The sequence below is a fragment of the Macaca thibetana genome, chromosome 9 (assembly GCF_024542745.1).
Source record: "Macaca thibetana thibetana isolate TM-01 chromosome 9, ASM2454274v1, whole genome shotgun sequence".
NCBI lineage: Eukaryota > Metazoa > Chordata > Mammalia > Primates > Cercopithecidae > Macaca > Macaca thibetana.
Genome location: NC_065586.1, coordinates 28,999,929 through 29,072,017, shown reverse-complemented (window position 1 = coordinate 29,072,017; position 72,089 = coordinate 28,999,929). Strand labels below are relative to the sequence as shown.

Here is a 72,089-nt window from a genome sequence, read left to right as displayed (position 1 = left end):
GGATGAATGAATGAATGAAAACTATGCTAGCTTGATGAGTAGATAAGAAAGAAGCATTGCTGTGAAGAAGAGCCCTGGAACAAAGAAGGAATTGAAGGATGATACTGATGCTTTTGTGGAAAATTTTCTACTAGAGAACTAGGAGCTCATCTTATCTGAGAAGAGCCTAGGATAAGATGATAAATGTCAGCAAAAGTTGTATAGAAATGGGACCCAGATAGTTTACTCTTTAAACTGTCACAGCGATAGCATCACATACTTTAGGGGATGCTGGTAGGATCTCAATCTGGGTACAGTGATTGGAAAAGTGTGATATAATATATTTTCCTTTGTTTTAGCCTGTCTGTAATGATTACCCCGACAATTGTCTCAGAAACTTCTCAAAACTCTCTTATAGCATTTCTGACTGAACACAGAGAACTCATTTGGTCAATCTAAGAACCAGAGCATTAAGTTGGGAACCAAGGTTGATATCAACAAGATTGTTGGAATTCAGGAGAGACTCATATTTTTAGCTCTTCTGACAAAAATACACCAAAAGTTCCCCTTAGCATTTTAGCTACTAGAACAAAAGTTAATTATCAGAAAGAATCTCTTTTGCATTGTGGTTCAGTTTCCCATTTAGAAACAAAACCTCTATGAGATTAAATTTATTTGGAAACTTTTTTTCAAAGGAAAGCAAAATGGCTTTTCTCAGGCCAAATTTTGAAGTTAAATAGATACACACACACACACACATATATAATATGTGCATATATAATATGTAAACTATATATTTATAATATATGTAAGGACATATATAAACAAATATTGTTATGTGTGTGTGTGTGTTGGGAGAATTCTTCTGGCCCACGGTAGCAATTTCAGGGAGGGTGCTTTGTTGTAGCCTCAACTATCCTATCAAATTTTTTCTTTCTTTTTTTTTTTTTTTGAGACAGAGTCTCACTTTTTTGCCTAGGCTAGAATGCAGTGGTGCCATCTCAGCTCACTGCAATCTCCACCTCTGGGGTTCAAGTGATTCTCCTGCTTCAGCCTCCCGAGTAGGTGGGATTGAAGGCATGTGCCACCACACGTGGCTAAGTTTTGCATTTTTAGTAGACACGGGGTTTTACTATGTTGCCCAGGGCTGGTCTTGAACGCCTGATCTCAAATGATCTGCCCACTTTGGCCTCTCAAAGTGCTGGATTATAGGCATGAGCCAACGTGCCAGGACTCAAATTCCTTTTTAAGTGTGTGACAGGTGACTGCAAGCTCCCATCTCTAAGAAAGTGGATCTTTCCCCATCCTAAGCTAAGATGGTAGTTTGCATTTGAAAAGACTGTTGAGTAGACCAGACTGAAGGAACATTCTAGAATCCTACCTCCTTTGTCTGCTAGGCCTTTTCCCCAGAAATGCTGCCTCTGCATTTATCCTAACTGAATCATTTTCTGTGGACATGCAGCACCTTCCTTTAACAATCTTCTAAGTCAAATCCACTGCATCTCCTCCATGTTAGTACCTGCACATTCAGGAGCACCTCCCATGTTGTGTGTGTGTCCCAGGCATGAGTAGGGCACTGGGAATACAGGTTAAGGAAGACATGGCCCTGCCCTCTGGGAAACGTGCTCTGTGGAGGGATGGTCATGTAAACATGCAGTGTCACTGCAGTCAGTGCTAGGACAGAGGCAGACACACAGAGATCCCGGAGGAGGGGTCCTCACCCTCACTTCCTTTATATTTTGCAAACAACGTTTGGTTTCCTTTGTTGCGTCTTTCCCGGTCTTCCCACATCTGCCAGTTTCATTTTTTCCTGTTTTATTTCACCCATAGGAAGGGAGGGGGTACAGTTTACCAAGAGGCTGCGATGATGTGCTCATTTCCTTCTGTAATAGAGAAAGCAGGCTTTAGAGCTTCCCTACCTCATGGGGCCATATAAGGAGCAGATGATTTGTAGTGGGACGCTTTCAGAAGCACACACAGACCCATTATGTTCAAAATCAATCCTGTGGTTTCTGCTGTGAAATGTCATCCAGGAAAATCTATCACCTTCTAGCAGGAGCCCTTGGGAAATCCCACCGAGGAGGTGGCCATCATCCTTCTGGGAACGTGCCTGTCCCAGTTGGAGGCCAAAGGCCCTGGGGAGATGCTCTCCAAGATTCATTTCCTTGTAAATCTGATTTTCTTTGGGAGCAAGTTCTTTTCTGGGTTTAGGGAGCTCTCTGCAGCGGCCCAGGGTGAAGACTCTGGTTTCTCTTTGCACAGCTACCTTCTGTGTTGTCCTTTGTGAATCCCCACTGGACCCTTCTCTTAGCTCCCTGCCCCACTGTGCAGTTCTTGTCACCACATTCCTGATTTGTGGGGCTCTACTCACTTGTCCTCATGCCAGCATTGCTCCTAAGACATAAGCTGGTACTATGTGACGCCAGGGAGTAACGGGGGCTTCATAGTCAGCCCACCCGGGAGGAATGGAGTACCTAAATGGGGACCCAGCCGTTGATTCTATGAATTGAAATGTCCATCCCAATGAGTTCTGCCTGAAAGTGATTACGAAGTGTAATGGCCGCTGTACTGCTTGCCTAAGGTTTAGAGCTAATCTTCGGGAGTCAGTTATTTGATCAGATGCTAAGCATTTTAAATATTCATACAGTTTTAACACAAACTGGCGTCAAGACTGTTTTCACTTTGTGGACACTTCATTTTATCCAAAGTGGGATATCCTCCTACGGGGACTGGTTGCTATGCAGCGGGGACAATAGGATTCTTCACACAGCGGCAGTTTAGGGTTTAGCATTTACTTTTCTCAGGAGTTCAAACCCTGACTCCTGCATCCTGGGATCTTCTGAAAATTGAAGTGAATCCACAGCTTGACACAATAGGAGGTAATTAAATTCTTTTATAGTCGCACTCAGAAAGCACAGTGCTATTTGCATTATTAATTCACAGGAACTTTTTTTTTTTTTTAACCTAACAGATTAAAGCTTATTTTGCAGTATTGAAAGCAAATCTCTTTCCCAAACTGTGCTTGTCGGGCATATAAGTCTCGTTATAATCGCATTAAGCTTATCTTAACATTCTTCAGGTGGGGAGGAACATGGAAACGCTGGAGGTCCGTCAGCATTTCTGGAATTTGAAAATGTCTTCCTGCCTGCTGAAAAAACAAAACAAAACAAAACAAAAAAACAGAACAAATTAAGTAATGTATTTCTACTTGGGCACCCTAGGCTTGGTGGAGTGGTTGACACCCCAGTACTGCTAAGCTATCCAAGTCGCTTAGGGCAGAATGACCTTCTGGTTTCTCTTGGTGACTTCTGCCCAGAGATTCCAACATTTTTGGGCACATGGAAACCCTTTTAAAAGTAAAAATGAAAATGGGCACATATTCCATATGATCAAGCTGGACTCTTAATAGCCTTCGATGGGAAAATTGTGTATAAACATGGACTCTTGGACTTTTGTAATAATTCTGTTGCTTACGAGGGTTTTTGGTTTTTTGGTTCGAAAATCTGGCGTGGGAGATTAGGCAACCAAGTGCCTACTACTTTAACTAATTCCGTGTTGGTCACCAGGAGGGATTTCAAAGGAAGTCAGAGTCCGACTTCTTGGCCTGAGGAATGCACCCCCCCCACCCAGGAGGGCAGGAGCTTAAACTTTGGTAGGGCTTCTTTGCACGGCTGAAGTTTTCCTCCCTTCTTTGAAAGCCCCTGGGTCCTCCAGGCAGTCTGTGGGTGGCATTGTTGGTGGGAAGCGAATGATACGCATGCAAATGATTCATGTCCGGTGTGGGTGGCCCCTGAAGGCCTTTTGCCGAAGACTTGCAATTGTTTTAAAGCTTCATAAATGAGCCGGCACAGGGCTCTCGGGAGGCCAATCAGGAGATTACCCTTTCAGACCACTGCAAGCCAAGTCCTCATTACCTAGGGTGAAGTGGAGGTTAGGTCGCTCTGGCTCACTTCTCAGCAGTAGAGGAAATGATTGGTTTTTCAAATGTAGACCTCCCTGTGGCCTTTTGGAAGGCTCTTCCCAGTCAACGGAGCCAAAGTTACAAAGGGAAGTCGTGTCCGCATCCAGCACAGGGAGGGATCGTGGAGGTGAAGGGGAAATGCCAAGTGCCCTTCTGCTTTTTCTCGTCATCTGATTACTCACATCTGCATCCTTTGGACACGCTCTCTTCTTCCTTTAGTGGTATTCATAAAAGGACACTAGCTTTCCTTGCGGTCAGGCCCACCTACGTGGGGCCCGGAGGCAACCTTGCTCTAGAGATACAATGGGACAGTGAACAAATGGGGGATGTGCTTGGAAACCTACTCCATGGTCCTGCCAATTCTTAGGGTGCAGGAAGAAGAGAGTAATTCTACTGCTAAGACCTGTGTCAGATGTGGGGCCTGGACCCTGCAAAAGGAGCCTGGCAGTGGGGTCCCAGGGTGTGGCTGTCCAAGCCAAACAAAGACTCCAGGGTTGGATGGATCAGGCCCGGATGGGCTCTACTTCCCGAGGTCTAGCCTCTAACCCACAGGGCGGTGTTTGCAGCCCCTGGTGTGCTTCATTATGTAAAACCAGCCATTCCCATCACACCCCAGTTTCCTGTTTTGAAGCGGCCACATAAGGGACCCTCTGTAGTCCATTTGTTTTACTAAGCAATATAATTCTGCTGTGTGGCTCCCAAAGTGGAAAGATAAAATTCAAACAGTCAGGAACGGTCAGTTTTTTTCAAACCACAGGAAGTGGGACTGACACACACACACACATACACACACACACACACACACACATCCCTCTTTCAAGTCGAATTTAAGCATAATTTTAAGTAAATGATCAGAAAGATTTTATGAGTAAGTGTGGACCAGGGAAGGTGGGAACATCCCTTGCTCTGTAAGGTAAGAAGGGGACTTCCCAGGAAATGTAGTCCGCTAACTTTGAGCTTAAGAACAAATTTCTCAGAGACTTTGACTTCTGCAAGACAGCTCAGAGTCTGTTATTGCTAAGTGGGAAATTGAACATATGGGGAAAAGAAAAAAATTAGTCTTGGAACCACACCTTGACTTTTTCTACACAGGCTGTAGAAAAACTCTTGGTGAATAAGTCAAAATTTACAAAGTAGAATGGAATTGGGGAAAATAAAAGCCTTGGAAATGAAAAGATGGTAGTGTAGCCCAAGACCATCAACAGGTTTACAGTCACAACATCTCTATCAAGATAGTCACAAAGTCATCTTATCTCAATTATTCCCATGTTTGCTCTTAATCTCAGTGGGATTAAAATTGGTTTAAAAGGAGACTCCAGAGAATGTTTAGTGACATCTGCAGTTGGTGTTAGAAGCAGAGCTACATAAATAAGCACAGAAGAATTAGATCACTATCCTGAGTTTGTATCAAGCTATAATTCTTAGACACAAGCTCCATGTTTCTGAAGATGCAAGTTATCATATCAACTTTATAGGAAGTTGTCATAAAAGATGCCAAGCATCTTTGTAACCACCCAATGGGTTAATCTCGCCCACTGCTCAGATAGAGTCGATTTATCAAGACAGAGGAATTGCAAAAGAGAAAGAGTTTAATACATGTAGAGCTGGCTAAATAGGAGAGCAGAGTTTTATTATTACTCAGTTCAGCCTCCCTGAAAATCCTGAGTCTAGGATTTTTCAAGGATAGTTTGGTGGGCAGGGGGCTAGGGAATGGGTGCTGCTGATTGGTTAGGGATATAATCATAGGGGCATGGAAAATGGTATTTGTGCACTGAGTCTGCCTCTGAGTGGGGGCCACAGAGGAGTCACTCTTCCAGGCGGGGCCATCTGGTTGTCAGGAACACAAAAGCCTGAAAAAATATCTCAAAAGGCCAATCTTAGGTTCTACAGTAGTAGTATTATTTGTAGGATTAATTGAAGAAGTTGCTAATCTTGCAACCTCTGGCATAAAGGCTGATGACCATTTAACTACACCTACAGTCTTAGCAGAATTCAGGCCCCTCTCATCCTCCCAATCTGGTGGCCTTTTATAAGTTTTACGAAGGTGATTTTGTTTTGGAAAGGGCTATTCTCATTTAAACTATAAACTACATATCTCCCAAAGTTAGCTTGGCTCATGCCCACTAATGACTGGGGGCAGTTTGGAAGTGAAAGGCAAGATGGAATTAGTTAGGTCAGATCTCTTTCACTGTCATAGTTTTCTCATTGTTACCATTTTTGCAAAGGTGATTTCATCATTCAATGAGTGTTCTCTGGGAAACAGGGGAGCTGTGTCAAGGGGTGCTGAAGATGGCCCCTACTTCTATGGTGTTCCAGGTCTCACCAATGTGCTGCCACTCTCACATGTCCCACAATAGCTAAGTATTTTACTTGCAAATAAAAAACTTAGCTATTGTGGGACATGTGGACTAAAATGGGAGCTAATGAAGGAATACCCTTTACCTGGACAAATTATGTTCTCCCTTCTCCCTTTCTTCTCCAGGTTTTGGTTATAAAAATTTAGAGTCTGAAATTACAGAGAAATCAGATCCAGTCTGTCTCCTCTTTCCTATTCCCCCAAATCAAACAAAAATTTGTAGTTTTTTTTCCTCCCTCACCTCCCTTGGAGATTGTCTTAGTCTGTTTTGGGTTGCTGTAACAGAATACAAGACTGAGTAATTCATAAAGAAAATAAATGTATTTCTTAGAGTTCTGGAGACTGGGAAGTCCAAGGATGAGAGGCCTGCATCTGGTGAGGTCCTTCTTGCTGTGTTATTGTAAGGCAGAAGGCAAGAAGGCAAGAAGGCACAGGAGACAGAGAGAGAGAGAGGAAGGAAGTGGGCCGAACTCATCCTTTTATCAAAAGCCCATTTCTGAGATAACTAACCCATTCCTGTGATAATGGTATTAATCCATTGGTGAGGACAGAACTCTTGGGACCTAATCACCTCTTAAAGGTCCCACTTCTCAACACTGTTGCATTGGGGATTAAGTTTTCAACACAAAAGCTTTCAGGAACACATTCAAACTATAGCAGAGATTAACCCTCTTTCCAGAGGGTCAACAGTTCTAGCACTTTCACAAGCATAATGACTCATATTTTGTCAATAATTCATCAGTCTCAGTGATCTTCCAAGATTGCAGTGATAGTCTCATATATCTTTTCCAGAGCAGAAAAGCAGCAAGCTATTCAATTGTTTCTTATTTTTCTTTGGGACACTGTAAACCCAAAGAAAAGCTGTGTAGGTCTGTCAGCAACATGATACCAAAGAGCCCATCTCTCCAAACAGCCAAACTGGTACACTGAGAAGACTATAAATTCTTCTGCTGCCTCTGTAGCTACCCTCCGCTATGGTGGGCAGCAAGATACACTGGCAATTGACTGCATTGGAGTCACAAAGCTCAGGTTTGGATCCCACGCTTGATACTTACTAGTTGTATGGCTTGGAGCAAGTCATTTGACATATATAAACTCTCTTGAGTTTCAGTTTTCTAATCTGTAACAGGGCAATATATACCTCACTGGATTTACCAAGGTTGAAATGAGATCACTTATATGGAATGCTTTGTGAAGTGCTGCATAGATGTAAGCTGATATCAGTACTCATAAGTTCAACATTGAAGATCCTTAATGCCTGGAACTACTAATGTATATGTCACCATCTTCATCAACATTTACAGGATAAGCACATTCTACTGGTCTCTGTATTAGAACATGTCCAGGATACACACACTACAGTGGTCTCAGTATTAGAACATTTCCAGAATACGCACACTACACTGGTTTCTGTATTAGGATATAAGAAAAAAAATGATTTAATATAACCATCACCAAGTCATTATTACCCTTTCCATCCTTCCATTCTCAAACCTCCCTCCTCTTCCCAATCTTGACTAATGCATCCTCATCCACCTGTTAGCTACTTAGTTAGCTGATAACTAATTAGCTGTTAGTTACATTGGACTCCTTTCCATCGCTTATCTTATTCAATTAGTTCCAAAGCGATTCAAGCAATTTTTCCAAAAAAAAAGATTCTTGTACAAAACCTAGATGGCTTCCTCTTTTTGCAAAATGGAAGCTTAAACCACTTTTCACTGAATTTTGGTCGTTCGCATTTTAATTCTAATATAACCTAACTTCTTCATCCCCCAAACTTCACTCATCTCCTCTTTGCTAATAACATGTGATCTACTACCTTCCAAAACAGATGGCTCTTTCCAGGTTCCTGGAACATTTTTCTTGCTGTTGTGTCTCCCTAGGAGTCTGTATATCAGCTCCCTTCTGGGCCTGCTATCATATCATCATTTAGCCTTCAGAATCATGGATTGAATAGTATATCATCTGAGAAGCATCTCTCTCCCTTAGATGTGATTGCTCCCTCCTCTGTGTTCCTGGAACGTTTATTTAGTGTTATAGTGGAACTGGAAGTTGGATGGTATTAAAGTTAATGGTATCCACATCAGTTCCTCCTAGGCTGGAAGGACTTGAGGGTAAAGGGCCCAGATCCTCTTAGCACCAAGTCTAGTAGTTGAATTCCACTCAAGTTCTCACACTCCAAAGCTTACAGGCTACTTGGGGAGTCTGGCATTAGTCATGAAAAGATACAGGATGATATGAGATAAACTCTCCTGACCCCCAAAATGAGTGTTGTCCTGCCTGGACCTTGGTGTCCCAAAGCACTGATGCAAAACCAGGGATACCTAGATATCGGTGTGCAAAAAACACTGTTGAGCATCTGAGTAGCATTTTTTATCCTGAGAGCGCCAACTATCAGGGTTATCTGCTAAAAGTGCTATCATATGCAGCTCTTGACTTATTCATGAAATTTTATTGTGTGTCTGCCATATGCTGGGTACTATGCCAGGCCCTGGGGAGTGAAACCAACACAGGTCCTACCTTCAAGGAGCTTACAGTCTAATGAGGTTCCAGATCTGGAGTCACATTGACTAAATAATCTCACAAACAAATAAGTATATAATTACCAACTATAAGTGCCTTGAAGGAAACTCCAGAGGGCGATGAGGGTATAGGATGAGGAACTCTGAGGGTAGAGGGGGAATCTCAGGACTCCATTTTGAGAGCCAGATCTAGAGGACTGTTTCTGTTCAAGAAGAAAAGAGCCCTGAAGGCTTTGCCATCGAAGTTCTCAGTGAATGAGGTTGGGCTTTACAAGAGGAGGCTTTTCTTCATAGTGGGCTAACAGATGCATAGGCTGATGAGTAGATTTTCGTGAGCATAAATCTTGAATGACAGTATTTACATTGAATCATGTTTTTCAATAACAATATTTTAAATGCAATGTACTGTGTTCATAATCTGCCTTCCAACCACCAACACACAAAAAACTGGCAAATCAAAGGGAATAATCTTCTTCAAGAACAGGAAGCATCTTTCCAAATGTTCTGTATGGAGAGACTAGTTTTGAATGAAACCTTTCCTTTCTTGGAAAAGAAAGAAAAACCTTTCTTTTCCTACTCGAACATAATTTGATGCTCTCAAACCATGCCTTTCTTTATTGTTTGTTTGATTTTAATTAATTAATTAATTAATTTAATTTTTATTTTTAGAGACAGGGGTTCACTATGTTGCCCAGACTGGTCTCAAACTCCTGGCCTCCAGTGATCCTCCTGCCTCTGCCTCCCAAAACTCTGGGGTTACAGGCATGAGCCATCGTACTTTGGCCATGCCGTTCCTTAAAAACTGTATGGATAATATTTAATAGTTTTCTAGAATTGAAGTAATGCCTTTTTTCTTTCTCTCCTCTCCAATACTTACCAAATACAGATGACTAACTTTAAAGCCAGAAATTGTTTATTTTCAAAACTCAGATGATATTCAAGTCATTACTTTCCATAGACTTGTTTGAAAGTGAAAATGATGCCACTAGTCTTAAAGATTAAGTAGCAATTAATATGAATGAAAGTTAAATTATGGGTGATAAAGTAAAAGCATGATCTCATGGCCTAAACAATTGCGATGAACATAAAACTACTGTACTATTGAATATATTCCACTTATTTTAATTATTATGTTATTATTATATTTGTTCTTACAGTGGTAAGAACAGGGGAAAATGTTGACCCAATGTAGGTAGACATTAATTTTTATTTTCTTCTAAAGGTTAAGGTATTGAACTATTAAAGAAATGTGATTTGTTTTAATTTTTTTCTGGTATTCTCCTAAAACTATCTTAAATGTATTATTTTTTTAACTTGTGGGAAGTTATTTCTTTTTGATATACACAGTAAGGATTTGATAACCTAATTAGAAATAGAAAAATTGATAAGAAAAATCTCAGAGGACAATAATTTTCTTTTGTTTTTTTTGATACAGAGTCTTGCTCTGTTGCCCAGGCTAGAGTGCTGTGGCATGATCTCGGCTCACTGCAACCTCTGCCTCCTGAGTTCCAGTAATTCTTGTGCCTCAGCCTCCCAAATAGCTGGGACTACAGGCACACACCACCGTGCCTAGCTAATTTCTGTATTTTTTAAAAATTATGCTTCAAGTTCTGGGGTACGTGTGCACAATGTGCAGGCTCTTTACATAGGTGTACATGTGCCATGCTGGCCTGCTGCACCTACCAACCTGTCATTTACATTAGGTATTTCTCCCAGTGCTATCCCTCCCTCCACCCCTCACCCCATGACAGGCCCTGGTGTGTGATATTCCCCACCTTGTGTCTGAGTGTTCTCATTGTTCAGTTCCCACCTATGAGTGAGAACATGCAGTGTTTGGTTTTCTGTCCTTGTGACAGTTTGCTCAGAATGATGGTTTCCAGATTCACCCATGTCCCTGCAAAGGACATGAACTCATCCTTTTTTATGGCTGCATAGTATTCCATGGTGTATACATGCCACATTTTCTTCCAGTCTGTAATTGATGGACATTTGGGTTGGTTCCAAGTCTTTGCTATTGTGAATAGTGCCACAATAAACATATGTGTGCATGTGTCTTTAGAGTAGCATGATTTATAATCCTTTGGGTATATACCCAGTAATGGGATGGCTGGATCAAATGGTATTTCTAGCTCTAGATCCTTGAGGAATCATCACACTGTCTTCCACAACGTTTGAACTAGTTTACACTCCCACCAACAGTGTAATAGTGTTCCTATTTCTCTACATCCTCTCCAGCATCTGTTGTTTCCTGACTTTTTAATGATTGCCATTCTAACTGGTGTGAGATGGTATCTCATTATGGTTTTGACTTGCATTTCTCTGATGATCAGTGATGATGAACATTTTTTCATGTGTCTGTTGGCTGCATAAATGTCTTCTTTTGAGAAATGTCTGTTCATATCCTTTGCCCACATTTTGATGGGGTTGTTTTATGTCTTGTAAATTCGAGTAAGTTCTTTGTAGATTTTGGATATTAGACCTCTGTCAGACGGGTAGATTGCAAAAATTTTCTCCCATTCTGTAGGTTGCCTGTTCACTCTGATGGTAGTTTCTTTTGCTGTGCAGAAGCTCTTTAGTTTAATTAGATCTCATTTGTCAATTTTGGCTTTTGTTGCCATTGCTTTTGGTGTTTTAGTCATGAAGTCCTTGCCCATGCCTGTGTCCTGAATGGTATTTCCTAGGTTTTCTTCCAGGGTTTTTATGGTTTTAGGTCTAACATTTAAGTCTTTAATCCATCTTGAATTAATTTTTGTATAAGGTGTAAGGAAGGGATCCAGTTTCAGCCTTCTACATATGACTAGCCAGTTTTCCCAGCACCATTTATTAAAGAGGGAATCCTTTTCCCATTTCTTGTTTTTGTCAGGTTTGTCAAAGATAAGATGGTTGCAGATGTGTGGTGTTATTTCTGAGGCCTCTGTTCTGTTCCATTGGCCTATATCTCTGTTTTGGTACCTGTACCATGCTCTTTTGGTTACTGTAGCCTTGTAGTATAGTTTGAAGTCAGGTAGCATGATGCCTCCAGCTTTGTTCTTTTTGCTTAGGATTGCCTTGGCAATGCGGGCTCTTTTTTGGTTCCAAATGAACTTTAAAGTAGTTTTTCCAATTCTGTGAAGAAAGTGATTGGGAGCTTGATGGGGATGGCATTGAATCTATAAATTACCTTGGCCAGTATGACCATTTTCACAATACTGATTCTTCCTCTCCACGAGCATGGAATATTCTTCCATTTGTTTGTGTCCTCTTTTATTTCGTTGAGCAGTGGTTTGTAGTTCTCCTTGAAGAGGTCCTTCACATCCCTTGTAAGTTGGATTCCTAGGTATTTTATTCTCTTTGTAGCAATTGTGAATGGGAGTTCACTCATCATTTGGCTCTGTTTGTCTGTTATTGGTGTATAGGAATGCTTGTGATTTTTGCACATTGATTTTGTATCCTGAGACTTTGCTGAAGTTGCTTATCAGCTTAAGGAGATTTTGGGCTCAGACAATGGGGTTTTCTAAATATACAATCATGTCATCTGCAAACAGGGACAATTTGACTTCCTCTTTTCCTAATTGAATACCCTTTATTTCTTTCTCTTGCCTGATTGCCCTGGCCAGAACTTCCAACACTATTTTGAATAGGAATGGTGAGAGGGGGCATCCCTATCTTGTGCCAGTTTTCAAAGGGAATGCTTCCAGCTTTTGCCCATTCAGTATGATATTGGCTGTGGGTTTGTCATAAATAGCTCTTATTATTTTGAGATATGTCCCATCAATACCTAGTTTATTGAGAGTTTTTAGCATGAAGAGCTGTTGAATTTTGTTGAAGACCTTTTCTTCATCTATTGAGATAATCATGTGGTTTTTGTTGATGGTTCTGTTTATGTGATGGATTACGTTTATTGATTTGTGTATGTTGAACCAGTCTTGCATCCCACGGATGAAGCTGACTTGATTGTGGTAGATAAGCTTTTTGATGTGCTGCTGGATTTAGTTTGCCAGTATTTTATTGAGGATTTTTGCATCGACGTTTGTGACCTACAGATGGGGGTTTTGGTGTGGATGTCCTTTTTGTTGATATTGATGCCCTTCCTTTCTGTTTGTTAGTTTTCCTTCTAACAGTCAGGTCCCTCAGCTGCAGGTCTGTTGGAGTTTGCTGGAGGTCCACTCCAGACCCTGTTTGCCTGGGTATCACCAGCGGAGGCTGCAGAACAGCAAATATTGCTGCCTGATTCTTGCTCTGGAAGCTTCATCCCAGAGAGGCACCCGTCTGTATGAGGTGTCAGTCAGTCCCTACTGGGAACTGTCTCTCAGTTAGGCTACACAGGGGTCAGGGACCCACTTGAGGAAGCAGCCTGTCTGTTCTCAAAGCTTAAACACCATGCTGGGAGAAACACTGCTCTCTTCAGAGTTGTCAGACAGGGACTTTTAAGTCCGCAGAAGTTTCTTCATAGAAGTTTTTTCATAGCCTTTTGTTCAGCTATGCCCTGCCCCAAGAGGTGGAATCTACAGAGGCAACTGGCCTTGTTGAGCTGTGGTAGGCTTTGCCCAGTTTGAGCTTCCCTGGCCACTTTGTTTACCTACTCAAGCCTCAGCAATGGTGGATGCCCCTCCCCCTGCCAGGCTGCTGCCTCTCAGGTCAATCTCAGACTGCTGCGCTAGCAGTGAGCAAGGCTCCGTGGGCGTGGGACCTGTCGAGCCAGGCATGGGATATAATCTCCTGGTGTGCCGTTTGCTAAGACCATTGGAAAAGTACAGTATTTGGGCATGAGTGTCCCTATTTTCCAGGTATAGTCTGTCATGGCTTCCCTTGACTAGGAAAGGGAAATCCCCTGACCCCTTGTGCTTCCCAGGTGAGGTGATGCCCTGCCCTGCTTCGGCTCGCCCTCTGTGGGCTGCATCCACTGTCCAACCAGTCCCAGTGAGATGAACCATGTACCTCAGTTGGAAATACAGAAATCACCCATCTTTTGCATCAGTCACCCTGGGAGCTGCAGAACGAAGCTGTTCCTATTCGGCCATCTTAATTTTTGTATTTTTAATTGAGATGGGGTTTTGATGTGTTGGTGTCAAACTCCTGCCCTCAAGCAATCCACCCACTTCAGCCTCCCAAAGTACTGAGATTACAGGTGTGAGCCACCATGCCCAGACTATATATATATATATAAATATATATACACACACACACACACCATTCAACTTCCATTCTGGAATGGATACATATATATATATATACTTTTCTAAGCAGAGAGCTGGCTTTGCTTTTCTAGTATTTCTGTATAGACCCAAGGGTCATCTTAATTTAGAAGATGTGATACACATGAAATATTTTCACAAAACTACAAAGCTGTAAAACCATAGAGATGAGTTAGTCAGAGTTCTTAATATTGTAGAGGTTTGGGTCCTGAGAGATTGTGCCTTGTCCAAAGCCATGTGACTAGTTAGTGGCAAAACCCAGATTAGGTCTTGAGTCTCTCAACTGTTAGTATAGTGCTTGTTATTATTCTTGGAAAATATGATACCTTGGTAACTTTAACCTGCCATATAAATAAGAAAAATGTTCTGACAACAGTAAAACTTTAATTTCAGCATTGGATGCCCTTATATTACTGTGTTTCTGGTGTCTGTACATGAGAGGAAGAACTACACTTGAATGTTTTTCTTCATCATCCTTAACCTTCACCTATTAATACTTGTTCAGTTACTAACAAATATCTGCTCTGTGCTGGCCCCTGTGCCAAGCATTGCAGGGGCAACTCTGATAAGCATCATCTTCCTTTCAAGGAGTTTATAACCTGTTTGAAAGTTTGACTCTTTTTAAAGTAACTTTTCCAGACTGTGCACAATGGTTCTTGCCTTTAATCCCAGCACTTTGGGAGGCTGAGGCAGGTGTATTGTTTGAGCCCAGGAGTTCAAGACCAGTCTGGGCAACATGGTGAAACCCCATCTCTACGAAAAAATACAAAAATTAGCCAGATGTGGTGGTACATGCCTGTAGTCCCAGCTACTCTGGAGGCTGAGGTGGGAGGATGGTTTGAGCCCAGGAGGCAGGGGTTGCAGTGAGCCATGATCACATCACTACACTCTAGCCTAGGCAACAGAGCAAGAAACTGTCTCAAAAAAAAAAAAGAAGAAAGAAAGAAAGAAAGAAAGAAAGAAAGAAAGAAAGAAAGAAAGAAAGAAAGAAAGAAAGAAAGAAAGAAAGAAAGAAAGAAAAGAAAGAAAGAAAGAAAGAAAGAAAGAAAGAAAGAAAGAAAGAAAGAAAGAAAGAAAGAAAAAGAAAGAAAGAAAGAAAGAAAGAAAGAAAGAAAGAAGGAAGGAAGGAAGGAAGGAAGGAAGGAAGGAAGGAAGGAAGGAAGGAAGGAAATAATCAGCTAATATCACAATCTGCTTTGCTCCTCCAAAGCAGATTGTGATAAGTGTCATCATAGAGGTAGAAACTAAATTCTCTGAGAATTTCAAAGAGAGGAAGGATCATATTTATAACGATGAGGCTGGGGATGGAGTCAAAAGTGGCTTCACAAAGAAGACTGTCTTTGACATGACCTTGAAGGATGGGTCAGATTTCAGTAGTTGGAGATGAGGAGGGGGTTTGCTAGGTGGGCAGGGGCATGACCTAGACAATACTGCCTGTCATTATAGACTCCCAGAGTTTAAGTCTGTCTCAAACTCTTCTCATGTTGTAGACTTCAATAGACATGTGTTGATTGATTGGGGCTCTGTATTGGGGTCACTGTCGGTCACTTCTGCCTGGGGCAGGCCGGGCCCACCATGCTGTGAAGCTATAGATTAGGCAATGAGGTATGAACGTTACATCCACGAAGACCTTCACTGCCACACTTGGCCTCCACAATGTACTAAAATGTTTGATCCAGAGATATTTGTCTTTTCTCCTTTTTCAGGACACAGTGAACTTCCGGCCTGCACCGTTTGTGGTTTAGAATGATGGTGATGTCCCATTTGTTTGAACAGAATATAAATCCAAGTTCTGGAGGTTTTAGTGTTGTCCTCTCCACCGCCCAATCCTCCCAATTCCCTGGCTCCCGGAGATGGCTGCAGAGCACTTGGGTTAATCCAAGCCTGCCTGGAGTCAGCTGAGTGTTTACTTGGCCCCTCTATAATGGTGCAGCCTGGTTGGTTTTCCTAACCTGGATGTACTGTGTCTGCTGTAGCTGTCTCTCCTGGCTTTTCCCCTGGAGTCTGTCCCACAAAACTATTAAGCCAGAGTTTCCTCAACACAAGCGTCTTACCCTTCATAGAGCAAAACTGGCAGCTAACACGCTTTCCTTCCAATGACCAGGTGCCTGCACACCCTCATCTCAGAAGCTGAGAGCACAGCAGCCCAGATCACAGCTTTACAAACACAGGGTCAAGATTCTTGGGCAAGTCCTGTCAGTGGTGAGTTTTGCCTGCAGGCAAAAGAGCGCCGTACACTTAAAAATCACTCAGCTGAAACAATGGATTCAATGTTTTTTCCAAATAATGCCACGCTCATTCCAAACAGCAGTGTGATTTCAGGCCTAGGGTAGAGAAGAGAATACTTATAGGTTAGCAGGATGAGAATACCACATCACCTCTACCCTGGCATGTGTGGGCTGTCAACAGTGAGGCAACTCATGAGTTCACTGGCCAGGCATTTCCCTGTGCAATAAAGGCTGAGAAACGCTGACTTGTGGCGTATGGCAAGTGAGGTCGGGTCGGGTGGATTGAGCTCAGGTTGGGGAGTCATCTGTGTTGGTTTCAGGGCCTCTGCTGGTTGCCCTTCCACTGAAGACCTCCACATCCAGTCTGCCATATATCCAGCAAGCTAGGTTTAGGCAGGGTGGCCTCACCTACTTACTTAATGATTTGTTTTTAAACGCTGTGGTAGGGGCCAGGGATATAAGAGGGAAAATCCCAGCTCCTGCCTTTTGGAGTCGACCATCTGTTATAGATCTGTGTGCTGTAATCAGTCACCAAAATTTTGGATGATGTGGGAATGTAGGTTATAGGAGGTAGCATTTCCATTTATAGATGACAATCAAAAGCCGTTGATGACAGTATGAGTAGATGCTTGAAATCATACTCTAGGTACCTCATACAAGTGAAATCGTTCAGTGTTTATCATTTTGTGACTGTCTTATTTCACTTAACATAATAGCCTCAAGTTTCATCCATGTTGTTGCATGTGTCAGAAGGGGGAAGCTTTTCCTACAGCCTAATCATGAGGACACACCAGGCAAACCCAGATGGAATGACAGTCCCTAAAATATCTGGCCAGTACTCTTTAAAAGTGTCAAAGTCCTGAAAAACAAGGAAACGCTGAGAATCTGTCACAGATTTGAGGCTACTAAAGAGACATGATGACTAAATCCAATGGGGTATCCAGTGTGGTCCTGGAACAGAAAAAGGGTATTAGTGGAAAAACTGGTGAAACCCAAATTGAGTCTGTGGTTTTTGAGTAGAGTTGTGCCTGGGATACTCAACACTTTTTCCAAGGCAGCAGCTCTGCTGGTGATGTCAGACCCCTGCTTGGTCTTCAGGCCTCCTTGTAGTCTACTGCCCCCATCAGAGTAATGATGTGTCTCCACCACGTGTTAAAACCAACTTCTTTGGTTTTCTCAGTCTGACCCCAGAGTAGGCCTTGTCCCTCCTCCTCTCCTTTCAGCTTGTCCCACCTCAAAATGGGCTGGAGAGCCTTGTCCCTCTTCCTCTGGGGCCTTCCAGCTTGTCCCATATCAAAGGGACTGGGGGGGGGGAAACTGAGCCCAAAACTCCAAGCCCAAAGGCTTAGCCATACTTGATGTGAGAAGGAAAGGGAAGTTTCCTTTTTCTTCTCTTTGATAATGAGAAGAAACACCAGATCAATTCTCCATGACACTCATTTACCGATAGCAAAATCCATTGCTATTTTAAAATAACATTTGAAAATAGGCACAAATAATGTTGGTGGAGGAAATATTGCCGTCACTTGTTGAGAGATCAGCTTTGAATGTCTTCTTCTCTCAGAAAAATCTTCACTCTCTCCAAAATTAGTATCATCCATTAGGCTAGAGCTACAAACTATAACTGAAAAAAAAAAAAAAAAAAAAAAAAAAAAAGCTGGAACCAGTGTTCTAAACAAGCCTTACATTTGTTCTTCATCTGAAGTCTAGGCTTTCCTGATGAAAAGGCTAAGGTTTTGGTGTGTTATCTTTTCTGTCACCGGAAAAACCAGACAGGAGTGAAATGTATGTTGAGTATTTATTGAGTATCAGGTACTACGTTCATTTGTTCATATGTACATTTGTTTCTTTAATCCTAAGTATAATGTCATGAATTAAGTATCTTACTTTACCGTGGAGTCAACTGCAGAGATTAAACAAATTTCCATCACACAGTTATCAAGTGAATGAATCTAGAAGTTGAATCCAAGTCTCTGATTCTGAAGTTCAGTGTTCATTCCATTAACCCATGGCACTAACAGAGAGGAAAATATGGGACTTTCTTTTTGCTTCACTGAATTATTTTAAGTAAGGATATGCATATGTAGTGTTTGATAATTGACAAAACTTGGATGCTACAATAATAAGAGGGGAAGGAAGAGGGAGAAAGAGAAAGAAGAATAAGATGGAAAATACAGAGAGGCATAGATACACACGCGCACTCCATGTTCCTTTGACCTTGGCCAGCTGGTGGGTGGAGGGATTGCAAAGAAGCGGGTCTTTTGAAAGACATTGACATTAGAAAGGTTGTCAACAAATCTTCTGACAGCTGTTTGCTAATTATTACTTCTAGGGGAAAAGTGTGAGTGTTAGTTGTGTCTGAATGTTTTGTTGGAAAACAATCTGGAATGCATAGTTCCATTCTCCTCTATAGTCATAAAGGGATTTTATTGTGATTGTATTTTATCTTGCTAATGAATAGTAAACAACACTGATTATAGGAGTTATCTCATTCTTGGTGCCCCCCTTGCTGTGGCCTGCCATCATTGCCAAATCCCCTTCTCTCTCTTTACACACACACACACACACACACACACACACAGAGGGGAGAGGGGGAGAGAGATCAACACATAACAGCAAGCCATGTTGACCCTTACGCAATGCCATGTGCTGTGAAAAGCACCAGGAATACGGTTCATACAATTAAGGGCCAAATATGTGCTTACTGGCTCTTGACCTAAGAGGAGACACAATGTCTTTAGGGCAGGAATTATGTTAATGCTCTGTTGTTCTCAGGGGCCTCATAGAGAGCTCTGTTTCACTTGGGGAGAATTTAAAAAGCAGAGTGCCCTTAACATCTACTTCAAATAGAAGTAAATGCACTGAGATAACATTAACTTTCTCTTAAGTGGTGGTTACACTGCTAGGCAAGATTGGTTCAGAATAATGAGAGCCAATTGGCTTTGCAAAAATGGGAGGAGGTGGGGGAGACCAAAATGTGGGTTATGTTTGGGGCAGTAGATGTAAGGTGCTGCTGAGCTGCTGCAGAGATGACCTGGGGTAAGCAGTAGACCATGGGCATGGCAGCTCACTCAGGAACGTGGGACACTATTCCAGGCATCTTCTCTGTTCTCATTTGGAAAGCACACCAGGAGAATGGCAGTTGCCAAAGTTTTAGGTCCTGACTGCTTCCATAAGAAATATTATGATCATCCATATTCCAAATTATCCTTCAGTACGAATGGTAGACATCAAACAAACCACCTCATTTTAAGGTGGAGTCACATAAATTTCATAGCTGCTAATCAACTGTTTGAAGATTTTTAGGAATGGTTCCTTCTTCTTTTTTTTTTTTTTTTTTTTTAGGTGAAATCTCACTCTGTCACCCAGGCTGGAGTGCAATGGCACAATCTCGGCTCACTGCAACCTCCGTCTCCTAGGTTCAAGCGATTCTCCTGCCTCAGCCTCCTGAGTAACTAGGATTACAGGCATCTGCCATCATGCCCAGCTAATTTTTGTATTTTTGTAGAGACGGGGTTTCACCATGTTGGCCAGGTTGGTCTTGAACTCGTGACCTCAGGTGATCTGCCCACCTCAGCTTCCCAAAGTGCTGAGATTACAGGCATGAACCACTGTGCCTGGCCTTCCTTTTTTTAAAATAGATTTTTTTTAAATAGAGAAGGAGGTCTTGCTATGTTATCCAGGCTGGTCTTGAACTCCTGGCCTCAAGCAATCCTCCTGCCTCAGCCTCCCGAAGTGTTGTGATTATAGCTATGAGCCATTAACTCCCACCAGGAATGGTCCTCACTTGATACTACATTAGATCCTTGAGCTGAATAATAAGAAAAGGAAGAGTGTGGGGAGGTATGAAGAAGTGGATAGATGCTGGTCATCTTATCCCAAACCTGAGGTCCAGGGGAAAAAAGTCTTCAAAGTTAAAAGGATACATGGGTGCAAGTTCTGGTTCTGCCCTTTACCACCTGCAAGGTCTTTCCAGGCTCCTGAATGTCTACAGTCCTAGATTCCTCCTATGTAGGGTGAGTTGTTTGAGAATTAAAGATAATGTATGAAAGATGCCTGGTATAGTGAATTCTTAGTTAAAGGTAGCTACTATTATTATTTCATAAATTTTTCAAACACTGATGTTGGTGGTCACTACAGAAATATCTCACTGCCTTAGGACTCTCAGAAGTTCCCATAGCTCAGATGTCCCAACCCTCAATTACAGAAATGCTGGCATGGAGCAGGTCACTAGATAAAGACCTCAATTTCTCCCATTGCCTCTCCATAAGGGGAGGGCTGAGTATATACGTGACCAATAAATGGCATCATCTATTACTAACCCAAAGAAGAAAACGATTCACACGAATGCATTGGAATGGAGGTTGCAGAACTGAAACAGGAGAAAGCACAAGGAAATTTCCTCTGCCCTCAGATTTAGCATGGAGTGTGCTGTGTCAACCCGCTTGTCCATGGACGGCCTTGACTGTCTCCTGGGGAAGAATAGGAAGAAGCTTTCCTCTAGAAGGTTCTAGATGACTGAACTAAATCAACAGTTCAAGAAATAATGATGTGTAAATCAGAGTGAGGCCATTTCACTGTGAGGTTCATGTTTGCTTTAGGATTATTTGGACTTTGAAATGAGAAAGCTGACACGCCATGGGGTGCTCTCTGTAAGCGTGGGAAACTACAGGCTTCGGAGCGCCTGGGACCTGCAGATATTTGGGTTTATTTTTTCCAAAAATCAACTAGAAATAAACGTACACTGGTTAGTTCTAGTTTTAATTCCTTCACATACTTGCTCTGTTCCATTTTTATTACTGCCATTGTGTTGGGTGCCCATTAAACGTAAGGCATACACACACAACGTGAACAACAATGACCACAACTATTGTTTGTGCAGTTAATAGAAACCAAATGTCCCAGAAGCTTGCAACTCCACATGTCACATGTTTTGCTTTTTCCCACTGATTTAAGGATATCTCTCCCTAAGCTAATTTTCTCCTCTGTTCGCTCCACCCCAGGCCCCAAATGCCCATAGTCTAAAGGTCTTTTGTCAACCACACTCAAAGACTTCCACCTCCTTGAGGGTGAACTTGTCTGCCTGGTTTCATTACTTGCATGGCACTCCTCTCAGATGGGGACTTTGACCTTCTGAAATTCCTGTTGAAGATTAAATACCAAACCCAGCAGTCTACAGGAGAGTTAACAGACAGTTTCAGTACACACAGCAAGACTTCCAGAGGGGTCAAATTATTAACCCATGGGAAAATGCAGATCAGATGGTCAAACGCAGGATGTAACTCACATTGGGAACCGGCTTTTGCACTGGGAGTCACTGAGTCCTAGGGATAGAGCCGCGCTGCTCTTTGCTAACAGGAAATCCCAAGTTTGGGCTTTTTGTTTTTTCCAAAGCACATAAATGCAATTGATTCGCTCTTTGTGGAACTTTTTGGAGCTTCTGTGCCACTTTAGGCGGCTTCTCCTGGCCTCATCTAGAATGTTTCTTTTTGGAAGTCTTTTTGGAAGGCTGAGTTAGAACTGCTGTCTCTTCTCTCCTCCCCTCTCTTTTGCCATTTCACATTCCCATTTTAGACTTTTCTAGTAGTTTAAAATATTACATGGTTGATGTATTAAGATAAAATTAAGGAACCTACTTGATCATGAGAAATATATCCCATAGCTATAGTAGGTCTTTTGAAATTACCAAGTCAGCAGGTAGGAAAGTCAGGAATACAGTTGAGAAATGTGTGTCCTTCAATTCAGTGTGAACATTTGCTAACAAATGTTTTGTAACTGAGTAGAGACTCTAAGTGTGTAAACCTTCTGGAAAATTTCCGAATTTGGTTGAAGGTGCTTTGTACAATTGTCTCCTGATCAATTCAGTTTTCTTCCTTGCTCCCTTCTTTCTGTTGCTTGCCCTTTGGTTATTTTTATTCTTACTCTCTGGTACAAGGAGAGAAGGGTCCTGGAGAGAAAGAAAAATATCCCTCCATATTCTTTCCAACATATTTTCCAGCTGTTAATATTTTCTCAGGAACGGGAAGCTAAAATTCTGGGTGAACTCTGTTTTGGGCTATGTATTGAGGTAGTATAGTGCAATGGTCAAGAGGAGGGATTTAGTATCTGAAAGACCTGGACTTGAATTACTTGAATTAATGAACTAACCTTATTAATTAATTAACTAAGTTAATCAACTGAACTTGTGCAAATTCATTAAACTCTTTGGGCTTTGGTTTTCTCATTTGTAAAACAGGATAAGATTAGTTTCATAGGATTGTTAAGAATATTCAGTTAATGAACGATAAGTCCTTAGCTGTGTTTCCAACACAGAAGAACATTTATTAAGCATTATTATTATTATGTCATTAGTTGTTACCCTCTGCAATGCCCATGAATCTGCTGTGTGTAAAACATTTTGATTTTTCAGCTGACAAACCATTATACCATGGCTCCAACACTTTATATTCAGTATTGCAGGGTACTTTTGAGAATTTAGTGGATTTTTTTTTTATCTCTTCCTCTTTCCTTTTCTTTTTTCAAGCAGGTAGCAAGCTACTACTTGGATGCCTGAACTTGTGAGTGCAATGCATACTACTATGCCGGTAAAGGCAACAACATTTCATTAATTGGATGAAAGCAGTTTCTGATCTGCTTTCTGAAATGGACAGATTCTTCTTTAACTGATCAGGGAACCACATGCCCCAACACTGTGTATTCACTGGAAGGCCAGGAATCTTAGGAGTTGAGTTTTTTCAGGTTGCATTTGTCAGCACTCATTGTAAAGACACAGAAGAGCAAATGGCAAGGTCTATAGTTTCTGAGCTATACCTCTTAAGTATTTCAGATGCCTACAAGCTCTGCTAGGCCTCACTGTGGGAGCATTTCAAATATCTAGAATGAGATAATGCTCACCTGATTTCTTTTTCTAATTTAACCAATTCAGTCCAATCACTGCTGTTGCCCTTGTATTTAGGCTTTGCATGGACCCTGAGAGCTAGGTTTTCATTCAGCCTCGTGTGAGAAAGCAACTGTCAACCATTACAAGGCTGCTTGGCCAAATGTACTGTGGTTCCCAATCTGACTAGGATGGGACTGTTCCAGAATTCTCTCAAAAAACATTTTTTTTTTTTCTTTTTGAGACAAGGTCTCACTCTGATGCCCAGGCTGGAGTGCAATGGCATGATCTCAGCTCGCTGCAACCTCTGCTTCCCAGGCTCAAGCAATCCTCCCACCTCAGCCTCTCGAGTAGCTGGGACTGCAGACGCATGCTACCATGCCTAGCTAATTTTTTTTTGATTTTTTGTAGAGATAGGGTCTACAGATAGAACCTATCTTTTTGTAGAGATAGGGTCCGTATATTGCTCAGGCTGATCTCCAATTCCTAGGCTTAAGCGATCTTCCCGCCTCAGCCTCCCAAAGTGCTGGGGTTACAGGCATGAGCCACTGCGCCCAGCTTCAAATTCTGATCTCAAGCAAGCTTTCTGAAAGCACTGAGGTGGGGGCAGTAAGAAACGAGTTCTGTTCCAGGAACTCTGAAATCCACAAACTCACATCCTGGCTTCAGTCTACTGAAAGTCACAAGGTCAACAGCAGTGACACTACCGTACAGTACTTCACAGTTAACTAGGGGCTGCATATATATTACTCCATTTGTCCTCACAGTGGCTCTGTGAGGTTTGCTGAGCTGAATCATAATAATAACAAAAACGTATTGAGCACTTGCTCTCCATTTTATGCTAGGCACTTCAATATTCAGGACAATCCCATGAGGTAATACTATTTGACGATCAAACAAGGGCAAAGGCAGGGTAAGTTAGTCGCTGTGCTGCAGAGATGGGATTTGACCTGATGTCTGCCAAGCCCAGTAGGCTGTGCACTTAACTGCTGGTGCAAGAGGCAGGCTCTGGGGAGTGGAATCTCGGCCAAGGTCACAAAATTGTTAGCACGGCGAGGACCTGAACCCTCAGTTTCTCATTCCTTGGCCAGTTCTCTTCTTGTTACACTGTGCTAAAAGCGCTCTATATTTTGGATTATTAAACTTTAAGTAGCTTAAAAAACCACCCATTTAGCTGGGCCTGCAGCTGGGAGTGATTAGATCAGAAGCCCCCTCAAGCCAGCTTACCTGTGCAGCAGGCCCTTGTCCCGGGGCAGCCCTCCATGTCTCCCACCGCATGACTGACAGGGGCTCTCATCCTGCCTGCCCATGAGAGGCACCGTATAGCTTTAAAATATGCTGATGTCAGCCACATGTAGTGGCTCATATCTGTAATCCCAGCACTTTGGGAGGTTGAGATGGGAGGATCGCTTGAGCCTAGGAGTTCAAGACCAGCCTGGACAACAAAGTGAGACCCTATACCTATAAAAAAAATTTAAAAATTAGCCAGGTGCAGTGGCATGCCTGTAGTCCTGTCTACTCGAGAGGACGGCTTGAGTCCTGGAGTTCAAGGCTGCAGTGAGCTATGATCGCAACACTGCACTCCAGCCTGGGTGACAGAGCAAGATCCTGTCTCAGTAAATAAATCAATGATAAAAAATGCCCATGTCCATTGCAGATTCAGTAAATAAGGGTCTCTGAGGGTGGGTCCCAGGCAGGAATGTTTTTTAACAGCTCTCAGGTGAGTCTGACGGCAGTCAGGGCCGGGAGCCTTAGATTGAGGCGTGTACTCTGAAAACTGCGGAAGGGAGTTCAAGAGGTGGCAGCAGGAACTGCAGTCTGCCCCGCCAGCTGTGTCTTAGCTTCCAGGGAGAGAAACGGGTCCAGATAAACTCCCGCATGCAGCACTTAGCATGGGGTCACACACAAAGAATCAAGATTTTTTGGATGCTATTTAAAATAGATCAGGAATTTATAATTTAGAACCAATTGGTGGCTTCTCGAGAGTAAGGAGGGGGCTGTGGGATTCCTGAAACTGAATTGTGCGTGTGCGAAATGAGCATTTTGCCAAAGAGGGGAGTGTATTGTTGTTGTTGTTTTCAGATTCTCAAAGGTTTCTTTAAGGAGTTTACAAAAGCGACCTTACCGATCCCTGCAAGAGCAGCCGCAGAGCAAACAGAGACAGTCCAGAATATTGGAGCTGGAAGGAGCCTGGGGTTCATGACCTTGGTGGCAAATGACAGTGGCCTGATGGCCACATGCTCAGAGGTTTTGACTTTTTAGTCTGTGGGGAGGGCCGGGGCATTAGTATTTTTTAAAAACTTCCCTGGATGGTTCTCCTGTGCCGCCAGGGGTGAGAACCAACACAACTCACTATCTTTAGATGAGACGGGGGCCTGACAGATTCTCCTGCCAGCTTGCTCTGCTAGGAATACTGCTTACCATCTGCTGTTCCTGGCTAAGTCAGTGTGACAAACCCCACTCCACTTCTCTACCTTTTATTTCTCGGAAAGATCCTTCTTTCTCTCTTTTTCTTTCTCTCCTTTCTTCCTTTTTTCTCTTTTTTCCCTCCCTCCCCTTTTTTCTCTTTTTCTTTCTTTCTTCCCCCCCTTCCTCCCTCGCTTTCCTCCCTCCCTCCCTCCCTTTCCTTCCTTCCTTCCTCCCTCCCTCCCTCCCTGCCTTCCTTCCTTCCTTCTTTCCTTCCTTCCTTTCTTCCTTCCTTCCTTCCTTCCCTTACTTATTGCTCAGAAAGGACAACTAGCTTTATTTTCCACCCTGATTAGAATACTTCCAGGGCTGGGATGAGGGTGAAGCCTTAGCACACAATTTAAGGGAGTGTCCAAAAACTCAGTAGTCAAGATAAATGATATTTGAAGGCATCACTTTTTAAAAATCAAAATTAATGCAAAAAATCCAAAATGAAGAAAATATCACAATTTCAAAAGAGGCCAGGCACAGCAGCTCATGCCTGTAATCCCAGCACTTTGGGAGGCCAAGGCTAGTGAATCACCTCAAGACCAGCCCGCCAACATGGTGAAACCTTGTATGTACTGAAAAAAAAAAAAAATTAGCCCGGCGTGGTGGCAGGCATCTGTAATCTCAGCTACTGGGGAGGCTGAGGCAGGAGAATTGCTTTAACTCGGGAGGTGGAGGTTGCGGTGAGCTGAGACCACGCCATTGCACTCTAGCCTGGGTGACAAGAGCGAAACGCCATCTCAAAAAAAAAGAAAAAACAAAGAAAAAAAATTCAAAATAAAATGGAAATCACTCATAGTGCTGTGAAGAGCCACATTCAAACCTAGGGAAAAAGAAAAAGGGAAAAAAAATCAGTAATATTGGTCCTATCCTTGAAATGTTGGCATTTTGCTCATCATGGAGTTTTTGCATTAGTTCAATGCATTACATATTGCAAATAGATCATGCATTAAAACCTTGCTGATCCTGATGACTGAGTGCTTTGGTGCCTCTTTCATTTCACACCTAGGAGAGTTTCCCACGGTCCTCGCCATGAGACTGTGGCCACTGAGCGGGGACCTGTGAGAGGAACAAGAAGCTGCTGGCTGTGCCGGAAACAGGTTAGATTCTGGGGGTGTGGGGAACAGGTTAGATCCCAGGTGTGTGGGGCTGGGACAGAGTGAGCAGTGCTGTGGGGGAAGTGGGGGTGGGAAGAGAGCTCTATTACATATATGTTTTACTCTAAATGTGGGGGAAATTTTTGCTTTCTTATCCGCTGGCACCAAAATTTTTCTTACAGGTGGGATCGAATTTCATTTAAGAGCACTTTTTCATCAACTGCTTAATGAGAAGATAAAACTTTGAGCACCTGAATAATTAGCAGCCAAGATGATAAAAATAAACAAGCAAAAAACAGAATAAAAGAAAAACAGGTGTTTGGTCAGAGAGAAAAAAGAAGAGTTTTTGAAAAACCCTAGAAGGGGAGCAGGAGGAGAAGCATCATTTGGGAAACAGGAATTTCTCATGTCTGAGTTTTTTGCATTGGAAATCTAGATCTTTCTGTCTTCCTAAACCTTCTAAGGAAAGTCCATATAAATATCTTCTATGGAAGGTTTAATTTAATTTTATTTCTGTATTGTCCAGATGAAGAAAAGAGACCCGTTTCCTGTCAGTGACACAATAGCAAGGAAGGGAGAGGATTTTTAAATGAACGAATTCAGCAGAAGCAGAGGCTCAGAGCCAGAGAAAAGCATGAAAATGTAAGCTCTTTAGGTCTCAGGAATCTAGCAGAAGACCTTGGGCTTTCCGATGTTTATAAAAGGTGGAGTCAGTCTACCCAGGATGTTGAGGAGACAGAGCCACAGCTGATGTGTGGGTGACTCCTTAGCGTGGCTCAGTATAACCAGACAGCACCTATACTTTATTGGTTTGTAATTGCATAGATTCTGAGTTTTCCTGTGCAATGCCACCTTCATATTTCTTTGTATTTCTGTGATCTCATCACCTGTCTCTTGCTATCAAGAAAAATGATTGGCTGGGTACAGCAGCTCACACTTGTAATCCCAGCTCTTTGGTAGGCCGAGGAGGGAGGATCACTGGAGCCCAGGAGTTCAAGACCAGCCTGGGCAACATAGTGAGGTTCTATCACTACAAAAAATAGAAAAATTATGGCTGGGCGTGGTGGCTCATGCCTGTAATCCCAGTACTTTGGGAGGTCGAGGTAGGTGGATCACGAGGTCAGAAGATTGAGACCATCCTGACTAACATGGTTGAAACCCATCTCTACTAAAAATACAAAAAATTATCTGGGCATGGTGGCGGGTGCCTGTAGTCCCAGCTACTCGGGAGGCTGAGGCAGGAGAATGGTGTGAACTTGGGAGGCGGAGCTTGAAGTGAACGGAAATCGTGCCACTACACTCCAGCCTGGGTGACAGAGTCAGACTCTGTCTCAAAAAAAAAAAAAAAAAAAAAAAAAAAGAAAGAAAGAAAGAAAGAAAAATTAGCTGGGCATGGTGGTTTGTGCCTGTAGTCCTAGCTACTCAGGAGGCTGAGGTGGGAGGATTGCTGGAGCCCAGGAATTTGAGGGCGCAGTGAGCTATGATTGTGCTACTGCACTCCAGCTTGGGTGGCAGAGCGAGACCTCAAGGCAAATCTGTAGGCATCAGGTCCTTGCAATGTCATATGGCGGCAGAAGCACTTTGTTCAACACACTCTTAACTGTTATTTAAAATTCCTAGACTTAGAGAAGTTACGTGTTAAGTTGTAGATTTTTTTGTAGAGATGAAAATAATTTCTATCTGGCAGGAAAAACAAAAACAACTCCATAGTTTATAGTTTATTTCCCTGGAAGTTGTTAAGTAGCCAGTAATTGTACCTTAACATTCCTTTTGTAAATTGCCTATAAATACCTAGCTCCTCAGATCTCTCTGAACTGGTATTAAGATCTTACTGATTTCCTCATTAATTAGTGAGTGAGATAAGGTGTTTGACGTGTATTCATTTTATATTTGCATAAAGGGTCTTGGATTTAGCTTTTTGGAAATTGTGCTTTTGCTCTCTCTGCACTTGCAAACCTCAGGGTATGGCTGTTTCTCCTGCCCCTGCCTACAGAGAAAACCCAGAGCTGCAGAATCAACCAATTGGCTATGCTCACCATTTGCATAGCATAGTGCCTGGCACAGTTACTCACATATTTTTTTTTTTTTTTTTTTTGAGACGGGTTCTCACTCTATCATGGCTCACTGCAGGCTTGAACTTCTGGGCTGGGAAGATCTTGCCTCAGCCTCCTCCATAGCTGGGACTACAGGTGTGAGTCATCACACCTGGCTAATTATTTTAATTCTTTTTGTAGAGAGGGGGCTCTTGTCATGTTGCCCAGGCTGGTCTCAAACTTCTGGCCTCAAGAAATCCTCCCACCTCGGCTTCCCAAAGTGTTGGGATTGCAAGCATGAGCCTCCGTGCCTGGCCTCTGAAAACTTGCTGAGTGTGTGTATGTTCCGGCCTCTGTTGTCCCCTGGCTACTCTGGTGAGGAGGCTCCACTGTACAGGTCCCTGTATTGACTCTCAGCTATCCCAGAGGAACGACTTCCTGAGACTTCACGGGAGCCGGAAGGTGGGTGACCTTGATGCTCTTCTCCCAGTGCGGAGACGGAAATGGGCACCGTAGCCCAAGGGAAGCCTGTGCTTAGCAGGGTCCCGTTAAGTCTCGTACTCAGGCCTCATGACCTTGGCTGAGTATTAGAATTAACGGGGCGTTAACAAACATCCGCATCAGGACCCCGTTAGTCTTCAGGGAGCCTGATTTAACTCAAGTGAGCCAGGCCTGGCATCTGCATTTTTTGACGTGTCCTGACGATTGCATTGTGAGCCAGGGTTTGGAACCACAGTTCCAGCAAAGTCCGTTAACTGGCCCAAGGGACCGCAGGCCGTCCCTCCCGTAGTCTTTCCACAAATGTGGTAACCTGAGCTGTGTTCAAAGGGCCTCCCAGGGGTGTTTTTCGCTGCGCCGCCGGCCCCATGTTGGTCTTCGTGGTGAGCCCCCGAGGAGCTCCGAAGTCCACAGAAAAATCCCAATTCCTCAAAGACTCTCATCAGCAATCTCCCCACCGCCCGCACAGACTACTCCGTTGTAGATTTTTTCTTTTCCTCTTCTTTTTTCTCTTCTAAATTCTAAGTTCCTGGCAGCCACTGGCAGAAACAAGGGTTGATCGATTGTCAGCAGAGTCGAAAACTACGAATTTTTTTAAAAAATAATTTTTCAAAATCTCCCTTCTCTAGAGTCCTTGTTGGGCACCCCCGGGCAGGCCTTTAGGCTGCGGTGTGCACATGACCCTCTTCCCTGGCCTGGGTGCCAGCCCGCCCTCTCCTGCCCTCCCCCCTCCACCCCTCTCCTCCTCTGCCCTCCCCCACCCCTCCCTGCAAATTAATATGGTGCTGCTGCTCAGAGAGTGGGTTCTGGAGCGGGCTTCTCTCTCTGGTCTCTCTGCCATCACAGGCTGGCAGCTTCAAAGCTCGAGTCATCCTGTTTCCGTCTGCCCCTGAGCCCGCGTGGCCTGGCTTCACCGCAGGGGTCAGAAGTGCAGCCTCCGCCGATGACAGCAACCTGGCCCAGCTCAACAGCGACCACGGGACACACACCCATCTGATTTCTCCCTTCCTCTGCTATTTTCTCTCCCCTTCACCTCCTCCGGCCCCAATCAGTCCTTCCTCTGGAAAGACAAGGCCGTCTTCTCAGTTCCCGCATCCCTTCCCTTTTATGTCAGACAGAGGCAGCCCTTTGTGAAGGGGCGTACGGGCTTTTGCACAAATATTTAATCTCTTCCAATCTGCCCTTTTGCACTGCCTGTCAGTTCCTGGGGTTGAAACCGCTCAGTTTGCTTTAGCTGGTAACAGGATACTGTTTTGAAAAGTGATGCTGAAGTCAGATCACTTATGAATCTGGGCTTTATTTTGCATGAATGCTTTTCAAGGCAAGTATAGATTTAGTTTTTTCATCCTCACCAAGAATTATGTTGCCAGTGGGGGTGTGGTCTTGAGCAGGCAGGGAAATCTAGCAATCAGTTTAGCTTTTTCCCTTGTAGTTTGGAAATCTTAGCAAGGACCTGGGAAAATAAACAGCCTGGGTTTCAGGTGGAGTTTCTTTCAGCCACCATCTGCCCCCTTGCTTTTTGAACATGCTTTATTTCACATAAAATGTAGTTTATCCTGCCAAAGTGTCTGCAGGTCCTGTTAGAAATCACCTATTACAAAATCGTAGTCAAAGAAAAATGCAGAAATAGGGTAATAATCACTTTTTTTTTTTTTTTTTTTTTAAAGAGATAGGGTCTCACTCTGTTTCCCAGTCTGGAGTGCGGTGGTGTCTTTAGCTCACTGTAACCTTGAACTTCCAGGCTCAATCAATCCTCCCGCCTCAGATTCCCAAGTAGCTGGGACTACAGTGTGTGCCACCGTCCCCTGCGAAATTAATCACCAATGTTTATTATAAGCCTGGGTTGTGCCAGGTGATTAACATGCTTCTAATACGGTTGCTAGCCTTATCATGGCTGTGCATGGCAAATATTATTATTATTATTACCATATTATTATTCCCATTTTACAGAAAGTGAAACAGAGAAGTTCAGTGTCTTGTCTGTGCTCGCACAGCCAGTCACAGAGGAGTTGGGCTTAGCTCTGGCAGCCTCTCAAGGGCGCCCTGTCTACTCCCCACTCTGTTTGCACAGCTATTGGCTTTGCTTCATCACTAGGGACAGAAGACCCGGAGCTAAGGTAATGGCGTGTTTTGGATTTTTCAGTACAGTACTGCCTTAAAATGTTTTCTGTAGGTACCAACCAAATGGTGGATGATGGATCCTGATTGTTGTGAAATTGTGACTGGCTTTCATACTTCTAGTCTTGATTTGACTTCTAAAGTAGCCAAACAGTTCAGGGAAAGATGACCCCCATAAAGAACGTGTGCGGAGGACTTCTGGTGAGGTTCGGAGGAGAATAAACAGTGAGAAGAGGAACGGCTCTTTGCAAAACTTGGCCTAGAGCTCCAGGCCTGGAAATGGTACTGGATAACCTCAATATCCAACCACAGGGGAGAGAGGAAGTGAATCACGGGTCTGCGTAAGTAACTGTTATGCTGTTCCTATGTGTCATGTGTTAGAAAGTATTATTGTGGGGGAAATCTTGTATTGTATTAAGTTTAAAAAAGCTATAAAATTAGATATCCTATAATTCCAACTTTATTAAAAATCTATAAAAAACCTGGAAGAGGCTGGACATGGTGGCTTATGCCTGTAACCCCAGCAATTTGGAAGGCTGAGGCGGGAGGATCGCTTGAGCCCAGGACTTCGAGAACAGCCTGAACAACATAGCAAGACCTTGTATTTACAGAAACAATTTAAAAATTATCTGGGAGTGGTGGCTCACACCTATAGTCCCAGCTACTTGGGAGGCTGAGGAGGGAGGCTCACTGGAGCCCAAAAGTTTGAGGCTACAGTGAGCCAAGATCGGGCCACTGCACTCTAGCCTGGTGACGAAGTAAGACATTGCCTCTTTAAAAAAAGAAAAAAAAAAAAAAAAAAAAGGAAAAAGAAAAAACCTGGAAGAAAAAAACATCAAAATATATTGATAGCAGTTATGGATTTTTTTTGGTTTTGGAACATATTTTCCATATATTTTACAAAGAATGTTGATTATTGTTATGATCAGAGCCTAACCAATAAGGTGAGTAAAACAATGCCTCCGTTCAATACACAGTGTTTCTTTTGGGCTACATCAGCGAGGAGGCCCCAGTGGTAAAAATTGTGCAAACTGCAGCCTCGTGTAAAGAAAGATTCTTTGCCTCTCTTCTCTCTCCTGCTGTCCAGCAAGACTCTGTTTATTAGCTTCTGACCTTGTGCTTCCTCTTCTCTTTCTCCTGTTACTGGAGGATCAGTTTAAACCGAGGTGCTTGCTGAATCTGTGAATCAGAACAGTTTCTGAGTGTCCCCTGTTCCGTTTCCTGAACGGAATCAGATGAGAGAGGGGAGAAAAATGAATTACCTGTTCAAGGCAGAGTGCTGTGAAGCTGCCTTCCAGGCCCTCAAAGAGCCCCATTTTGTTCCAGAAGCTTCTACCATGCCCAGGGTTCCTCCCAGATCCAGATCCTAAGCTCTCCCTGGGCGTGACTCCTCTTGTGTGAATTTTCTTCCCCTGACATCATTGGGTGTAAAGAACTGCTTGCAGCCCAAGCACTGGGGGATGGTGATGTCTGTCCTAAAGCAGTTGGACCCTTCAAGACCGAAGTGCTGCAGAGGAAACCTGGCAACCTGAAGAAGTATCACCAGGGGGCTGAGCGGGGCTGGAGTGGGCTCTTTGGCCTATGTTGGAAGAAATTTTCATGTTTTAAACTTTTTTTTTTTGAGACAGTGTTTCACTCTGTTGCCCAGACTAGAGCAGTCTGTTGCCCAGATTGGAGCTCACTGCAGCCTGACCTTCAAGGCTCAAGTGATCCTCCCACCTCAGCCTCCCAAGAAGCTGGGACCACAGGCACAGGCCACCACACCCAGCTAATCTGTTTTATTTTTTGTAGAGATGGGATCTCACTGTGTTGCCCATACTGGTCTCAAACTCCTGGGCTCAGGGGATCCACCTACCTCGGCCTCCCAAAGTGTTAGGATTACATGTGTGAGCCACTGCACCCAGCCCTTAAACTTTTTATTTTTATTGTATTTATTTATTTATTTACTTATTTTTGAGATGGAGTCTCACTCTGTCGCCCAGGCTGGAGTGCAGTGATGTAATCTCAGCTCACTGCAACCTCTGCCTCTGGGTTCAAGCAATTCGCATGCCTCAGCCTCCAGAGTAGCTGGGATTACAGGCACTCACCACCATGCCCTGCTAATTTTTTTTTGTATTTTTAGTAGAGATGGGGTTTCACTATGTTGGCCAGGCTGGTCTCGAACTCCTGACCTCAGGTGATCCGCCCACCTTGGCCTACTGAAGTGCTGGGATTACAGGCATGAGCCACCGCACCGGGCCTAAACTTTTTAAATTAAAAAAAAATGTATTTCTAGTTGGAAAGAGTAGTTCCTGTTTATTGAGAGTTTCCGTTTTAGACATTCAGAGCATTTTCCTTCTATTTTGGAGACACAGAGGAAATATTCCTGGGTCTCTTGATGAAGGCTTTCTTTTTTAAATTCACCTTGAAGAGATTAAATTGTTCCTGCAGATCTTTCAGGGGCTGACTTAGGGTCTGTGCCATATTTGAGACACTCAAGGAAGTGGCTGTGTGGAACACAGGTGAAGGGCTCAGGCACTCTCTGTTTGTAAAGGTACTAGGATATGTTCTGTCACTGAGTTCTGAAGATCCCCGCACGGCAGCAGGGGCCTCTTGGATTCTCTGCTGTTGCACTGTGGCCCCTGGGCGATAGTTACCCCTTCTGTATCTCTGGGACGTGTGTGGAATGAAGGTTACATTCCCTATATCCCAAAGTTGTTGTGAGGAGCATATGAAATAATAAACATGAACCTGATTTGAAAACAAAAATGTTCTAAATGCAAGGTCTTATTTGTATTCCTTCTATGATTCCACATGTGTCCAGTGGTACAAAATACCAACATCAAATTTTAATTAATTAATTTTTTTAAGAGACAAGGCCTCACTCTGTCATCCAAGCTGGAGTACAGTGGCTCGATTATAGTTCACTGAAGCCTAAAACTCCTGGCTCAAGCGATCCTCCCACCTCAACCTCCTGAGTAGCTGGGACTACAGGTGTGCACCACCACATGCAGCTAATCTTTGTACTTTTTGTAGAGATGGGGTCTCACTATGTTGCCCAGGCTGGTCTCAAATGATCCTCCCGTCTTGGCCTCCTACAGTGTTAGGATTACAGGCTTGAGTCATTGTGGCTGGCCAACATCGAATATTTTTGAATGTTAACTATTACGTGTTCAGCACTGCAGTGGGGATTATGGAAACATTGCAGTGAAAGGCATGGTCCAGGCCTCAAGGAGCTTACGGACCGGTTAAGGACACTAATCCCCAGTGACTTAATCCTACAGCACACACCAGGCTTGAGTTCAGAGGCAAGAGCTTTAGGGGTTAGAGGAGCCGGGAGCTTATGTTGGCTGGGCCAGGCTTAAATAGGCTGCAGGGGAGTGGCACAACCTCCAAGTATGGGAAAAACGAAGAGCAAGGACACCTGAGAGGAAATGATATACTGGATATAAAAGGCATCAAGGGAAAATCATAGACCAGACCAGAAAGCATCGAAGAACAACAGGGAACAAGTTGGGATTCAAAGGGCCAGATGCTGGGGAAGTGGGAGGTGTCCCAAGAATCAGGCAGAGCTGAGTCCCCACAGAAAGAACATACACACCTAAGCCAGTCACTATCTGCCAGTACCCAGTGGTCTGCTCAGTGTATCTGGTAACCAGCAGATAATGTGGCCATGAGGAGTAAATGAAAATCTACTTCCAAGTGTCTTGGAAACTATAAAGGGGAATATGAGTGTGGATTTTTCTAAAATATGCTTTTGTTAAATAAAGATAACTCAGGCATAAAAGTATTCATTTCCTCTTGAATTTCTGAAGGCATTAATTATGGAAAATTATCTGGGAAAATGCATTCTTTTCATCCTAAATTATTCTTTATAGAAATAAATCAAACATGGGGGAAGGGGAAGAGTAGGATTGCATGCTTAGAAATTTTGTGAGTTTTGCAAAAAGATAGATGAGCCTAATTGTAGGACAGCCAATGTCTTTTTACCTTGAGTTTTAAAACACTTATTTTTGGAGTCGGTTTTTAAAAAAATCTTTCCCCCAGTCTTTGAATGGCTGGTGCCAGGTTCATGCTAACTTAGCTCATAAATAGGTGCCATTGGTTTTAATGAAGCAGAAATTTGGCAAAGAATGGGGACTGTAAGGCAGATGGCTAACAGGACAATAATAATGAAAAATGCATATTTATGGCCTTCTATAAGCACAGATTATTGATTTAGTGCAGCTTAATGGATTCTACATTTTTAAAATTTTCTTCGGGTATCTTATAGAATTATTTTTCAATTCTTAGATGGGGTTAAAAAGCCTTTTTTCCCCAGGGTTTGTAATGCCTGTTAAATTGTCCCAGGATGACATGTATGTTTATATATAACATGTTTATATATTTAGGCAAGTAGCAGTTAGGAGTTCTTAAAGCCTTTACATGCAAGGGAAGCCAGTGGGCAGGAAAGGAGCCATCAGTGAGGCCTGGGGAGTTGGCAATAAGAGCATATTGAAGGGTTATTTAGGCGCTGTCACAGTATCCATCAGTCTAATCAGTGGAGACTTTCTTCTGAGTGGGAAACTTACTTGTTGGCATAACCAGTTCTCCAATAAACCTCAATTAAAGGCATTTTCTAGGTCAAATTGCATTCGATATGAGCCTACTACCTTCACCTAAATTTAGAACAAGACAGCTCCAACCAGCTCTGTCCCAGTAGAACAGAGGCATGTGGATAATGGGCAAGAGAAAACCCAGCAGGTGCCACAGAGCCACCCCGCCATGGGAGACAGGAGGAGGTGCCATCCCTGTGCAGAGCAGAAGGCATCCTGGGAATATCCCTTTGGGGTCTGAGATGCTCAGCTCACTGCCATGTCACCAGACTTCCATCAGAGGGTCACCAAGTTCCTGGCCATACGAATAAAATCTGTATGTCTAAGGTTGAAAACAACTTTGTCATGGGGTTGTAAGCATGGCTTTTTGAATTGGATGGGTTTGATTTAAATCAAGGGTGTCCCATCTTTTGGCTTCCCTGGGCCATATTGAAAGAAGAATTGTCTCGGGCCACACATAAAATACACTAACGATAACTGATGAGCTAAAAAGAAAAATCACAAAAAAATCTCGTAATGCTGTAATAAAGTTTACAAATTTGTGTTGGCCCACATTCAAAGCCATCCTGGGCCACATGCAACCCATAGGCTGTGGGTTTGACAAACTTGATTTAAGTAGAAGTTGGAATAACATGGGGTACTCTCTGGATGTTGGGGGTAAAAGCTACAATTTTATCTATTTGGACCCATTAGAATTTCCAGCAGGATCTGGGCATAAAAGCTGCAACTAAAAAAAAAAATTGCTGTAGAGATAGGGTCTTGCTATGTTGCCCAGACTTGCCTTGAACTCCTGGCCTTAAGCAATCCTCCTACCTTGGCTTCCCAAATTGTTGGGATTACAAGCGTGAGCCACTGTGCCTGGGTGGGGGTCTTATTTTTTTCTCTGGAAAAAAAAAATCCCCTTCCCCTTCCCTTTCTTAACAGGGTCTTGCTCTGTCACCCAGGCCGGAGTGCAGCTGCACGATCTTGGCTCACTGTAACCTCCACCTCCCACCTCAGCCTCCCCAGTAGCTGGCATTACAGGCGCGCACTACCACGCCTGACTAATTTTTGTATTTTCAGTAGAGACGGGGTTTCTCCATGTTGGACAGGCTGGTCACAAACTTCTGACCTCAAGTAATCCACCCACCTTGACCTCCCAAAGTGCTGGGATTACACATGTGAGCCACCGTGCCTGGTGATGTTTTTCTTTAATAGCAAAATGTATCAGGAAAAGCTTGAAAAATGCAGAATACAAAATACAGAAAATACAGCTGAGAACCTTTATGAGAATTTCAGTCATCAAACCGTGAATCTCAGTTGCCCTATCTCTCCATGTCTCTTGTGTGCGTGTAGGTAGATAAATGGTGTCTAGGCTTGTGGGTATGCATGCATAGACGGTCCTTCTGGGGTACTCTTAAGGGAATTTGGCTCCTCAGGTGCTCCTAGCTCCTAACCTCACCCTTCTGCATGTGTCCTGTTTCTGAGAATGGCCCTGAAGATGAGGGAGTCTTATTTTTGAATGAGCAGCAGTTTTAGGACCACAGAAACCAGGACTCCCTACAATGAAGAAGTTTGTTTCTTCCAGGGCTAGAGCATTGTGGAGGTGATTTTTCAAGTCTTAACACCATGCTATTATGACATCATTGAAACTGAGACAGGGTGAAGACATTTAAATGGAAATATTTATTTTCTTAAAAGTATAGCTTAAGTTTCCCTCTCCAAGTTTGAGAAGGAATATTGGGAGGAAACGGGACAAAATGACACAGGCATTTGGACATTCACTGCAAATCCTAGGGCATCGCTGCAAAGTATCCTGGGTCCAGTTCCAGTTTAGGAAACCTCACAGCCTTTTTTCCAGTCAGACAGGTCTCTGCCCTCACAGTGTTTCTTCCAGCCTTGCCTGAGGACGAGAGGGAAGCAGGAGCAGCAAAAAGAAGCATGACAATCCAAATCGTGTTAGTTTCAAAGTCTACAGAAATTAACCAAAATCACCAGCGGAACCCTGAGTTGGGTTTCATTTGCTTCTGAGATTCAAGGGTGCTGTCATTTTGCCTTGTTCAGACTTTCCTGGTTTTCTCCTAGCCATTGTTAGCTTCAGCAACAAGCAATCGACTTTTGTAAGGATGGGTCATTTCATTACATACCCACATCTCTGAAAATTCGGGTTCTCTGAGTGGGTGGCCGGCTGGCAATGTTCCATAGGACACAGCAGCAGGGAATGCAAAGTCCAAGACTCAATCCTGGGGACACTTTCTGCTGATTTACCATGACACAGACCTGCTCACTTTCCTCTTGCTGCTGCTCATTCTCTTTCCCTGCAAAATGTTGCTGTAACCTTCAAAATCTTATCCAAATCTAGAGCAAACTCAAGCTTTTTTTTTTTTTCCTCTGTTGAATTGACTCAACTGACCCTTTCCAAGTCACTTTAGAACATACCTTTCTCCATTGTTTGGAATATGTTCATATGAAAAGCAATTGCAAATTATCTTAACCCAATCCCATCTCTCCTCTCCCCTTCTCTGTACTACCATGTTCACTGCACATCTGCACACCAATGGAGGAGAATTTATACAAGGTCTCATTCCATTGGTTGGACCACCCTGTGGAGGTGAGTTTGTCAATTCCACGATAACTGTGATAAATACACACACTAGGTTTTGCCCATGACAGCCCAAGTCTCCCAAGGAAACACTCTTACCAATAGTTCATTCCCTGTGTCTCTTTAACAATTTTCCTGGCACAGATAATTGCATCTGTGAGGTCATCAGTGATCAAGGCTGTAAAAGACAGAAGACATCAGGGTTTGGTGAGACTTTGTTGTTGGAGAGGGACCTCAACTCAACTTTACTTCACTTTTCTCAGTCTTTTTGGATCAAGAGGGTTGGAAGAACTATGATTTTGCCTGCAAAGCCACAATCTCATTTTTGTTAAACTTCTTCAAAAAGAACTTTTTTTTGTTGTTTTAAGACCACTTTCATCTTGCGCTACCTGAAGTTTCAGAGGAAGAGCCCGATCCTGAAGGCTTTTTAGAAATGTGTTTAGAGAAGATGCCATGCAAGAATGTTTTTTGTGTCCTAAAGAAATACGTGCAAGTCAAATGTGGTGGCTCAGACCTGCAATCCCAGCACTTTGGGAGGCCAAGGTAGGAGGATCACTTGAGGCCAGGAGTTTGAGTCCAGCCTGGGTAACATAGCAAGATCCCATCTCTACAAAAAGTAAAAAATTAGCCAGGTGTGATGGTGCACACCTCTAGTCCCAACTACTTGGGAGTCTGAAGTGTGAGGCTCACCTGAGCCCAGGAGGTTGAAGCTGCAGTGAGTCGTGTTCACACCACTGCACTCCAGCCTGGGCAACAGAGTGAGACTCTGTCTTCAGAAAAAAAAAAAAAAACATGGCACATAAGACAGCATAGCACAGTGTTTTCTCTATTTGGGTTAGTTTGACATATAAGATCTCTTTAAAGGTAAATATTAAACTTTTGTATATTATCATTTCAATTTGTGCCTTAAAAATTTTTTATCCAGGGATTTTTTGTTTTTTGTTTTTTGTTTTTTTTTTGAGACAGAGTCTTATTCTGTTACCCAGGCTGGAGTGTAGTGGCACAGTCTTGGCTCACTGCAGCCTCCGCCGCCTGGCTTCAAGCAATTCTCCTGCCATAGACTCCCCAGTAGCTGGAATTACAGGTGTGTGCCACCATGCTGGACTAATTTTTGTATTTTTACTGGAGATGGGGTTTCATCACATTGGTCAGGCTGGTCTCGAACTCTGACATCAAGTGATCCACCCACCTCGGCCTCCCAAAGTGCTGGGATTACAGGCGTGAGCCACCGCACCCGGCCTAAGGTGTTTTTCATATGCAGAAAGTTTTAAGTCAAACACATCTATCTCTATCTTTATTGCTTTTTTTTTTTTTTTTTTTTGAAACAGGATCTCACTCTGTCACTCAGGCTGGAGTGCAGTGGCACGATTATAGCTCACTGCAGTCTCAACCTCCTGAGCTTAAGTGATCCTCCCACCTTAGCCTCTCAAGTAGCTGGGACTACAGGCATGTGCCACCATGCTCAGCCATTTTTATTATTTGTATTTTTTTATAGAGAGAAAGTTTCACTATGTTGGCCAGGCTGGTCTTGAACTCTGGGGCTCAAGTGATCCTCCTGCCTTGGCTCCCAAAGTGCTGGGATTATAGCCAGCACTGTGCCCGGCCATTTATTACATATTCTATTGCTTCAGACATAACATATCTTTTGATTGAAATGTATTATTTGATATCTGCATTCTTTCCTGCTTGCCTGAAAAGTGGCCTCAGAATCCTTCTCAACACAAACATGACAGAAAAACGCAAATAAATTTTAAAAGTCCATCATTTCTGTTGCAATTTGGGTCTCCAGCAACAGATACTGCGATGGGCTTGGGGTGCTAGATATTCCTCAGGGATCCACACCTATGCAAGGAATGGGATGCGGGGGAAGCAGGATGGGCAGACGGAGATGTCCATTTGTGATGCAGACCCAGCAATTCCTCGGGCAACCCAGCCATGAGCTCCCGAGTGAGTACTGCCCATCTGAGTGGCCAAAGACGGGCCCACATGCCAGGTCTGCATGCCTCTGCCTCACACGTCACTGGGCGTGGGCCACCCCGGAAGGGAACAACCTGCACCTGAGGCCGATCCTGAAGCAGGTGGCAGGTCCTGTCTGCTCATCACATAACTGCAGCAGGACGGCATGTCTTCCCTCTGGAAGGCTCATCTCCATGACCACCACAACCACCAACCAAGGACAAAAATACTCAAACCACTTGATCTCATTTCTGCTTGTCAATTACACAAAAGTTTTTTTTTTTTTTTTTTTTTTTTTTTTTTTTTTGAGAATTGGGTAATGCTTGATATTGACAAGGGCACAGAGAGGCAAGTTCTCTGGATACTTGCTGGTAGGAGTATAATGGATTCAACATCTCAGGAAACCGACATAGCAGCATGTGTTTAGAGCCTTAAAGAGGTTTTTATCCTTTTACCTAATAATTTCTCTCTCTGGATCTATCCTAAGGAAACAGTCATAATGCTAGATAAATATTTCTTTACAAAGTGGTTTACTATAGCTTTATTTACAAGAGTTAAAATGAAAAAATCTAATTGCCTCATAATCAGTGATATTCAAATTAATCATAATACCTTCATTTAATAAAATAAAGAGCCGTTTAAATCATGTTTTCCCAGGATGTTTTATAACATGGGGGAAATGCTCCCAATGCAATGTTAAGTTCCCAATATCATAAATATATCCATTGAGAGCTGTATTGGCCAATGCCAATATGGCAGGCATTACTTACATGTGACAATTTACATTTAAATTATATTTGTTGACAGATGAATGAATAAAAATATGTTTATATAGAGAGTGGAATATTATTCAGTCATGGAAAAGAAGGAAATGCTGACATTTGAAGCAGTATAAATGAACTGAAGGACATCGTGCTCAGTGAAGGAAGGAAGACCCAGAAAGACAAATACCACATGATTTCACTCATACACAAAATCTATGAAAGTTGAACTCATAAAAGCAGAGAGTAGAGCAGTGGCTGGTGAGCAAAATGGGGAGATGCTGATGGAAGGGTCCAAACTTTCAGTTATAAGGTGAGGATGGTTTGGGGATCTAATGTACAATATGGTGACCATAGTTAATTATACGGTACTGCTTACTTGAAATTTGCTGAGAGTAGCTAGGCACGGTGGCTCATGTCTATAATCCTAGCACTTTGGGAGGCCGAGGAGGGTGGTTCACTTGAGGTCAGGAGTTTGAGACCAACCTGGCCAGCATGGTGAAGCCCGTCTCTACTAAAAATACAAAAATTAGCCAGGTGTGGTGGCGCACACCTGTATTCTCAGCTACTCAGGAGGCAGAGGCAGGAGAATTCCTTGAATCTGGGAGGCAAAAGTTGAGATTGCATCACCGCACTCCAGGCTGGGTGACAAAGCCAGAGTGTCTCTCTCTCTCTCTCTCACACACACACACACACACACACACATACACACACACACACACACGCGGTAACTATGTGAGGTGATGGATTTGTTAAACTTGATTGTAATAATCATTTCACAATATATACAAAAATCAAATTATCATGTTATTTACTTTATATACATACTATTTTGATTTGTCAATTATACCTCACTAAAGCTGGGAAAATTAAAAACTATGCATTTTAATTAATTAACATCAAACATAATTAAAACTTTAGTTCCTTATTTGTTCTAGCTACATTTCAGATACTTTATAGCCACCCATGGCTAGTGGTTCTCATGTTTCACAGCACAGATGGAAGACATTTTCGTCATCATGGAAAGTTCTATTAGACAGCACTGGTTTAGGAAAAAAAGATAGTCGTTAGTTCACTAATACTTTAAAAAGGATTGGCTCTTAACTGTGAGATCACCTATGCTCTTAAGTCTTAGCTGCGTATTTTCTAAAATTTGTTTACAGTAGAAATGCACTATTTTTGATACCAGAAAAAAACAATTTAAAAAAATGTTAGTATAAAATGTTGCATTTCAATAGAGCATTGTAATACCAGATTATTTTGTTAACTCTGTTGAAAGTGGAATTTTCCCTCAAGCATGCTATTTCCCCGAGTTGCTAATTTTGTGGCTTTCTCAGTTCGGCTTAACTAGAATATAAAGGTAGTGACAGATTTCTTTTAAGCAAATTTATTCTGAATGTGACTTAATTTTTATTTAAAACAAAATTCTATTAACCAGGAGAAAAACTAACAAAATATATCATCTGTAAGAGATAGCAATTGAAACAACATATGCAAATTCGCTAGCATCTGGTTTACGGTTCTACAGTGAAAACGAAAGCTGTATCAGCTTATAAAAGTCTCTTGCCTATTTTCTCAAGATATAAATATTTCGGATAATAGTACCTATTACTACTAGTTTACACTTTATAGAAATCTTACTGTATGTCAGGCACATGTTAAATCTCTTCACGCAAAATCTCCATCAGTCCTCTGAAGAACCATTTCTGTGGGTACCATTTGATCCCCATAAACCGAGGTCACACACCCAGATAATGAGCCTGTATTCTGATAGAGGGCTTAAATTCTGTTCCTCTGATCTCTTCTTCCAACAGAGGCCACTTAAGCAAAGATTCTTGCTCATAAAACACTACATGTTAATAAAGTTGATAATTAAAATATACTTTATTAATTTTTCATGTAATTATCTATGAGGTTATCCAATTTAAGCATTTGGTACCTGATACATGTTCAGATTACTTAGAGACACTTTATTTCGGGTGCGTAAACGCTTGATAAATGCTGAGGCCCTGTGGTTTGTGTTTGGAAGTGGTCTAGCATATTTTCTGGGAGATGTGGGTTTGGGGCTGTCTCTAGAGGTTGGAGGGACACAGATTATATAATACATAGTGAGGAGGAAGCAGATCACATTGTATTATTCTGGGATTGGAGGTCATCCCAGGCATGTACAGAAAGAGCACATTTTGTGCTGGGGGCAGGGCAGTTTGTGGCAATGCCCCGTAAGGATTTCTGGGAGGGTCGGGCCATGCAGGACCAGGAAGGGGACACCGAGTACAGCTGTTTGTAGCCTTCTGTTTTGTTAGAGCATTTTGTTGCACAACTGGGATGTTTTGAAAGTTGGACTTGACTGAATTTGCTTAAGAAAATACGTTAGGGCAAGTAGGGGCTGGGAAATCAAGAGCTCGCTCCCGACCCCCAGCCCTGAGCACTGAGGTGTCGTTACAAGAAATAGCCACAGAAGGGCAGCAGAGGGGCAGACATGAGTTACGATGGCCCTTTTTAAATGAGGACTCGTGCCAATAATTGTTTCTGCTCAATTTACTTTAAATAGACAATTCTGTCCAGTCAAACATGAGTAAGGAAAGGGTTACATTGAACAGCAAAGAATCGTTTATTCTTCCACATCCAACAGAAAACAGCAACAATCTACACAAAAAGAGCTTCAGTCCTATTTTCAGTTTTGTTAGTTCTAGGTATCTCTGTCTCTCCTCAGCATCCTCCTGCCTCCCAAGTGAGATCCAGCAGCCACCACGCCCTCGATGTTCATCTCTTTCCCCCGTGAGGTGACGGAGGCCAGTTCAGATACCAGGGCGATGAGAAATAAGATTAATATAAGTGCACTAGACTAGATAGAGTCAGTAACCTTTTTTTTCCTCAAATGTTCTTATTTTAATGACATCTGTGCTGTTGGGGAAAATACTGTCATCACATCAGGCATTTTGTATACTGTGTGTGTGTATATGTGTAGGTATATGAATGTGTGTGCTTATGTGTGCTTTGTATATACGAATATAGCATCAATTTTCTGTCCAAATAGTTTGGGGAAAGTAGGCAGGAATTTTAGGGATACAATTTCGAATTAGAGTGAGGAGATTGTCTAGCTTCAGAACATGGGCATGGGCTGGGTGCAGCAGTTCACGCCTGTAATCCCAACACTTTGGGAGGTCAAGACGGGAGGATTGCTTGAGCCCAGGAGTTCGAGACCAGCTTGGGCAACATGGCAAGACCTTGTCTCTATTAAAAGAAAAAAAGAAGAAGAAAATGAGCATGAAGTGTATCTATACTGTATATGCATATAATGTCACGTACTTTGTAAACATACCCTAATGCTCACTTTTTTTCAGGTTCCCATGACAAATGTCCCTACTTCTATAATATGTGGGACAGAATGACATTGTTCTAATGAAAGCCTCTCTGGCCTGAGGCTAAGGGAGGCCTGCCATGGAGGGCGGTTAGTATATAAAACCAACATCTTGCTTTCTATTTTAAGGCTATCCCCAAAAATCCCATGCTCTTCGCGATAAGAAAACAGATATGAGTGTCCTTTTACCTCTGACCGTGAACCATCCAACACTTTAATTTCTTAGAATCTAAGATTGTCTTGCAGATAGATCCCTCCCCCAGACTTCCTTAATTGGAATGAAACTGAACAATATTAAATTAGTAATCTGCATTTAAAGTCAAACATGACCATGATGGAGTCACAGATTTATCTTCCCACTGTAAACAACTAGAAAACTAGACAAAATAGATGAAAAATTGTTTTCAGACATTGGACAACTGGCAATGCAGGATCATGGTCTTTGAGAGAGAGAAAAACACAGTGAACCCTGTGATTGCCATGACTTTCTGCCCAGAGGAGCTCTGCAGACCAGGGAGGTAGAACCAGGCAGGGGATGGCCATCTCAGAGGAGGAGACAGACATCAGACGCCAAGGCAGCTCAGATTTTGTGAAGAATACCTGGGAGGCAGGAGCTACCCAGAAGAAGAGCAGCAGAAATCTGCAAAGGGATTCCACCCAGTCGTTGACTGAAGGCCAAACTGGGTATGCATAGGCAAAATTCCACAGGGCTAGGCAGAGAACTACCCCCGGGAGCGGGACAATTACAGACCTCACTCGGGACTGGAAGACATTTGATTTCTGACTAGCCGAGGGAATAGACCTTGCTGAATCCTCAGCACATTCAAAAGAGACACTGGATGCGTAGTCATGCCTTGGAAGTGGGACTAAACTAGCCCTACCGCAAAGACTACTCCAGAACTTCACTAACAAAGTTTAAGAACAAGTCTTAAAAGGGTTAAGCCGATCAGAGGAAACTTAACTGGTTGGCAAAAGAAATTCAACACTTCTTAAAAGAAGGCAGTATAATCTAGACACTCAACAATGTTGCATATGAGGTGGGATAGGTAGGCAAGGAAGCAACCATGTCCTCGGGAATGGCAACTGTGGTGATTGTCCAGTCAACATGGTAAGCCTCAGCATTCGCACTGTAGTCCAGCTCATTCAAACAAAGCTGTCTCCAGAAGGGAATTTCCCTAGGGAACATGCGCATTTTGACTTTACCTGTCCTCAGACTGACCCTTTGCTCATTATAATAATAAAAAACACACTCCTGAGTGGAGATTTAAGATGCTAATGACACATGCAACATATGAACAACCATGTACAGCTGCTACGCAAATGCACCAAGAGGTACGCCCAGAACATGCTTATTAGCAACACCTCTTTCCACCTGTTTATGAATAATCATGGAAGACTCGCATAAAGGGAGCATCCCTCGCACTGGCCTTTGCTGTCTCATCCTTATGAGCAGCCTGCCCTGAAGTCTCTCTCATGATATACTGTCCATTCTGCACCTAACTTTCAAAATATTCTTTTTCTTTTTCAATAAATTAGTCTATGCTACATCTCCTGTGTCTCTTGTTGAAATTATTTTAAACTAAGAAGACAATACTCGAAGACTCACAACAGCCATCAACACATACACTGTATGTATTCAATAAAAAATAAGTCCTTGTGCAGAGGCAGGGAAATGTGACACATACTAGGAGAAAGATCAATCAAGGGCAAGACCCAGAAATGACAGTTGATTCCATAGCAGATAAGAATTTTAAATCACTTCTTATAAACATGTTTACATACATTGAAGACTTCAAGAAAAACACGAATAAAATGAAATGAAAGACACGAAAGTTTGCCTAACACCAAATGAAAAACACAGTATCTGAAAAGAAACATCCAATCAAGAAGCTTAATAGATTAGCATTTAAAAAAAAAAAAAAAGTAACAGTGAACTTGAAGACATAACAATGGAAACTACTGAAAATAAAACACAAGGAGGGAAAAAGGCTAAAAACATGAAGAGCCATGGTGATAAATGGGACAGCATCAGCAATCTAACATATGTGCCATTAGAATCCTTGAAGGAGAAGAGTATTAGAAGAAAGAATGACTGAAATGTTTTCAAATGTAATGAAAATTATAAATTCAGGTATACAAAATGTTAATGAATACCAAGTAAGATAAACACAAATATCACACATAATCAAATTGCTGAAAATGAGTGACAGAGAGAAAATCTTAAAAATTCCTAGAGAAAAAAGACATATTACATACAGGGGACAAAGATAAGAAGATCATTGGTTTCTCATCATACACAAGGAAGGCAAGCCAGAAGGCAATGGAATATCTTTAACAATTTGAAGCTGAGCGTGATGACTCACAGCTGTAATCCCAGTGCTTTGGGAGGCTGAGGATGAGCCCAGGAATCTGAGACCAGCCTGGGCAACATGGCAAGACCCTGTGTATTAGTCCATTTTCATGCTGCTGATAAAGACATACCTGACACTGGCCAATTTACAAAAGAAAGAGGTTTAATGGACTTACAGTTCCACATGGCTGGGGAGGCCTCACAATTGTGGCAGTAGGCAAGGAGGAGCAAGTCATGTCTTACATAGATGGCAGCAGGCAAAAAGAGAGCTTGTGCAGGGGAACACCTGTTTTTAAAACCATCAGATCTTGTGAGACTCATTCACTATCAAGAGAACAGTGCAGGAAAGACCCACCCCCATAATTCAATCACCTCCCACTGGGTTCCTCCCACAACACATGGGAATTATGGGAGTTACAATTCAAGATGAGATTTGGGTGGGAACACAGTCAAACTATATCACCCATCTCTACAAAAAATAAAATAAAAATCAACCAGGCATAGTGGCATGTTTCTGTGGTCCCAGCTACTCAGGAGGCTAAGGTGGGAGGATTGCTTGAGCCCAGAAAGTCAAGGCTGCAGTGAACTGTGATCATGCTACTGCACTCCAGCCTGGACAACAGAGCAAGACCCTGTCTCAAAACAGCAACAACCTGAGAGGAGAACAACTGTCACCCCAGAATTTTATATGTAAAGTAAATGTTCCTCAAAATCAAAATAAAATGGAGATATTTTCAGACAAACAAAAGCAGAGAGAATGCTTGCTAGTAGACCTCTAGTCTAAAAACACCAAAACCAAAACCAAAAAGAAGTTAAAGAAAGTTCTTTCAGCTGAAAGAAAGTGATATCAATTAACTACTTCCCCAAATAAATCCACCAAAGGAATGAAGAGTGTTGGAAATAGTAAATATATAATAAATATTATAGAATCTTTTTCATCATTTACAAATTTATTTAAAAGACAGTTGTTTAAAGCAAAGATAGTATAAATGGATTGTGAGGTATATAAATATAGAAGAAAAATGCATGACAGCATGGCACAAAGGATGGAATGAATACTGTTAAGAAACTCATATGTTCTATATGAAGTGGTGTGTTATTTGAGGATAGAATGTAATAAGATAATGATGCCTGTTGGAAACCCTAGAGTAACTACTAAAAACAAAATAGAGATATAGCTAACAAACCAATGGAGGAAATGAAAGAGAATAATAAAAAATGTTTTTTGAAAAATCAAAAGAAGGCAGAAAAAATGGAACCAAGAATAGATGCCATAAACAGAAAACAGAATAGCAAGATGGGATTTAAAACTAACCATATCAATAATCACATTAAATGTAAATGTAAATGATCTAATCAAGGTTCCACAAAGTATGTCCCACAGGCCAGCCTCCTGTTTCTGTAAATAAAGCCTTAATGGAACACAGCCAGTCCCATTCATTTACATACTTTCTATGGCTGTGTTCACACTCTGTCATGGTTGAGTAGTTGCAATCAAAACCATACGGCCTGAAAAGCCTAAAATATTTACCATTTGGTCCTGTAAGCAAATATTTGCTGACCTATGGTTTAATCACTCCTACTGAAAAGCAGTAATTACCAGAATGGATATAAAAGCAACACATAACTATATGCTATCTATAAGAAATTCACTTGAAATATAAAGACACAGATGGGTTAAAAGTAAAAGGATGAAAAGAAAGATATTATGCAAGGACTTCCCCAAAGAAAGTGAGAGTGGCTTATATTGCTATCAGATAAAGTAGATTTCTGGATGAGAAATAGTACCAGAGTTAAGGAGAAACATGGACTCCAGTGACAAAATGGTCAATTTGCCACGAAGACATAACAGTCCTCAATGAATATGTGCCTAATAACAAAGCTTCAAAAATGGACAAGACTGAAAGGAGAAATAGACAACACTAAAATGATAATTGCAAATTTCAATATGTATCTCTCACTATATGATAGTTCTAGTAAGACCTATCTAATAAGTTCTAAGTAAGAAAATCAGAAAGGAAATAACAGTCATTTATAGAACATTTACCCACCAAATATAAAATAAACATTTTTTTCAAATGCACATTCACCATAAGACACATTTGCAGTGCTGTAAAACAAGGTTAAAGACATATTAGAGGTTTGAAACCATATAGACCAGGGATCCCCAAGCCCCGAACCACAGATGGATACCAGTCCATTGTCTGTTAGGAACCGAGTTGCACAGCAGGAGGTGAGCGGCAGGCAAGTGAGCTAAGCTTCATCTGTATTTACAGCCACTTACCATTGGTTGCATTACCACCTGAGCTTCTTGTGATCCAACCTCCTGTTGGATCAGTGGTCACATTAGATTCTCATAGGTGTGCGAACCCTATTGTGAAGTGAGCATGTGAGGGATCTAGGTTGCACGGTCCTTATGAGAACCTAATGCCTGATGATCTGCCACTGTCTTTCATCATCCCCAGATAGGACTGTCCAGTTGCAGGAAAATAAGCTTAGGGCTCCCAAAGATTGTACATTATGGTGAGTTGTATAGTTATTTCTTATATATTACAATGTAATGATAATAGAAATAAAGTGGACAATAAATGTAATGTGCTTGAATCATCCTGAAACCAACCTCCTCCCTCTGGTTCATGGAAAATTTGTCTTCTGCAAACTGGTCCCTGGTGCCAAAAACGTTGGGGGCTGCTGATATACACCATATTCTCTGACCGTAATGAGGATTGAGGTGTAACTAGAAATCTATAATAAAAGCTCATCCTGGGATCATCCTTCACAATCAGGCTGGGCATTCCTCTTGCCTTTCTCTCTTATTGAGTTCCTTGTTTCCTGAACCATGTCTTCCTCTTTATTGTTTTAGTTTATCCTTTTGGTGCAGCATGTTTTCCTATAGTTTTGTGAGAGATGGTGCATGGGAGATGAGCTGAATATGTCATCTTTGCCCTGACGGATCCACTCTCTACCCTTCTCTATCCTGCTCTGTGCACTGAGAGGTTGATGCACACAGTTGCCGTCAATGGTCTCCCATGTCCTCTGACTTCTGAAGGGGTTTAAATAAGAGTAGGCATCAGCAGGGAAGGGACAGAGGAAGGACACTGAGGTTGGGATATACATATAATATCTTCCAGCTTTCTTTCTGTGAGGTCACTCAGCACAAGTCACATCCCTTGAAAGAAGGTCTCAGATCCCAGAAGGTTGTCCTCTCCCTGCAGATCCTTTGTACCTTGGTGATGGTCATAGTTCTCTTTCCAGTCCTCATTGGAGAAGGGAGTGATAATAGCCTGTGATTCTAATCCCTTACTTCATTATTGCTGTGTTTTTTCTATGATTTGATCAGATTTTTGTAAGTAAGTCTTTATTAATATTCTCCTCCAATTACTCAGTTTGTGTTTGTTCTGTCTTCCAGCCAGGATTCTTTATGATACAGGAGGTAAAAAATTTAACAACTTGGTTCTCTGAAAATGTACTCATTATATGCTGAAAATGTATTGATCATTTGGTAGCACAGAACTTTATATTGGAAATGGTTTTCCCTCAGAATTTTGAAGACTTTTTCCATTTTCTTCTAGCTTCCAGTGTTGTGGTTGAGAAGTCTGATGTCACTCTGATGCTTGATTTTTTTTGTATGGAACTTTTTTTCAAATGGAAGCCTGTTACATATTCTGTTTTTCTATAGTGTTCTGAAATTGCATAAGGATATTCCTGAGTGTGAGTGTACAATAATCAATTGTACAGTAGTTTCTCTTTATCCAAGGGGGATACATTCCAAGACTCCCAGCAGATTTCTGAATGGTACCAAATTCTATATATACTATGTTTTTTAAGCCAGATAACTGAGACAGCTACTAAGTAACTAATGGGCACATAGTGTGTACAGTGCGGATATGCTGGACAAAGAAATAATTTATATCTAGTATGAGACAAGGCAGAATGGTGCAAGATTTCATCACACTATTCAGAATGGTATGCAATTTAAAAATTATGAATTATTTTTGGAATTTTCCATTTAATACTTTTGAGTCACAGTTGACCATGAGTAACTGAAACTATGGAAGGCAAAACTATAGGCAAGGGGTGACTGCTCTACTGGTCATGTGATGAACCTTACAAATTGAAATCACATGCTCTTTAGTTCTAGAAATGTTTTTTAAAGGTTGTGTCCTATCTATTGTTTCTCTTCTCTCCTGGTAAAACGTATTTTTATATCCATTTATTTTATCATTCTTATTTATCCTATTTCCCACTAACCTCTTTTTTCATTCTGCTTTTAGAGAGATTTCTTCAATGTTATCTTCTTACTACTTTATTGAGTTTTCCATTTCTGTTATCATATTGTTAATTTCCAAAGGCTCTTTATTTGGTTCTCTGAATGTTTCCTTTTTCTTTTCTTTCTTTTTTTTCAAAAAAGACATCTTGCTTTGTTTTGTCCAAGGATCGTCTCTTATCTATCTGAAGATATTAATGATAGTTTTCTGGATTTGAAGTTTCATTTCCTTGCATAAACTCTGCTTTCAAAAAGTTTTATGTGTTTGGTTTTTGCCTCATTTTTTTCATATCACTGCCACTTCTCTGAAGTCTGGTGATCCTTGGCTCTCTGCAACTATTTAAGAGAGGGGCACTAAAAGCTGGCAGAGCCCTTTGCTCAGAGGTAGGGATTTTCAACTGTGGATCTCACTGCAGGGAGGTTTGACCAGTTTTGTTCACTGGAGAGTCCCACTCAGAATCATTAGTTATTTCCTTTCAATTTGGCCAGATCCCTAGAAGAAAATCTTCTCATCTAGAGAGTGTGGCTTGGCTGCCATCACTGTGGGGTCTGAGTGGAGAAGGTGGTTGAAACTATAGAAACTATAACTTAATCTCCCATGTCTGTGGTCTGGAGCTCTCACCCTCAAAGGTTGTTGAGGTCTCTCAGTTGAGAGGTTTTCTACTTTACTTGTCTAGAGGAAAAAGTCCCAGTATTCTGGCAGGGTGAGTGAGGGGCAGTCAGTAGGTGAATGCCTCAGGAATGGACTGGATGTTCTAACTACTCCTTAAGGGAACTTTAAATGTATCTTCCTGTTTGTAATCTGTCTTCATTCTAACTTCCAGAAGTAGCTAATGCTGCTGATTTCAGAGCTGTTTGCTGTTGTTGTTGTTGTTGTTATTGGTTCCATGTTTGCTTCTCAACTTTCTCACTGCTGGTTTAGGATTCAGATTTCTTTAATCACTAAGTTAGTCACCACTTGCCTCCTGCTTTCCAGCTTCTAAGTGTTTTAGTATTGTTTCCTCTTCCATTTATCTTATCTTGTATATGTGGATTTGTCTTTTTATCTTATTGATTCTCGAATCACTTTAGTATTAATTTAGTAGGACACCAAGAGGGAAGAGAGGGGTATTGGGTTTCTACTGCTGCCCTAAAAAGTTACCACAAACTTAGTGGCTTAAACACTGCAAAATTTCCCTACAGTACTGATGGCTGGAAGAGTGCCAGGGGATTCACAGGGCTGAAGTCACGGTGCTGACAAGTCTGTTTTCCTTTCTGGAGACTATGTGGGAAGATCCACTTCCTTGCTCACTTGAGGCAGAGTTCAGTTCCTTGTGGGTGCCAAACTGAGATCCTGTTGCTTGCAGGTTGTCACCTGAGGGCCATTCCAAGCTTCTAGGGACCACTCACACCCCTTGACTCATGGCCCCTTACTCCATCTTCTCAGCCAGCAATGATGAGTCGAGTCCCTCTCACACTTTGAATCTCTCTTTCTTTTTCTGTCATTGGAGCTCTCTCTGACCACAGCTGGGCAAGATTCTCTGCTTTTAAAGACTCATGAGATTAGATTGGCTCCACCCACATTGTCCGGGATAATCTCCCCTGCCTGAGCTCAGATCCTTCCTCACATCTGCAAAGTTCCTTTTGCCTTGTAAGGTATCAGAGTGAGAGATTTCAGAGATTAGAGAGTGGACATTTGGAAGTTGGAGGCTCAGCCCACCATGGGAGGTAAATGCACACATTTAATCCTCATATTTAACTGAAAAACTCCATTGGTGAGCTCTTAGGGAATGCTAATAAGATTGACTGGGACAGGGAAGGGTTCAAAAGTCATGCCTATGGGAAAGTGAATATACTGAATGTTTTAGCTCAGAAGATAAGAAACCAGAGATGAGAATTACTTACAAATCATTTGCATACAGTTAATAAGTTTTTTTGTGTAACATAAAGCAAACTTGTTTTGAATAAACCCAGAAGGAAAAACTAGGATTGATATAGAAGGCTAGAAGAAGATAGATTTTGGCCTTACAAAAGAATGTTCTAAATTAAAGGCTGACCAACAATTGGGGGATCTATCTCAGGAGGTAGTGATCATTCTTTATCAATGTTAGGGTAGGGACACTATGCTAGGTAAGTTCACATATTATTCAGTCGTTCAAACATTCAAACCCATATACTGATTATCTTGTACAATAGCTCCCCCTTGTCTGCAGTTTCAGTTTCCAAGTTTTCATTTACACTCAGCAGTGGTTGGTTATTTTTATTAATATAACATATTTTGAGAGTGAGAGAGAAGGTGCTTACCTACTTTTATTACAGTGTATTGTTGTAATTATCCTATCATTATTGATTGTTGATAACATCTTACTGTGCCTAATTTATAACTTACACTTTGTCATTGGTATCTACGTACAGGAAAAATCATAGTATATACAGGGTTAGGTATTATCTGCAGTTTCAGGCATCGACTGAGGGTCTTGGGAGGTATCCCCCTTCAATAAGGGGGAGACTCCTGGATGTGGCAAAGAGAAGTTAAAACAGTTTATTTTCTGCTCTGAAAGAATTTGCAATAGAATATTTTATGACTCTCTCACTTCACTCTTGTTCCTCATTCTCTCCTTTTATTCAATAAACATTTATTGAGCTCTTGTAATGGCCAGGCACCATTCTAGGCATTGAGGATACATCAGCAAATGAAACAGAACTCTCTGCCCTCAAGGAACTTACACTCTAGAGGGAGCACAGAGAAGATGCCTTTGACTGAGCTCTGCCCTCTGCCTGTTCAGCATCTCTTGCATCAGTCTTCTCCATGTCACCAACCATGACCATCATTCAGTCTTTTTGTGGCACTTAGCTCAATAACTGCAGTGACACTTAAATGGTGTCAGCTTTAATCCATCCCACACCCTGCTTACAGACTGATGTTGCTGAAGCAATGCTTAGTTAACTGACCTCTCTTGGTTTCCTCTTGCAGACAGAAATCAGTGAAAGCCTCTTAGCTTGGGTTTTTCACACTCAGGTGGTCGTTAGCCTCTCCACCTGCCTTTCCTGGAATTCCTCTTCGTGTCACTTTGTTACAGAAAAAACAAAAACAAGCCTCTCCCTACTCTCCGTTCATGCCCCACACCTTCCCCCAGGCACCTCTTTGCTTTTGCTGTTCCCCTGACCTGGGATAACTTTTCTCTATCTCTACCCAAATCTTCCCTATCTTCTGAGTCTCAGGTCAAGTATCACTGTGTTTACAGAATTTTCTATGATTTTCTTTTTTTCTTTTACTTTTTTTTTTTTTTTTTGAGAATGAGTCTTGCTCTGTCACCCAGGCTGGAGTGCAATGGCGCAATCTCGGCTCACTGCAACCTCCACCTCCCGAGTTCAAGCAATTCTCCTGCTTCAGCGTCCTGAGTAGCTGGGATTACAGGCGCCCACCACCATGCCCGGCTAATTTCTGTATTATTTAGTAGAGACGGGGTTTCACCATGTTGGTCAGGCTGGTCTTGAACTCCTGATCTCAGGTGATCCACCTGCCTCGGCCTCCCAAAGTGCCGGGATTACAGGGATGAGCCACCACGCCCAGCTCCATGGTTTTCTTAATACCATTGCTTTCCTCTGAAGCCCATGGCACTCAGTGCACTGCCCCTTACATGATTTAACTTCATGTAAGCACATATTCTCTTTTCTTGTCATGTCACATGAAAGTTCGGTAAAGCAGAATTCATGCCTGATGTATTTTGTTATCCTCAATGCTGTGCTCATGTGTATTTCTGGAATGACTAAAGTAGAAGACGTGAAAGTAAATTCTAGTTTAATTTCTAATGTTTAAGACATGTGGCTAGCTAAATATAGTGGCCCACACCTATAACTCTAGCACTCTGAGAGGCCAAGGCAGGAGAATCTCCTTAGGCCAGGAGTTCAAGACCAGCCCAGGTGGGACCCCATAACGAGACTCCGTAGCCAGACTCTGTCTATACGAAAAAAATTACAAAATAACTGGGTGTGTGCCTGTAGTTCTAGCTACCCAGGGGTGGGAGGATTGCTTGGGGCCTGGAGGTCAAGACTGCAATGGGCTGTGATCACATCACTGCATTCCAGCCTAGGCAACAGAGTGAGACACTGTCAAAAAAAAGGAAAAGGAAAAAGAGAAGAAAGAAACGTGAAGTGTATTCATCTTATTCTGCACAAAGGAGTACAAACGGCATCCTCTGAGCAAATTGCTTATGGAAAGCAGCCGGCAGGCAGCTTCCTTTTTCTTATTGCAGACATCAAATATCTCTAATATGAAAGGGCAGTAAGGTCATCTGTCCATCCCCCTGCTATAGTGGAAGGCTTCATAAAACTGTCCTACAAGGAATAAGTCATCTTTGGACAAGTCAGCTGCAGGATCCTGAGTGTCACCTTGGAAACTGTTGCATAATTTACCAATCTGGAACGACCTATTTGCAAACCTGAATTCCAAATTTTAGTTAAAGCAAAACGTGGTTGGTCATCCCACTGTCGGCTTTCTCGTCTAGTCCTGAGGATGGCATCGCTGAAAGTCAGAGCCTCACCTGAGCAAGCGACGTGGCAGTGGTTGTTCTCCTGCAGCTTTCCATGTCTGCACCACGTGAAGCTGTTGATCTGGAAGATGCCGTAGTCGATGCTGCCGTCATCCAGGACCCTCTGGGCCGTGGTGTTGTAGCCACTCTCGTAATATGCCATGCAGATCCCTGGAGGGGCAAAGCCAGAAATGCCACCAAAGGAAGTGCCTTGTTTGCTGTAAGCCTGGTCTGAGGGTGAGTTTCCTTATCCCTGTTACCTGACTGCTTCCTCCCAATACTCCTTGGGGCTGAGTGGGGCAGGTATGCATCCAGGGGGCACACCGGGGGCACATTGGGGGCTGGGATGGTGCACCTGAAGCTGCACACCTAGTCAGGGACTGAGCTTAACCTAGACCAAAAGTCAGGTCCCGCCCCCCCGCCATAATGCCAGCAGAGGTGGCGTTATTTTCCCCTTCCCTGGCTGGTGTCGTAAGGGCAGGACTCCAGGAATAAGGAAATGAGGGCCGGGGAGGAAGGAGAGGAGACCCAGAGAGCCACAGTTAGGCTGGCAGCCCCCCCCTGGGTGCGGTGAGGGCAGAGCATGGTTAGCTGGGAAGACACAGCGGGGAGTGTGGCCAGGACTTTAACATCTCAGGGGGAGGTCAAGGACAGAAAGAGAGGAGGAAAGAAAGAATCTCACAGTTTCCAAGGCTGAAGCCCCAGTAGTTGTCCAGGCCAGCCCTCGAGAATATTTTTGCCAGTTTGCAGCGCGTGTAGATTTTGGACTCAGCGCCTGTGACCAGGCAGCCAATGAGGGTCAGAATACCCGCAGCCTTCATCCTCAGAGCCTGCTGGAGACAGAACCTGCCAACGAGCAGGAGACCCAGTCAGACGATCTTGATTCGGGAACTTTGAAATCCAGCGGCGGTGACTGTGCACAGCCCTGCCTAGATGCTGCCTGTCACTTTGGTCATTCAGAGCCACCATCAGGCAAAACCGGCCACTCTACAGTCCAGGGAAGGAATGTGACTGAAGGCTGTTTCCTTAGTGCTTTTCCATACAGTAACTTTCAAGTCAATGCTGTGTTCCCAGGGTTAAGCAAACAAAAAAATTAACCCTCCAGGTGAAAACCACAGGGGGCATTTTCAGGATTTCTATTTGAATTCTATGAATAAAGAATAGAATACAAGGGTGAAACATTCCCTATACTGCTGACCCTTGAACAACATAGGTTTGAACTGCGTGGGTCCATTTATACCTGAATTTTCTTCTGCCTCTGCCACCCCTGAGACAGCAAGACCAACCCCTCCTCCTCCTCCTCCGCCTCAGCCTGCTCAGTGTGAAGACAACCAGGATGAAGGCCTTTACGATGATCCACTTCCACTTAACAAATAGTGAATATATCTTCTCTTCCTTACGATTTTCTTAATAACATTTCATTTCTCTAGCTTACTTTATTGTAAGAATCCAGTATAGAAGACATAGAACATACAAAATATGTATTTATTGGCTGTTTATGTTATCAATAAGGCTTCCAGTCAGCAGTAGGCTATGGAGCCATTAAGTTTCTGGGGAGTAAAAAGTTACATGCAGATTTTCAACTGAGCAGGTGTTGGCGTCCCTGACCCCTACATTTGTTCAAGGGTCAACTGGATGTGTAGAAACAGACACCCCATTTCACCCGGAGATGATGCCTGTGTGGAAAACTTTAAGATTTATTGTTCAGGGTTTATCGAAGGGTGAAGATTAAGCACCTACTCTTTCATTTTCTTTCTTGGTTCAGTTCCAAATGTGGGAGTGTTGCTTCCAAAGTATCAGTGCTTTTTTTTTTTTTTTTTTTTTTTTTTTTGAGATGGAGTCTCTTGCTCTGTCACCCAGGCTGGAGTGCAATGGTGCCATCTTGGCTCACTGCAAACTCTCCCTCCCAGGTTCAAGTGATTCTCCTGCCTCAGCCTCCTGAGTAGCTGGGATTACAGGTGTGTGCCACCTCGCCTGGCTAATTTTTGTATTTTTAATACAGATGAGGTTTCACATTGTTGGTCAGGCTGGTCTCGAACTCCTGACCTCGTGATCTGCCCACCTCGGGCTCCCAAAGTGTTGGGATAACGTGTGAGCCACCATGCTCAGCCTAAAGTAGCAGTGTTTTATCTTAGATGGCAAATGCATTGCTTTGCTAGGCTTCACCACCAGTGCTCTGGGGGGCCTCCTAAAAGTCTGGCACCTGACTGGGGAGCAAGAGGGATGGAGGACGATGGCTCACGAAAGGAGGAAAGCACCTGGGGAAGCAGAGGGGCAATAAAGAGACCCCCGCGGAATCATCTGAAATGGGAGTAGGATCAAGAGAGCTGTCTCCTGCTGCCTACTGATTTTCCACAATCTCCTCCCCTCTTGAAATAATGTCTTCCCCAAATACAGCAGCCTTGCTGGGATGGGGTGAAGTGAAATTTCTGACACCTGCTCGGGATCCTGAACTTGATGTTCATACATATGTTCATCCCGTGTCATTTTCTGCACTTGCCTGGAAACTTCTCCAGTCATTAGGTTCTCTCCCTGGGGCTGGATTGAAAGGCTAGGCCCAAAACAGGGCTAAGTAGTCATCAGCAAGGCCACCGCACCAAGTAACAAGCGGGGCTTTAAGGTGACTAAGCAATAAGGTAAGGAACTGCATTGCATGAGGGGTATGTACATTACAAACGTGAATAGCAAGGGTGGGCAAACCAGGCCCACTTTTGTATGTAAACTTTGATTGAAACATAGCTACACCCATTTGGTAATATATCATTAGTGGCTGATTTCCAACTATAGTGGCAGAGTTGAGTAATTGTGTTAGAGGCTGCATAGACCACAAAGCTTAACATATTATTATCTGGCCCCTTTCAGAGAAAGCATGCCAGTCCGTGGCGTACAGCATTGTGTTAAGCTGTGAGGGACAGACAAACGAAGTTAAGATGCAGAGCTAAGGCCAGGCACAGTGGGTGATACCTGTAATCCAAGCACTTTGGGAGGCTGAGGCAGGCAGATTGCTTGAAACCAGGAGTTTGAGACCTGCCTGGCCAACAAAGGTAGACCCTGTCTCTACAAAATATACAAAAATTAGCCAGGCATGGTGGTGTGCGCCTGTGGTCCTAGCTACTTGGGAGGCTGAGGTGGAAGGATCACTTGAGGCTGGGAGGTTGAGGCTATAATGAGCCATGATTGTCACACTGCACTCCAGCCTGGGCAGCAGAATGAGAGACCCTGTCTAAAAAAAAAAAAAAGAAAAGAAAAAGATGCAGAGCATGCAAATAAAGTGGGTTTCCATATCCTGCCTTAGAATTTTACTGATCTCAAACAAGTCAAAAGAAAACCCGCAGCATTTATAACCCCAAGCGTCATGTTCCACATCCTTCAAGAATCTGCCATTGCTGGTTCTCAGGGACAGGTGGCTTCATAAGAGTAATTCAGGTCTTACTGAAAAGGCAGATTCCTGGTGCCTGCCCCAGAAGCCGATTTCTCGGGTGAGTCTGCAGAAGAAACACTGCTCCACTTACTCAGTCGGTGACTGGCAGCTCAGGTGAGCGTCCTGTATCCCCTGAAGCCATGTCTGATTCTCACTAGGCGCAAGTAATCCTTTCCTAGCTCAAGAACTATTCTTTAGAATGTCAGAGAAAGAAAAATTCTTAATCCTTTGTTTCTCACCACCTAGAGATGCTAGAATTCTACTTCTTGGGACTAAAAGCTATATCATCCTGCATGCTTGTGTTCTGAGGCAGGTGATAACTGTGTTCTGGGGCTTAATACCTCTTGTTTTTTCTCTTTTCCCCTCAACAAACCTCCTCACTACACAACTTAGCCAGGGCCTCCCATCCAAGTGACAGTTCTTCTTTAAGGCAACAGTCTACAAACTTTATCACAAATTCCATTAATAAAGGAAGTTAAGCTTGTATCCTCTTTAGATGGACATTACATTATAAATCATACTTCTGTACCTCTGTACTAATATGCTATGTAAATTATCAACATACACAAAACTAAAATTTGAAAATTAATGACGTAGAGGTGAAATTAACATTAAAAATTTATTAACAGCACATTTCTTTGCTATAGTCAAATTATTATTAATAAAATATTTTTGTAATAACATGATTTTATTATTATTGAAAAATTTGGTTTAACACTTTGTGAATCAGTAACTAAGGAGCTGTTTTCAAAGTCTATTTATTTCAGTGTTCAAATTTAGTGACATGTTTAAAATGAATTCTCATTGGTATATGTAGATCTAAGTAGAAGTTTATTGTTGGCTGCACCTAACTAATCGTTATATTTTCTTAAATTCCATCTGCCAATAATGTAAAGGTTTTGTTGAAATCTATTTTTAAGTTCATGTAGTATTACATTGTGCACATACAACATAACATAGCCAACTTCATATTGATGCACACTTATTTTATACTTCTATTATAAACATATTACAGCCAGTAATTTTGTACATATGTCACTTGTACCTTTGCAAGAATATCTTGCTGGATCAAAGGGTATAATTTTGTAATTTTGCTAGATATTTGCCAAATTGCCTTTCACATGGGCTTGTATCAGGAAGAGAGCACACTGTGTTACCAAATGTTTCAATATTTGTCAATATTAGAGATGAAACATAATTCAGCAGAATTTAATTTCAACTTTTGTTATTTCAAGCTTCTTGAGGGTCTTTTTTGTTTATCTTTAGAAGCCATTTGTGGGCCTTTTCCTGTGAACTATCTATAATATGAGAAAATGTATACATTTTTCGCTCAAACCTCTTTTTCAAAATGTTTTGAAATAGGGATTGTACAATCAGTAAGAAAATAGAGGTAGATTGTCTTTTTCTTTTTCAAAAATGCTTGTTTAGCAAGTTTTCAGATACAATGTAAATATACAAAAGTCATTTACAGTCTTGTATACTCGGAATATAAAATAAGAATTTGAAATAAAAAAAATTTACAATAGTACACAAACACAAATGAAGTACTTAAATTTAAACCTAACCAAATATGTGCAGGATGTGTATGCTGACAACATAAGACAGATGAAAAATTAAAGAAGACCTGATTAAATTAAAAAGATATACCATATTCATGAATTTGGTGAGTCAATATTATTAAGATTTAATCTATAGATTTAATGGAATCCCATTTAAAGTCCCAGAAAATTGTTTAGAAAAGATCAATAAGAGGATCTTAAAACTTATGTGAAAAGGCAAAGGGACTAGAATAGGCAAAACTATTCAAAAGAAGAACAAAATTAAAGGACTCATATTACTTGAATTTAGAACTTAATATAAAGCTGTAGTACTCAAGATAGAATGATATTGGTGGAAAGATAGACACATAGAACAGTGAAACAAAATAGAGAGCCTAGAAATAGTGCTGCACGTATGTAGTCAACTAATTTTTATAAAGATGCAAATTAAATTCAATGGAAAGATGATGTTCCATTCAACAAATGGTACTAAAATAAGACTGTCTATGTGCAAAACAACAAAAATAACAACAGAAATAAAGCAAGGCATAAAGTATAGAAGAATACATACCTTGTATCTCAAATAAAATTCATTCAAGATGGACCAAAAGCCTAAATGTAAAAAGTGAAACAATGAAATTCTTTAAGTAAACATAAAAAATCTGTAGGACCTTGGGTTTGGCAATGAAATTTTAGATATAACATCAAAAGCACAATCCATGGAAGGACAAAAAAAAAAAAAACAATTAGTTGGACTTGATCAAAATTTAAAACTTTTGCTCGTTGAAAGACACTATTAGGGGAATGAAAAGATTAGCTACAGATTGGAAGGAATATTTACAAATCAATGTCTGATGAAAGCCTTATATTCAGAATATACAAAAGACTCTTAAAATTTGACTATAAGCAAGCATATGACCCAATTAAACAAATGGGCAAATGATTTAAGCAGATACTTCAGAGAAGATATACAAATGACAAATAGGCATATGAAAAGATGATCAATATCATTGTCACCAGGGAAGTGTAAATTAAAACCACAATTAGATATCACTTCTCACTAATTAGAATTGCTAAAATCAATTAGATAACACCAAATGATGAGTACACAGAACCGTAAGAACTCTGATTTATCACTAGTGGAAATGCAAAGCGGTACAGTCACTTTGGAAAACAGTCAGTTTCTCATAAAATTAAATGTAAACTTATCATATAAACTGACAATCACACTCCTAAGCATTTATTCAAGTGAATAAAAAACTTACATTCACACAAAAACAAGCTAACCTATGTTTATAGCAGCTTTATTCATAATCACTGAAAACTGGAAGCAACAAAGATGACCTTCAGCAAGCAAATATATTTAAAAACTGTGATCTATCCATACAATGGAATACTACTGAGCAATGAAAGGAATGAGCTATTTGATTCCCGCAACAATGTGGATGAATCTTAAATGCGTTTTGCTAAGTAAAAGAAGCCAGACCCAAAAGATTACGTATTATATATAATTCCATATATATGACATTATGGAAAAGGCAAAATTTATGGGATGAAAAACAGTCCAGTGATTGTCAAGGGTTAGAGGAGAAATTGACTACAAAGGAACCACACACATTCTATTTTATTTTAGGTCATTGGAACTGTTCTCTATGATACTAAGTAGTGGATACAAGGCTTCGAGAATTTGTCAAAACCTATAGACCCATACACCACAACGGGAGAAGTTCATTGTATGTAAACTTTAAAAAATCATCCAGGATGTTGGGGAATACCAGGATAGAATTTAGTCTGTGACAAAAAGACCTAACTATTACAAACGTATGACATAACCTTACTGAAGGCGTGGGGAAAGAGATGCGGATCCAGGTAACTTTAGAAAACAGTGTTTTGACTGAATATTTAAAGTCTAAAGACAAAACAGTCTGTACATAAACACTGTACTCCAGTTGGTGAATTCGCTTCTCACTGGGGTAAGTGTTAGCAATTCCAAAACTACATGTAAACTAGCATTAAACAAATGAAGAAAAAAATTGCAGATAATGGGAGCCAGATTTCACACTGTCAGAGAGAGAAGTTAAAAATAAGCAAAAGAGAAAGACTAGAATTGAACTCTGTGACACTGGATTAGAGTCAGAGACACAAATATAAATCTGTCCATCTACCTAGAAACAGTGGCACTCCAGTAGCTATGAGCATTCTCAACACACAGACTTGCTTCTAATACCATTTCATTCTCCAGTAAAAAACAAAACCAGGACTCCTTAGAAAATAAGCTAATTTCAGGACTGAGTCAGGGAAAATGCAAAATGAGCTTAGAGTATCTTGTTGGTGCCAGAGAATAAGGAAATGCTGAGGGTGGGGGAGGCACACGTCTAAGGGACACAGGAACTAAACTGAGAAAAACCCTGATGGCCTAAACTGGGACAATCGCACAACAAAATAAATAATGATCGCACTGGATTCTAACACACAGAATAAAATAAATATATATGAGGACATACTGATATAAATAAATGACTGAATAAATAAATATCTGAGGATAAGAAACAAGTCTGTCTCACAGAAGAATTCTAAGTAATCTATGTAGATAATCCCCCTCCAGGAAATGGAGCTTAATTCTCCTCCCTTTGAGTAGGGGCTGGACTGACTGACTTGCTTCCCATGGGTAGAATACAGAAAGGGGAAAATGGGGACTTTCTGGTGAAGAAACCCAGGGGACTCTATCTTAGCCAAGTGATCCAGGTTAACCTCACCAGGGATGAGTCATGGTAGGTCCCCCTGACAGGACGTGACGAGAAGGGCACTTCATCTCTGTGGTTTTCTTTCCCCAAAATCCATAACCCCACTTGAATCGTGAGAAAACAATAATAAAACCCCAAAGGATGGACATCCACAAAATGCCTGACCGCTGCTCCTCAAGTATATCAAAGTCAAGAAAAGCAAGGCTGAGAAAACGCTAGACTGGAAGAGACTAAGGAAGTATGAGAACTAAAATCAATGCGGTGTCCTGGATTGGATCCTGGGATAGAAAAAGGACAATATTAGAAAAACGAGTGAAAGCTGCATAAAGCCTGCAGTCAATGCATTGCACCAATGTTAATGTCTTGGTTTTGACAGACGTGCTGTGGACGTGTAAGACGTTCGTGTTAGGGAAGCTGGGAAAAGGGTATGTGGGACTCTGGACTCTGCACGACTTTTCTATCAGTCTAAAATGATTCCAAAATTAGTTAAAAAATCTGTGAGCTAGCATACTGTTGATAGCCACTTATCACAGAAGAGGTGAGCAGATTTGAATTGCTTGATTATTGTAAAATCTCTTGACTAATCTCTACCGTGGCCAATGATTGTAACTGCGTTGCCAGTGAGAAACCCAGCACACATGTGCCACAAAAGGTTTTCAAAGTCGCTCCTCTTCTCATGATCAATTGTTGTGAAGGTTCTATTATTTAAAGATCTCATGTTAATCAAATTAACTGTATTAATTTCACTCTACAGATACAGTCTCATCCTACTTATTTTTGTATAAAATAGGACCGCACTGGTGATATCCTGTGCCATCTAAACGACCACATATTGCAGTAAACTAAAAGGAGCAAATGGATACATTATTCTCCATCATCTTATCTGGGGGCCATAGAAAGTGAGATGAAGACGCAAGAGCCAAACAACACAGGGGTAAAGACTCAAGCTCCTCAGCTGACTTACGCATTTACCTACATGGAGTCACCAGCCACAAAGCTGAGACCACGCAGAAACACGAAGCAAATCAAACATAGACTTGGTCAGCTCAGCGGTGATGATGGCAGCAGAGGTTTTAAATGTGTGCAGTGTTTTTATTTATTTTAAAATTTGTACATAAAATGTACTGTTTTAACCATTTTAAAGTATACAATGAGAGTCATTAAGTACATTCACAGCACGCATCCATCCGTTCTCTCTGGTTCCATAACTTTTTCATCTCCCCAAAAGGAAGCTCTGTTCCCATTAATTCACTTCCCATTTCCTCTTTTCCCAGCCCTGGTACCCACTGATCTGTGTTCTGTCTCTATGGATTTACCTGTTCTGGATATTTCCTGTAACTGGGTCTACAATGTTTTTACCAGTGTTTTTCAAAGTGTAGTTCTCACCACCAGCCTGGGAACCTCACCTGAAAAACGTGTTAAAATAAAATTTTCTTGATCTCAGACTAGGTCTGCAGAATCAGAATTAAGGGTATGGTGGCCTCTAGGAATCTGAGATTTGACATACTCCCCAGGTGATCCTAATGCCTACTGAAGTGTGAGAAAATCTGAAATAGCTAGTCCTCTCCATCTTCTATTAACCTTGACATTGTAGATGGCCACTTTCCTGTGGGCTCAGCTGACCAACTTGACAAATGAATTTATGATTGGGAATTAATCACTGAGGTTGACTCAATGTGTAACTTTTCCCAAGAGAATGGCAGTATGAATTGAGATATCTTCAAAATACCATGGTTTTCTTTCCCCAAAACCTGTTTTCAGACTGTGAAAACTTTAGTTCTTCAGAGACTAAAGGCCCCATGAAGTTGCCTTAGGATGGATGCCCCTGTTCCCGAAGTTCCACACCAGGAGGTATGAGCCACCCTGGGAATGGACAGACCCACTCCTGTTGCCAGGGCATCCAACTTGCTCTGCAGCTCTACATTTTGTGGTGTAGGGGAAGTGGAAGTATCTTGAATATTTGGGCTCTGAATAAGACTTGGTTTCAAATCTGTTTAAAAACAAAAAAACACCCCCTTAACCCAAATTAATGAACTCCTACTAGTCAGATTTCTGACACTGTTATAGACCAGTGGGGGAGTCATTATGCCACTAGGGTGACAGGTAGGGCTGAGTCTAAGACGACTGTAGGGAACTTTGGGGACTGTAGCACATGGCTCTAAGTTTCAAGGGTGCCCACAGGTAATGCATCTCTAAGTCAAGTGCACTGGGTAAGTTTCCTGATATAACTAAGACAGTACCACCAGGATTAACACAGCAATAGAACATGTTATAAACACTGAGATGGATTTACAGGAAATCAAACCCACAGTATATATTCTGCTACCACCTCCACTATTTTAGACTTGTACAATAGACATTACCATTGCTGGTTAAGCTTATTTCAAAAAGTCAAACACAAAAGAAGCACTAACTATATCACAGGAAAGAGTTGGTCTTTGCTCTCTAGATGTTTCTAAAAGTGATCAAACAGGTTGGATTACTCCAGTGGTCATTTGAGACCCATCCATATATCTTGACATCATACTATGTCAATACTACACTCTTTCTTAGATTTTTGTAGGGTTCCAATTATGAATTTGGTGGGTAGCAGCTGGTCACTGGAACTGCAAAGTAGTCCATCCTCACAAAAGGATGTGCACTTTGACCACAACCCTAGGTAACCTTCTAGAGTTCTTTGAAATGATAAGGAAAAAGGATAATTTTTTTTTTTTTTAAGGCTGGGCACTGTGGCTCATGCCTACAGCTCCAGAGCTTTAAAAGGTCAAGGTAGGAAGATAACTGTAGGCCAGGAGTTCAAGATTAGCCTGGGTAGCGTAGTGAGACCTTGTCTCTGAAAAAAAAAAAAAAAAAAAAAAAAAAAATCGAGAAATTAGCTGAGCATAGTTGCATGCACCTGTAGTCCCAGCTACTCAGGAGGCCAAGGCCGGAGTGTCTCTTGAGCCCAGGACTTCGAGGTTACAGTAAGCTACAACTGTGCCAGTGCACTCCAGCCTAGGTGACAGACAGATGTGGTGGGTGATTCCCTGTTTCAAAAAAAATTTCTTTTTAATACGGTTTATAGTTTTGTATTGTGTATGTTGTTCAACAGTTTCCATTGTCATGCATAGAAAAGGAACATTTTCATGGGTAGAAGAATCTAGAAGGTTAAGAATGCAAGCTCTGACATCAGATTTTTAGGATATTAACTTGTGCCCTGCCAATGACCAATTGTTACCATAAAAACTGTTGGAACAGTTCCTGGCACATGACAAGAGCTCAACATATATGGTTATTATGATCATTAGTAAAGATATCACTACTATGAATGTTGTTACCCCACCCCCATGGTGAAAAAAAAAATGAAGCCTTAGACAGAAATATCAGATGGGTTTGAGTTATTTTGGTGAAGAAATGTGAGGCCCTTCAGCATAAAGATTAATTCATCAATAAGGTCTAGGGGTATTTTCTATTAAGGGTAGGAGTTCTTAGTCCAAGGCGTCAAGTAATCTGAAAAACCTGTAAATTTATGCTAAGTGGGAGTATTCATGTTCATTTTTCTGGGGACACACTCTAAATGTGACCAGATTCTCAAAGGAACGTGGGACTTCCACAATGTTAATAACTGCTACTTTGGAGCCTGCTAAGTTAAACAGCTTTTCTGCAGGCTGTTTAGCCTGGAGGCAGGTGGATGGATATGACATGAATCCTTCAGCATCTTCCATGCCACACTCATCTTGCACTGGGTCTTTTAAAAATTATTTCAATTCCTTGACATTTTCGACATTTGCCAAATGCTTGCAGAAATTTTCCAGGATCCCAAACACTCCAAAATCCTTTAGGCACACACAGTTCGGGACAGTAGGATAACACGCATTACTCCATGAAACACAAATTTACTACCTTTGTGGTACTCCAGGAATTTCTTGAGTTATTGGTGCTCTAACCCTTGGAGAATCTCTCCTGCTATGAGTGTGTCTTTATGTGAGTGTGTATGTATTTGTGTGTGCGTGTGTGTGTGTGTGTGTGAGAACATTCAGTCCTATGCCCAATGCATTTTGCTACTTTTTTCCTACAAATGCCCACTCGTGGGTAGACCTCTTTTCTTTGCCAACATCTTTACAGATCTTTCCCATTTTTATTCTCATATGTCAGCATGTCATGTTATAGCCATTTCCAATTTTTTTTAAGTCCAAGATAAATGCAGAAAGAACTTGCACTGTGGCTGAACTCTCCTTAACGTCTTCAAAGGAAAATGTCTGTGTGGCATGATTTTTTCCATCATTTAATCCAACCATGCACTCCCAGAATAAGAAAAATCAGAAACCCAGCAGGCTTACAACTGCGGGCTCCTGTCAATGGCAAAATGATTGTGACTTTGAGATGGATAAAGAGGAACAGGAGGCACCAACCCCACCACCTCCAGCCTTGAGCTCCTCCTCGCATAGGAGGGTCCCGTCTCTGCTGGAATCCTGATTATGTTGCCATTATCAAGTGGGAAAGGTGTTTTATGAAATGATTCTAAGGATCTCAATTCCCTCTCTGTCATGTGTTTATTGTATCTGGGGTTTGCAGTAATTTGTAAGCATGTGTTGAAATTTCCAGTTCACATTGATCTCCCAACACTGGCAGGCTCCAACGGTGAGCATGGAATCATCTGGTGACTTTTCGAATGTCTAATTTAGAATCAGGAGAAGCCACAATAATGAATCTAGATTCTTGAAGTTTATAAATTAAAGGTAATTATTTATAAACAAATAATAAAACCAAAAATGAGATTTCATTTTTTTTAAAAAACAGGAGGGAACCCCCCAAAATTGTTGTGGTCCAGTACTGTCCTTTACAGATTAAAAAAAAGGCTGAGACCCAGCGAGTTACTTTTTTGCCTTTTTAATGTGTAGCACAAAGTTTGGCTCTGAGTTATACATTTGGTAAGTGCTTGTTGAGTCAATATTTGTGATCGAGTGACTTGCTCTGAGAAAGAGAGTCCTAGTGCCAGGTACCCAGTCAGAGCTTAATGAATATTGAGTTAATAGGACATGGCTGTGGAAGCTCAGTCAACAAATGAATAATAATAAACTATCATTTAATCCAGAGATGCAACTGTCCACATAACCAGCTCATATCAGTGTAAAATGAAAACCTATGTCATCATGTTCCTTTGTTAATATGGCAGTCATCTAGCACAATTCTAAACAAGAACAGCAAATTATTGCCACTGCCCAATATCCATCATTCAGATTACAGTTGATCCTTGAATAAAGGGGCCTCAACTCTCACACAGCCAAAAATCCATGTGTAACTTTTGACTCCCACTAAACGTAACAACTAACAGCCTACTGTTGCCTGGAAGCCTCACCGACATCATAAATAGTTGATTCACACATATTTTGTAGTGTATATGTATTCTATTCTGTATCCTTATAATAAAAGAAGTTCGAGAAAAGAAAATGCTATTAAGAAAATCACAGCTGGGTGTGGTGGCTCACACCTGTAATCCCAGCACTTTGGGAGTCTGAGGTAGGCAGACTACTTCAGGCCAGGAGCTCAAGATCAGCCTGGGCAACAAAATGAGTCCGCGTCGCTACAAAAAATACAAAAATTAGCCAGGGATCATGGCTTGCACCTGAGGTCCCATCTACCTGAGAGGCTTGAGGTGGGAGGATCACTTGTGCCCAGGAGGTCAAGACTGCAGTTAACTGTGATCACGCCACTGCACTCCAGTTTTGGTGACATAGTGAGACTCTGAAAAAAAAAAAAAAAAAAAAAGAAAAAGAAAGAAAGAAAAGAAAATCACAAGGAAAATAAATATAGTTACTATTCATTAAGTGGACCATTGTAAATGTCTTCATCCTCGTTGTCTTCGTGTTGAGTAAGCTGAGGAGGAAGGGAAAAGGAGAGGTTGGTCTTGCTGTCTCAGGGATGGCAGAGGTGGAGGAGGTAGAAGGGGAAGCAGAAGAGGCAGGCATACTACATGCAACTTTTATTGAAAAAAAATTGAAGGCAAGTAGACCCACACAGTTCAAACCCTTGGTGTTCAAGGGTCAGCTGTAATTGAGAAGTGTTCTGCTCATGGTAGCTGATGTTGAGTAAAGGCATTCTGTCCCTGTTAGAAGTCGTCATTTTTTTCACAATCTCTGCAAAAAAAAGTTTCTCCATCTACTTTAATCAGATCCCCTTGCCCCTCCCAAACCTCTGAGTGCTCAGAAGGCTGGTCCCCATTTATCTTCTACTCCAAGGGCAATGGGTCACCAGCCCCATTTAAGAAGGCACCCCCACCTCTCAAGCTCCCCATTTTATAATTACACCCCATATTTTACACAGCGTAGAATTCTACACTTTGTTGTACACATAGTCTTTTTAACAGGAGATAATGCCAATTGCAAATCTGGGTTTTCATGGCAGAGTTTCTGCCACTAATAAGGTTGCATGAGAAAAATCAAGGCTCCAGGGTTGAGTGGGAATTCTGCCTGCTAACCCAGATGTGGTCATAATATTTGATATTAACTCAACCAAGCATTCCACAAGTATTAAAGACCTTGGGCACTTCCAGGGGCTTATTATTTCTAATTTCATTTGGGAGTTTGGGGAAACCTCGCTTCTTTATATTTTTCCTTTGGCTGGTAATCTGGTTTGTGGAGTATTTGAACCTCTTGTCTCTGGTTTCTGCGCAATGCATACCATAGTGTCTTCACTAACCAGAGAGAAAAGATGGCACAGGAGGCGCCAAATTAGCCCATTTTGTTTTTTTAAGGCAGCTCTTGTGAAAGATTTCAAGGAAATGTTAGAATGAGTGGCAAAAACGAAGTTTGGGGTTTCTGTGGATTTAAACTGGTTATGTCTTTCCCGAGCCCTGCTAGAAAGGATAATTAGATTAATTCGATTTTCAGTGTCAAGAGAGCAGCAGCTAGCTTTGAGATTATTATGGGCTCTTTTGGGAGATATTTACTTGGGCTGAGGGAGAATTTGGCCATTTATATTTCTGAGATGCTCTCCTTTGTAACTAATTGCACACAAAAGAGGAAATTGTGCTTTCATCTATTACAAAATTAGTACAACTTGCTTTTTTTCCCTTTAAAAAAAATACAGTGACATCTCTGCAAAACAACAGTTCTCACTTGTAATGGGTTTAGATGACTCAGGGGTTTTGCTCCCCCTTATTTCTTTGGAAATATGCAATGTCTATAATTATGCACATATATGTTCAGTATGAAGCAAGGCTAGAAATATTTGGAAGTAAAGAATTTTGCAGTATTTAGAAAGCTTGAACCTTTTAAAATGTAAGAATGTTTTGAAATATTGAATTTACTTGGCTTAGAAAATCCAAGGACTACATCTGTATTTCACCTCCTCCATCTTCTGCAGTCCTGCCCCCTGGAGAGGAACCAGCCCATGCATGTGGATCTGCTGGAGAGTGAGGCTGGCACCAGGCTCTGTTTCCATAACCTCAGGGCAAGGTGAGGAAGAGAGCAGGGCCTCTGAATATGCCACAGAATGTGAAATGGAAAAATCTAACGCTGGCTTCACCCCCGTCCCTTAGGAAAATATGCATGCATAGAGCTTTGAGAGTCATCGCCCTGAGGGAATATTCCTTGCCTTGGAGACAAAGTCCAAGTGGTGACTTTATTTTTAAATGCCTAAAATAAATGCACGGAATCATCTGCAAAAAAGGTGATTTGCATATAAATCTTTTGTTCATCTTCTTCGCATGCATCATAGGCCCAAGCATTGCACATCATAGGTGTGCAACAAAATTTTTTTTGAAATTTGCATTATTAAAGATTTGGAATATTGTAAAATGTCTTGTTTTTCAGATTTTGCTAATAATTCCCCCAAAGTATGAATTTGAAGTGATTCTCTATCATACAGGTTTCTACTTTGGAGGAAGTGTATATGAGTGTGATTTGGTTTCATCTGAAGTCCAAGCGGTATGTGGCATGTACCCAATATACCATAGTCTTGGGTTTATTATTTAATTCCCTGTTTGGAGACACAAGGACAAATGACTTGGTGTCAGGAATTGTCCTGAGAAACAACGTGATTATATTTTTATTTTAGGTTGTACCAACTTTTGTATTTGTGGGGAAAAAAATTCTATTAACTTTCTTTTATGATTGCCAGCAGTCATTAAAGAAATATCTTGGAAAGAACAGTATCTTTTGAGTTTTAAGAGCATCCAAGAGTCCAAGTAACAGACGGGAGCTTTGTTAGAACTAACTGCTTCCTTTCTCTCATAAAACTGCTATCTACATCAATCTATGTTTATTTTTCTCCAGTGTTTCAATTTGCTTAATGGACTTCAGCTGAAGACTTTTCTCAATGTCCGAGGAAAGTAAAATCTAATAAACCCCTAAGGACTTAGCCGTCGTAGTTCAGCACTTTTTGGCTTATTTTGTCTGACTTTCATCTTTGCTGCTGCAGAAACAAGGGCTGAAGAGCACCCTGGACCTACTCTTGTAGCTTTGAGCCTGGGAAGCAGTAAACTAGACAAGTTGTCAGAGGCATGTGAATTAGAGCAAAAGCTATCTTGAATAGGAGCTGGGTAAAATGAGACTGAGACCAACCGGGCTGTATTCCCAGATCATTAGGCATTCTTAGTCATAGGATGAGACAGGAGGTCAGCACAAGATACAGGTCATAAAGACCTCGCTGATACAAACAGGTTGCAGTAAAGAAGCCAGTCAGGGCGTGGTGGCTTATGCCTGTAATCCCAGCACTTTGGGAGGCCAAGGCAAGTGGATCACTTGAG

At 41.8% G+C, this 72,089-nt stretch overlaps 1 protein-coding gene across 3 annotated transcripts; it reads right to left on the bottom strand.

The window, feature by feature from the left end:
• Positions 1-37,517: 37,517 nt before the first annotated feature.
• Positions 37,518-59,264, bottom strand: LOC126962349 (lysozyme-like protein 1). 3 transcript variants are annotated; one of them, XM_050803187.1, is made up of 5 exons: positions 59,171-59,264; positions 56,341-56,504; positions 55,671-55,829; positions 38,552-38,630; positions 37,518-37,753 (listed from the first exon to the last, which is right to left on the bottom strand). In XM_050803187.1, the coding sequence occupies exons 2-5, from the start codon at positions 56,477-56,479 to the stop codon at positions 37,684-37,686; spliced, it is 447 nt and encodes a 148-aa protein (XP_050659144.1). In that variant the 5' UTR covers positions 56,480-56,504; positions 59,171-59,264; the 3' UTR covers positions 37,518-37,683. The 3 variants fall into 3 exon arrangements, with proteins under 3 accessions (XP_050659144.1, XP_050659145.1, XP_050659146.1); XM_050803188.1 differs by having other exon boundaries at positions 59,092-59,179; XM_050803189.1 differs by lacking the exon at positions 59,171-59,264 and adding an exon at positions 56,899-56,992.
• Between the last annotated feature and the right edge of the window lie 12,825 nt (positions 59,265-72,089).

What these genes read in the sequence shown, in the direction of transcription:
- LOC126962349 (XM_050803187.1), bottom strand. Translation starts at nt 56,479, where the DNA reads ATGAAGGCTGCGGGTATTCTGACCCTCATTGGCTGCCTGGTCACAGGC. An exon ending in GGGCTTCAGCCTTGGAAACT is followed by an intron (nt 55,830 to 56,340) that starts GTGAGATTCTTT and finishes TTGCCCCTCCAG; the next exon opens with GGATCTGCATGGCATATTAC. An exon ending in ACACAGGGAATGAACTATTG is followed by an intron (nt 37,754 to 38,551) that starts GTAAGAGTGTTT and finishes TCTCGTCCTCAG; the next exon opens with GCAAGGCTGGAAGAAACACT.